At 35.4% G+C, this 72089-nt stretch overlaps 4 protein-coding genes across 4 annotated transcripts; all 4 read left to right on the forward strand.

Annotated features, from left to right (window-relative positions):
• Positions 1 to 6097: 6097 nt before the first annotated feature.
• On the forward strand, positions 6098 to 7084 carry LOC123576087 (olfactory receptor 5AC2-like). Its single transcript, XM_045437090.1, is given in 4 exon segments — positions 6098 to 6630; positions 6689 to 6743; positions 6745 to 7053; positions 7055 to 7084. Coding segments are annotated over 4 exon segments (921 nt in total). The 5' UTR covers positions 6098 to 6103.
• Positions 7085 to 14786: 7702 nt separating this feature from the next.
• On the forward strand, positions 14787 to 21215 carry LOC123610316 (olfactory receptor 5AC1-like). Its single transcript, XM_045500969.1, has 2 exons — positions 14787 to 14889; positions 20275 to 21215. Exons 1-2 carry the CDS (start codon positions 14787 to 14789, stop codon positions 21213 to 21215), a joined length of 1044 nt encoding a protein of 347 aa, XP_045356925.1.
• A 22170-nt stretch (positions 21216 to 43385) lies between these two features.
• On the forward strand, positions 43386 to 44315 carry LOC123576088 (olfactory receptor 5H2-like). The gene has a single exon (XM_045437092.1). It carries the CDS (start codon positions 43386 to 43388, stop codon positions 44313 to 44315), a length of 930 nt encoding a protein of 309 aa, XP_045293048.1.
• A 19235-nt stretch (positions 44316 to 63550) lies between these two features.
• Positions 63551 to 64498, forward strand: LOC123576089 (olfactory receptor 5H2). The gene has a single exon (XM_045437093.1). The coding sequence runs from the start codon at positions 63569 to 63571 to the stop codon at positions 64496 to 64498; it is 930 nt and encodes a 309-aa protein (XP_045293049.1). The 5' UTR covers positions 63551 to 63568.
• The last annotated feature ends 7591 nt before the right edge of the window (positions 64499 to 72089 follow it).

Below are 72089 nucleotides of genomic sequence, written 5' to 3' on the forward strand. Positions count from 1 at the left end.
GGTAGGGGATTGAGCTCGAGCTAGCTCGAATAAAGGCTCTTTGCTTTTGCGTTGGACTCGGCTCCCTGGTGGTCTTTGGGGATCACGAATTCTGGGCATAACAATATCACTATAGACCATCCAGAAATAAAAACAATTATAGAGGAATACTATAACAACTCCATACCTGTGGGTTTGGCTTTCAGCTTTGTCCAGCAAAGCCAAGGTGGGGGAGAAAGGATTACTCAAGACTCCACAAGGGGGCGCCTGGGTGGCTCAGTCGGTTAAGCAGCCGACTTCGGCTCAGGTCATGATCTTGTGGTCTGTGAGTTCAAGCCCCGCGTCGGGCTCTGTGCTGACCGCTCAGAGCCTGGAGCCTGTTTCAGATTCTGTGTCTCCCTCTCTCTCTGACCCTCCCCCGTTCATGCTCTGTCTCTCTCTGTCTCAAAAATAAATAAACGTTAAAAAAAAAAAAGACTCCACAAGTCAAGAGAGTTGAGAGGGAGGCTAAGGGAAGTCTCCCCAAGCTGCTCTCAAGCTCCTGTATTTATTAGGCATACATTATAGTGAAAACATTGCATAATGTCAGTGGCCACCTGTCAGTACGAAGATATAGAAAGCTTGCAAAAAAACGAGACATTCCCAAGACTACAAAAGAGCAACTGCAGAAAGCAGGGTGGAGAACAAGATAAGATCTTCCACAGATAACATGGTCTAAGGAATTCATGAGCACAGGCATAAATATGCATTAACTAGATAATGGTCAGCTGTTTTCAGCATGGCCAGAAAGCAGTGTAATGTGTTCCCTATAATCTCCTTAACTAGGACATAGGTATTTGGTTTCCCACACATACCAATAAATTAGATAATTTAGAGGAAATGGATAAATTCCTAGGAAGTAACAAACTACCAAAACTAACTCCAGAAAAAATAGAAAACCTGAATAAACCTTAGCAAGAGAATGAATTGGTAACTTTAAAACTTTCCACAAAGAAAAGATCAGATGACTTCACTGGTGAATTCTACCATGTAGTTAAAGAAAAATTAATACTGATTTCCCACAAATTCTTCCAAATATAGAAGAAGAGGAAACATTTTCCAACTCATTCTATAGGGCCAGTACTATAGACTGAATGTGTACCCCAGTGTGTGTTTTCATATGTTAAAACCAAATTCTCAAGGTGATGGAATTTGGAGGTGGGGCTTTCTGGAGGTAATTAGGATTTGATGAGGCTATAAGGGTGGAGCCCTTGTGAATGGGATTAGTACCATTCAAAGAGTCACAAGAGAGCTTGCTTCCTCTCTCTGCTTTTCACTTTGTGAGGATACAACTAGAAGTCAGTGGTCTGCAACCAGAAAGGGCTGCTACCAGGACTCAACTATGCTGGACTCACCTGTGATCTTGGGCTTCTCAGAAATGTGAGAAATAAATTTCTGTTGTTTGTATACCACCCAGTCTATGGCTTGCTTATAGTAACCAAAACTGACGATGACAACCAGTACTATCCTGATAACAAAAGCAAAGACATCACAAGAAAAGAAAACTAAAAATACCTATGATCTTAGAATTAGGCAAATCAAAGAAATAAAAGTCACCCAGACTGGAAAGAAAGAAAGAAGAAAAACTGTATTTCTAGATGACATTATCTTTTATTTAGAAAATCCTAAGGCATCTACTAAAGAACAAATAGAACTTATAAATGAATTCAGCATTGTTGCAGGATACAATATAGAAATCCATTGTATCTCTATGCACTAGCAATTAGCAATCAAAAAATAAAATTAAGAAAATCATTCTGTTTATAATAGCATCAAAAGAAATTGAAACATATGTCCAAACAAAAACTCTTGTACATGAATGTTTATAGTAGCATTATTCATAAGAGCCAGAAAATGGTTGGGGTACCTGGGTGGCTCAGTCGGTTAAGTGTCTGACTTCAGATCAGGTCGTAAGTTTGAGCCCTGCGTGGGTCTCTGTGCTGACAGGTTGGAGTCTGGAGCCTGCTTCAGATTCTGTGTCTCCCTCTCTCTCTGCCCTTTCCCCACCTGCATTCTGTCTCTCTCTCAAAAATAAACAAGTATTAAATAAAATGAAAAAAAAAAAAAAAAAAAGGCCAGAAAGTGGAAACCCATGTCCATCAACTGATGAATAAATAAACAAAATGTTGCATAGCCATACAATGGAGCATTGTTCGTAATGTAGAGGAATAAAATGCTGTTACATGCTACAATATAAAAACCTTATAAGACACTATGTTAAGTGAAAGAAGTCAGTAAAATCACATATTATATGATACTATTTTTACTAAATGTCAAGAACAGGTAAATCTATAAAGACAGAAGGTAGAGCAGTGGTTGCCTATGACTGAAGGAGGGAGAATTGGGGCTTGACTATTAATAGGTTGAGGTATAACTGGTATAATTCAACTATGACTGGGGGTGAAATAACACAAGATCTTGATTTCAAACTTGGACATGGTAAGGTACTCTAAGGTATCTTTGAGACTTCCAAAGGAACATGTAAAGTAAGTATTTGGATGATGGTATCATTAAGAGAAACAAGAGAAAGGAAAACAAATATTACCTAAAGCCTGTTAATTGATATTCTGTATAGATGTCCCACAGTGGTCCCTGTGGATTACAAAGGCAGGTTTTAATTGTTACAGCTAGTTATAGGGGTGAAATGATGATTAACTCACAAAACCCAGTAGAATAAATATCATTTCATCCTACAGAGAATCCTTTGGAAGCATAGGGGAAATATCTTTCCTACTTCTTCCTTTGTTTTTTAAATAACAAGTTTGAAAATAGAAGTAATATATATTATCTTCATTCATTTTGGAGTTACTGATGAGAATCAGTGTGCCAGCAATCATAGCCTCATTTCTGCATTTTCTACATTGCTTCTAGAAAACTATCACTGACTAAATTTCCAATGTATGTGGGAACTGACTGAGAGTACAGTGATTTATACATTTTCTATATTTCAAATTGTCTTTAGATAACCAAATATCTATGTAAGATGTCTACATAAGAACTTAAAATTCTAGTGAGGCATTGAGATTTTTCTCACTCAGTGATCAAAATTTGATGAATGGGAGAGGATGACTAACTGTACAGGAGACATATTTATCACAAAAATTCATAATTAATTAATAGAAAAATGAAGTATATGGGAAAAATTAAAATACTCATGAGAAGAATGATTCAACAGTTTTAAGTTACATTTTATAATGCAGAGAGTTTAGATTTGAGACAGACATGTAGTTTGTATCTACATTTATAATTTTGCAGAATCAAGATAATTCTAAACTTGAGTTTAATGGCTGGTCTTTAATACATAGCTCTTAAAATTTCATGGAATCATGAGAAAACAAGGGCTGTAATATAGCCCTTATATTACATAATATACTATATATATATATATATATATATATATATATATATATATAGCTAGCACTATCTCCTTTATTCTAATGTGATGTTTTTTCACATTCCTCTTAAGGAAAAAAAGTTCCCAAAGCTTGTCATGTCTTGCCTTAATTATGCTGAATCAATGAAGTGACATTAGAAATATCTATTATTTGGTGATTTGGGTTGTAAATAAAGCAAGGCCACTTTAGGACAAAGTTTTCACTTTGGAAATAAAATGACATTTCCTTAAAATTCACATAGTTGATTTTTAGCAAATGAACTCCAGTGAATCCTTTTAGGTATATATGTTATAAAAGGGATCCCTGTGGTATGTGTTTAGTAATTTAAACTTATTATTTTTTTTAGCTTAGCAAAGATGGAGAATAACAACTTGTCATTCTCCCCATTGGTTAAACAAGCCCAGTTTTTTAAATGCATTCTCATTTAACGTCTTTATGTATTATAAATGTCAAGAGGTATGGATATAAAATTGTAAAATTGATTTTTAAATGAGTAAGCTACTATTATTCCAACTGTTATTATTATGGTAAATATATTTTTGTTTCTCTTTCAAGGAAGGTTACCCATTCACTCTAAAATATTTGGAAAATTCTATTCTCGATTTCCTTCAGATGTCATTTTAAAGTCATAGAAGAAAATCAAGCTTGTTACTTCATGAAAATATCAGATATTATATTCAGAATAGCAGAAAAACCTATAAAACCCTTAGGAATAAATTAGATAAGAAAAGTACTGAAACTGTATAAACAATAAAAATGACTCCTATACTTAGACACCATCTTTAACAATTTCAATACCTTTGACTATTTCAAAAAATCATTCTTGCTCTTAATAGTCAAAAGTCTATTACCAAATATTAACATGGAAAGCATCCTTAAGAATGAAAAATAACTAATAAATATTTCAAAGAAATATTTACAGATTATTTATTCCTAATTTTACATTGAGTTTTCAGTGCCAAAGACTCTTCTTTCAAGGTTACAATAGCATTTTCTTTTTCTTTTTTATTAACATACTTGTGACCATCCTTTTATATATCTTTCTAGGCACACACATGCACACAGACACACAAATGCAAACACACACACACATACACACACACACACACCAAAATTACATAGAAAAGGGCTTATGATATATATCATGTTTTTGTCATGAACTTTGGTGTGTGTGTGTGGGGGTTGTGATGAAGTAAGTATCTCTCTCTTCTGTTTTCTCTATTCCTAATGCTACATCTACTCCTGCACAGAAAAATCTATGTTAGAAAGTTGGTATATTTCGGGGTGCCTGGGTGTCTCAGTCAGTTAGGTGTCTGACTTCGGCTCAGGTCATGATTTCAAGGTCTGTGGTTGGAGCCCCATGTCAGGCTCTGTGCTGACAGCTCAGAGCCTGGAGCCTGCTTCCAATTCTGTGTCTCCCTCCCTCTCTGGCCTTCCCCTACTCATGCTCTGTCTCACTCTCTCTCTCGAAAATGAATGAACGTTAAAAAAAATTTTTAAGAAAGTTGGTATATTTATCCACATGCATATCATATTTATTTATATGCATAAATTTTTAAAAATTTTATATGCATAATTTTTTAAATTATATAAATGGGCCCATAAAATTTAAATTTCTTTATATTTTGATTCCCTCACTTAATACATTAATAAAAGCTTCCATTGTTAACTGGTACAGCTCAAACACATTTCTTTTATGTTTGAATAGTGCTCCACAGTAAGACTGCACTATAATTTATTCAACTATTCAATTTGTTTTTTTTTAGTTGGGAGTTGTCTTTGTTTCCAGTCCTTGTCTTCATGTACTAAAACATTAAGCACAATGTTTGTACTTTATTCTTGTATGCGAATGATATTATTTCTAGAATATATACCCATGACAAAGACTGGTGATCAAAGTTTATATAAGTTTCTAATTTTGACAGATAATGTCAGATATAAAAGGCTGTTACAATTTACATTTTCACCAGTTATAGTAGGAAATGCTTCCTTTCTCACTTTCCTGTCATCAGATATTATCTCTCATTTTGCTTTGTAGCTTATCTCCTTTCTAACTAGTGAAAATGAGGTATCAATTTAAATAATATTTCTAATTTTATGGAGGATGAGCATTGCTTCATATATTTATCGGTCACGTTGACTTACTCTTCCGTAAACAGGTCTGCTCATATTTTCTTCCCATTAGTTCCACTGGGTTATTTAACTTGCATGAACCTAGCTGTAAGAGGTTGTGTGTGTGTATGTGTGTGTTTTATATGTATTAAACCCATGTATGCAGAATATGTTCCAAACATTTTCCCAACATATTTTTGTCCTTTCCCTTTGTTTATGGATTTTTCTTTGCAATAAAATTACATGGTTATACCTATGTTAAATTGATAGTCTATTTCTCTCCCTCATGCAATGGTTTTGGCATGGTATTTCTTCCACTTGCAATAGCCCTTCACATGGTTTTAATATTGCCTCAAAATTTGCTTTTATTTCAGGTTTTTCCAATTTTAGGATCAGATACTTAAAGAATTTGTAAACAGATTTACTACAGGCTAAAAGTTAAACTTTAAAAACTATTAATTAAATGGAAAACAACACTAAGGTACAATTTAATGTGCAAATAAAATGCCACTACTTCATGTTACCTTTAGTGATTGTCTTTGATACATATTTTCTCATTACCGTCGTCAAGTGTGGACATGTCAGAAGGAAACAAGACTCTGGTCACTGAGTTTATTCTCACAGGACTTACAGAGAGATCATGGCTGCAGTTCCTCTTTTTCCTCATGTTCTTGGTCATCTACATCATCACCATGGTGGGCAACGTTGGACTGATGGCTCTTATTTGGAAGAATGCCCATCTTTACATGCCTATGTACTTGTTCCTTGGTGGTTTAGCCTTTGCCGATGCTTGTACTTCAACCTCTGTAACTCCCAAGATGCTAGTCAATTTCTTAGACAAGACTGCAATGATATCCCTAGCAGAGTGCATCACCCAATTTTACTTTTTTGCTTCCAGTGCAACTACAGAATGTTTCCTTCTGGTAGTGATGGCCTATGACCTCTATGTAGCCATATGTAACCCCTTGCTTTATCCAGTGATAATGTCCAACAGACTCTGCATTCAGTTGATAATTATTTCATATGCAATCACTTTTCTGCATCCCCTGATTCACATGAGTTTGTTATTAAGATTAACTTTCTGCAGGTCTAACATTATTATAATGTTAGAATATTATTCTATGTATAGAATGTATAGAATATACATTATTATAATGTATTAGAATAATACATTATTTCTACTGTGAAATTTTACAACTATTCCAAATTTCATCTATTTGACCCATCTATTAATGCACTAATGATATTTATTTTTGCAGCTTTAATACAAATATCCACTTTCATGACCATCATAATCTCTTATCCTCGCGTGCTCTTCGACATTCTGAAAAAGAAGTCTGAAAAGGGCAGAAGCAAAGCCGTCTCTACATGCAGTGTCCACTTGCTCTCTGTCTCATTGTACTGTGGCACTCTCATCTTCACGTATGTGCATCCTGCATCCAGTCTAGCCGAAGATCAGGACAAATTGTATTCCCTATTTTACACTATTATAATTCCCCTGCTAAACCCATTTATTTACAGTTTGAGAAAATAAAGAGGCTATAGGTGCCTTGAGATGAGCTACAAAGAAGTAAATAGTTGTCAAGGGAAATTTCAAATTGTTTCTGTTCTCACCCTTTGCATAAACGAGTTCTTAAATCTTACAGATTAGCCATGGTTCTGCCCTTTTGCTAAAGAGCTAGTGGTCAGGGTGGTCGCTACGCAATGGGTGAAGGTACCCAGCTTCACACAATGTTTACTTGGATATACGTCCAATTAAAGTTATTACGTCAGTTGAAATGACTCCTACTACTAATTGTTGATTTATTTAAAAATATTGTAATTCCTTTTTATCTGAACATTTAGTCTTTGAAAATTTGATATCTGCAAGGGACTCCTCCCCTAAATTCCACTTAATAATTGACAGTAACTGAGGCTGGTGTGTAAGTGGGAGTCATTTAGTTCATGACTGATCCTAGCTCACTGAGCTCGACCTGCATGTTAATAAGGCTCTGTGATGTTTTACCACATCATGATAAAATGATAAAAACTTAGATTCTTGGAAGAAAAATGTTTCCAAAATAAAGGGGAGGAAAATTACTAAAAATGAAGAGTTTGAAAAAATTGGTGCATTTTAATAACAACAGTTAAAAAAAAAGTTGGCTTGAATTAAATAATGGAACATCAAGATTTTAATTTCCCATATCTAGAAGCCCACATACTAACTTTCATACAGGAAGGGCAATATAATATAATGGTATTTTGGAATTTGCAGATTTGGAAATATCTCAAGACATAGCTTTCTTAGATATTACAGATCTCCTGTACTCTATTTACATGACTATTTTGTTAGCAATAGTAAGTTGGTAAACATTTGCATAGAGATTGCTTTGCTCTCCTACACTAGGTAGATGGCAAAGCGGAGGGCAAGGATGAGAAACTGGTTAAGCATATATGGATGCAGGCAAAAAATTGAGCTAGTGGTCCTTTTTTCTTTAAGTGTATTTATTTATTTATTTTTGAGAGAGAGAGAGAGAGAGAGAGAGAGAGATACAGAGACAGAGAGACAGAGAAAGAGAGGGTGCACATATGGGGAGGGGCAGAGAGAAGCAGAGATAATCCCAAGTAGGCTCCCCGCTGTCAGAGCAGAGTCCAACACTGGGCTGGAACTCACAAACTGTGTGATCATGACCTGAGCCAAAATCAAGAGTCATATGCTTACCTGACTGAGCCAACCAGGCACCCCTAGACTAATTTATTTTAGTATACTACAATTGACATAGATTCCTTTTTTTCTTTTCGTTTCTTTTTCTTTCCTTTCTTTTCTTTTCTTTCTTTTTTTTTTTTTTTTTTGGCGAGGACTTAATTATGTTCCTTGAGCAATCTGTTTGTTCAAGCACTGTGTTTTAAAAAAAAAGAATTCATAGGAAATAAAAATTAAATTCAAGTTGTTGAAGCAGGAGTGAAAATGGTCCTCTTGTTGAAGTATTTTAAAAGTTATATTTAGGGTTTTTTTTTTCTTTAATTCCAACAAACATCAAAATACTTATCTAAAATGAAGACAGTATGCATCATAAATTTATCAATCATTTGACTTATGAATATAAATGAAAATATTCAATTCATTTTAATAGGCTTACAATTTTATTGCCATAGGTTCCCATTAGAAATAGCTTTTTAAAATGTTAGACAACTGAATGCATTCTTTTGAAAAGTACTATTGGCTGCAGAAAACTGTGGTTAATTTTACTCTTTTGGTGGCTAACAATGGCACAGGATTTTTAAAAAAAATTTTTAATGTTTATTTACTTTTTGAGAGAGACAGAGAGAGAGTGAGTGGGGCAGGGGCAGAGAGAGGGAGACACAGAATCCAAAGGAGGCTCCAGGCTCTGAGCTGTCAACACAGAGCCCGACATGGGGCTTGAACTCACAACCCGTGAGATAATGACCTGAGCTGAAGTCAGATGCTCAACCAACTAAGCCACACAGGCAACCCCCCTGCCCTGCCGCCTTTTTTTTTTTTTAATATCTAATGTGGATATTTTTAATTTATAGGTTAGGATTGATTTTTGCATTACATTTTCCTTACTTTTGATTAGGGCCCTGTTCCAATAATTTACCATTATGTTCTGTTACAATCTTTTAAATTTTTGTTATCATTTTGACAAAAATAAATGTTTCCATGCAGATATGTCTCGACAGTTGTTTTGTTTGTTTGTTTTATTTTTTTGCTTTTTTGTTTGGCAAAAAAAGGGTATGGCACTTACATAATGTTTCTAATTTCTGCAATGATATTTCATGACAGAATTATTAAAGGTAGAACCAATTATTAAAAACTTGTTAATCTTTTAGTATATGTAATGCTAACAAATGAAGACTTTGTTTTGTAACCACAGTGAAATTATTATACATAACAGAATTAATTGCTTAACATTATTTAATATCAATGTGTTCCGTATTCCCAATTTATATCAAAAATTTGTTGTTTCTTTGAATCAGGATTTAAACAAAGTATATCTATTGCATTTTGATGATGGTTCTTAAATTTCTTTTCATCTATAATAGTTTTCTCTTCCTCCTTTTTTCATGTCATTTATCTGTTGAATAAACTGGTTTATTTTCTATAGAATTTTTCACATTTTGGATCTGGCTGATAGTATCTTTGTGATAAAGGTAATGTATACTTAGAGAACTGATGATAGAATTAGATCTACAAGCTTACTTAAATCCAGAACATATTAATTTTATTAGCTGTGGATGGCCTATTGTGTGTCATTAAGAATAAAATTTGTGATTTTATTTTTAATAAAACTATTCACTTCATCCATATTTTAAAATTTATTTATCTAGAACTAGACAAAGACTCATATAATAGTTTTTACATTTATGGATTTGGAAGGTTACTTCCCTTTTATCATTTTTTTCTCACTTAGGAAAATGTAGGTTAGCTAATAATTTTTCTATTTTGTAGGTATTTTAAAAGAATTAGCTTATAATTTTAAAAATTACATCTAACTTTGTTTGCTCTTATCTAATTCTTTACTTTCTCCTAGTTTTAAATTTTTTTCCATTGGCTCTCCTCTCTTGTAATATTTTGGTTTCTTCTAGATTTTATATCCATAGTTGAATTTATTGATTTCATTTTAGCTTTATTTTTGATATGGTCTGTATTCTTTTTTTTTTAATTCTTTTTTTTTAATATTTATTATTCTTGAGAGACAAAGAGACAGAGCATGAGCAGGAGAGGAGCAGAGAGAGAGGGAGACACAGAATCCGAAGCAGGCTCCAGGCTCTGAGCTGTCAGCACAAAGCCCAATGTGGGGCTCTAACCCACAAACCATGAGATCATGACCTGAGCCAAAGTCAGTTGCTTAACTGACTGAGACACTGAGCCACCCTGAAGTTGTCTGTATTATATTATGGATTTTCTTCCAAATGGAATTTAGTTGCTGAGTGTTTTGCATGTTTCTGGTTTTCTACCTCTTATTGTTCATATGGAGTTTCCATTTATGTTAACTTTCTACAGATCCAACATAAAAATATCAGTTCTATTTTGAATTCTTGTTGCCATATAAAATTTCCAAACAGATGAATCTATTAATGCATTGATTCTTTTTGGTTTCTCAGTCTTTATTCAAACTTCACTCCTATGAACGATTAAATTAAGTTTCTTACACCCATGTCATCTTTGGCATACTGAAAAAGAATTATGAAAAAGGTTGAAGTAATGCCTTCTCCACAGCAGTGGCCATTTGCTCACTGTTCTCCTGTTCTCTTACAACATTTTTTTTTCAGATTTGTGAGTCTTGAATCTGCCCCAGATGAAGAACAGGGCAAAATGCATCCTTTGTTGTATATTATTGCAATTCTCTACTAAATCTCTTCCTACACATACAGCAAAAGAAACAAATTTAAGGTGGACTAATAAAATGATAAAGGAATACACATTTCTCAAATAAAATGTCCTTACTATTTTTTCAATTTTTATTTAAATAAGCACAAAACCTAAATGGACATCTTGCACATTGATAATACTCAATGCATTTTTAGTTAAAAAAATAGAAAATGTGTAAACTTTATATTACTATGTTATAAAAATATGGCTGATGACTTTAAGCAATTATTAAGTCTTTTAAACACCCAGTCAATTTGTCAGAATTTAAGATTTGTTCTTCAGCTATAGGCAAGAGTGAAGCAATGTTTCAGTTGCTTTCACTCTTATATCATCATCTTAGTAGATGACTATTGAATGAGTAAATGCATGAGAGCTCTACTTCCAATGATAACCCATTCTGGAAACAGTTTGAAGCACATGCAAAGTCTTCTAAAAGCCTTCCATAAAACCAAACAATTTCCAGCTGCATTATTCTTGCTTTGTAAGACTTTTATACCCAAGAAATTATTTCGAATTAAATAGTATAAAGTTCATGAGTTTTAAAAACAAAAGTGACTATACACATCATCTTAAAGCATTTCAAGGTAATTACAGTCACCTAAAAAAAAAGTACTTCTAAATAAGTATCCTCCTTGCTGACATTAAAATATTTGTCTAAACATATAGACAAATACATAGCAATACTTTTCACAATAAGTAGAGTTAAAATTTTCTGGTAAGTATGAATTACCCTTTTCATTCTGACAGTATCAATGAAAAAAATCATTATTAGAAGTACTGTTTACACAAAATTAATTTTTTAGTAATTACAAACCACTTGAAAATTTTCAGTGTTTCTAATCAGTCTTCTAATAATGGTGTTTCATTTTAGAGGGACTGATTAAATTAAAACTTTATTATATCCTCCTATCTCCTTGTAATTTTTTTCCTTCCAGCATGGTATCCACTGTAAGCTTTTTGACCTCTTTATTTATATTCTTGTATTTTGGTGAACAATAAAACAAAAATATTTGTCTAAATAAATGAGCAATGATTTTCTGTTTCTGCTACATTTCTTTCCTGATGTATGATTCTTAGACAATAATTCCTACTCTATTCTGTGTTGCTTAACATACATTTTTACAGAAAATTCTGTATATAAGCTAGCATTGTACTGAAAAATAGTCTATTAAACGCTAAGTGCCTCCTACACCACTGCTTCTACTGAGCCTAAAGTAGGTCTGTGGGCCTACGTGTACAGGTGGTACTACGTGTGGGTACCACCTTGACAACAGTGGATTAGAGAAGTCACATTACGCTTTTCAGTCTACAGACCTCTCATAGTTTTTCTACTGTTTCTGTTTTTGCCATCTCCATGTACATCCATTCTATGCCTAATGATGTATGGGGTCAGGCCATATGAATATGGTTTCTGTCACCATGAATGCCATGTTAAGAATATCTGAGACAATAATATTAATAAGGCCAGCTACTCAAAACTGTACTAAAATTTCTGTTTGGGCCAGATGAGTAGTCATCTTATGATATAAATCAGTGGAACACATACCAGGGGAAATATTATCCATTTGTAATTAAACTGGTAGGAGAATAGGTAATGGGTATTTGACATGTACGTAATAGGTTGTTGAGCATTAGAATTGGGGTTTTATTCAAATTGCAAGGACTCAGAGAAGGTTTTTGAGTGGGATAATTTGATAAGGGCTAAACTATATTTGAATGCATGATCTAATATATTGGCATGCACATTGAATGCTAGACAACATTATCAATGAACTGAAGAAATACGAGGCCTTAGCCATCGTATAAAATCTGAGAAAAAGGCAAATTAGGTGATAAATTAAATGTAAATCTACCACCACACTCCATCACCCAAACCAATGGAACGTTGTTTCTATGAATGGCACCATTAAGAAAAAATACTGTATCAATAGCAGACTGGCCATCTGATTTCACTGGAACAGTTCATTGTACTGAGACAAAATCACAGCAGTTCCATGGAAATATTGTGTGGTAAATTTATACCAATACATTAAATATTAATTAATTAGTGTCCTAGGCTATAGGGAGGAGAATAAAGCTCTTTAAGTTGAGGCTGTGTCACTTTCTCACTGATCAAAGATCTGAAGAAAAAGCATTACAATCTCTGAACATGGAACATAAATGGGTCACTCAGAAGGATATTTTCTTTCTTTTAGTACTTGGGAATATGGCTGCTTCTTACATAGGAAAATCCATCAGGCTCTGGGCTGATGGCTCGGAGCCTGGAGCCTGTTTCCGATTCTGTGTCTCCCTCTCTCTCTGCCCCTCCCCGGTTCATGCTCTTTCTCTCTCTGTCCCAAAAATAAATAAACGTTGAAAAAAAAAGAATTTACATAGGAAAATCTATCCCATAAATTTCCACCTCTCCAATCTCAGTGATAAGCTAAAAAAAAAAGTGGGGGGTGCTGAGTTACAACCAAATCAAGAAAGAAAGTATATTTTCTTCTCCTTCCTACTTTTCTACTTCCATAATCTACTTAAATGCTCCTAGAGCCCAATAACCAAAAAATCCTTAGAATTCCAGGCACAATGGAGAATATACTTGTAAAGCAGTTAGGATCCTGTAGTCAAACATCCTCAATTTTTACAAGTGAGGAGTGTTAATGCTATACCACACAGAATTAACAGAGGCAGTTCCTTATAACTTTTATTCTCACTTGAACACGCGAGGCTTCCTCTTGTACATTCAATAAGCTACTACCTGAGAGCAAGAGACATCAGCAATTAACTGAGTTCAAGAGTCAGTTGCAGTCATCAGGCCAGGAGTTGTGTTGTGTGAAATGGCAAAACAAATTAACAGCAGCAAAAATTAAAAGTTGGAACAAAGGCTCTGACGCTGGTTGAGTTAGTATTAAGGTGTTCTGAAGGAGAATGAGGGGAATAAAGCTTCCAGCTGAACTGGAAAACAAAGCCTCTGTGGCCAAGAGTAAAACATAATGCAATGTTTAAAAGTTACTGCTCTGATGAGGAACCACAGGGCCTCTGGTATTAAATTTGCACAATCCACAAAGTTACCCACACACAGCATAATTTTCCCTTTCACTGAGTGAATTCACAGTTACTACACAACCAGTATTCCCAGAGAAAGCCTTTCAGCTCAAGAGAACTGAGCCACAAATCCTATTATCCGTCAGAAATTTGGGGCTTTACTATCCCCAACCTACATCAGATTTCTGTTGTATGCTTTACTATGTCTAAGTAAGTGAAAGGATAATTTTGCAATTCTTGTTTGTCATTTTCCTATGACCTGTTCCCATTACTACAGAAAATGTAGTGCTAACCAGTGGGCACTCTCAGGCTTCTACCCTGGTTCTTGAGCCCTTGTCAGCCCCATCACAAAAGTGTGTGTGTGCTGCTCACACAGAGGCAAGCATGTCACACAGATTCTGATGGGCCTGGAGAGATGCTGGCAGCTTTGCAGCTGTTTAAGGAGAACTCCTTACATTGTTACACTAAGATTAGAAAAACAAAGGGATAAATTCTGGTTTTTTGTTTTTGTTTTTTTTCTCATCAACATTGCATATGAAAGCCATGATTTTTAACCTTTTAATTTACTATACATTTTGATTTTTAACTTCAGCTCCTAGATTCTGTTGTCAAATAAATATATTAGAAAATACACATAGATTATTAAAAGGATATGTGAGTATTCTAGGCAGGAGATGGAGTTTTCTTGAATTTTGAGAAAAGTGGGTGGTTTCAACAGATATTAAAGAGATAAAAGCCATGAGTTTGATAATAGTTCTGATGGGTTCAAGGCGGGAATTCAGTGTCAAGGATGACTCTCAGGTTTCTTTCTTTAAAAACGGGGTAACGATGATGCCATTAACTGAGAATGGGAAGGCAGGATGAGGGCCACACTTGGTGATACTGTTTACAAAGACTCTGAATTTGGATCTGGACATTCTGAGTTTCATGAGTTTTTGAGACATTTGAAGAAACTATCCGGTGGTTGGAATATGGCAACATCAAGAGCAGTAAGAGAAAGGAAATTATTATGACCTAAAAATTGCTCAGGGGTAGTTTGTCAAGATGCCCTCACAGTGAACTCTAACGACACAAAGTGTATTTCTAATTGTTACACCTGCTATGCCTGGGTTATTCCCCAATTAGCTCACAATGCCCAGTAGAACAGCTTTGCCCCCATCCTACAGGGAATTAATCCATTGGTAACTTTTACTGAGGGAATTTAAAATATATTTTTTTCTTTTTCATGAATAGATTTGGAAAAGAGTACAAATAAATACCTTCTCCCTGCAGTTGAGGTTTCCAAAGAAAATCTTTGCGCAAGTAATCACTGCTTCATTCTGCACCTTCCACTTTTCTTCATTTAAAGATTTTAGGAGGAAGTACAGTGGATGTGGGTGTGAAAGCAGCTAGAAACTTCATCAGTTTGGCGATTCATAAAGATGTCTCTGGCCCCAATGTAAAGTATGGCAGAGGGAAATTTATATTTCTTCCCTTTAGAAACCCACCATCTTTACTTCAAGAAACCCACCATCTTTCCTTCAAGAAACCCATCATTTCTCAATCTTGAAAAGACTTTAAGAAACTGAGTGAGGACACTAGGATCCGTCTAATTTTCATTATTTGTAGTTTTTCAATTTTTTTATTTGATAATGAGACATCCAGGTGAGAAATGAAAATCCTGGTAACCCTATGAGGTTTTTCGTTTAACTTCAGGGTAGACCATTCTGGATGCTTGTCATAAATACTAAATGTTTGACTGATGAGGAGACACAAATAATAATATTTCTTTTTAATAGTAAACTTGAGATAATAGAAAAAGGAGGCAAATGATAAAATGATGATAATGACTCAAGAATTTCAGAGGTTATTTCATACCATAGAAACTTTTCATTGTCAGGCTAAGGACAACTAAATTATGCTGCTTAAACTTCCTTAATTTGTTCATGGAATCATGAAAAGATGAGCTAAAGTCACCAATGATAACATTATTAAGCCCCTTGTTTCCAATGGATATATGTGTGTGCATATGTGTGTGTGTGTATATATATACACACACATATATATGTGTATATCTATATGATATAGAGATACATATGGATATTGAAAAGATCTAAGAACTTAATAGTTCTTGACCTAATTATAAAAATAGGGTGTATCAATTATGGATTTAAAGTTGGCAAGAAACCTAGGCAGGCTCACTCAGGACAAAACCCCACCTTACAAATTAAATGACTTGCCCTCAGTGTCTATTAAGGCTAATTTTTAGAAGAGACATTTCAGTCATTCTTGCTGCATGTGCTGTGTTTCTAGGCCTTCTCATGGGTATATGCTTTAAAAGATAAATTTTTAATGTTATTTGAGAGAGGGGGGAGAGAGAGCAAGGGAGGGGCAGAGAGACAGAGAGAGAGGGGCACAGAGGATCTGAAGTGGGCTCTGTGCCGACAGCAGAGAGCCTGATGCGAGGCTGGAACCCATGAACTGTGAGATCATGACCTGAGCTGAAGTTAGATGCTTAACTGATGGAGCCACCCTTGCACCCAAAGGATAAATTTTTAAAGCTATTTTTTTTTCTATTCTCAAGGAATATGGGAAATAACTCCTCATTCTCCCTAATGTTGAACCATTATGAAAATATTGTCTATGGAGCTATTTTAAAGTTAAACAATACAATTTGGATATATAGGTAGATTTTTAAATGTATTTTAATCAGCAAGAAGTGTGTGTATAAAATTGTGTTATTCATTTTATTTTGGGAAACAATGAATTTACACATCAAATTATAGATAGATTTTTCTCCTTCTAGGTGATCTAAGAGTCTGTGCACTCACCTCTAAATACCTTGGGATCTCTTCTTTGGATTTGCTTTTAGACAACATTTATAGGTCATAGAACAAAATCAAGCAAATTATTTCAGGGATGCATCAAATATAAAGAAAGGAACCTGAAAATGAAGAAAACTATTTAAAAAAAACATTGTGTTTATATATCTAACTTTGTTTACAAAAAAACTTTTGTCTGAGAGAGAGGGAAATTACTCTCGATGGATGAATTCAGATACAACTGAAAATATTCAAAAGCATATGCTACATAATCCAAAACCTTTTCTGTATTTTAAAATACAGAAAACCTATAAAATAAAATTTACTTATGATTAATTCCTAATTTTTCATTAAAATATTTATTGACACCTACTAAATGCAATAGTATTATTATTCCTGTTGCTCTCTTTTTCTCTTCTTTACTATTAAAATTTAAGACTATACTTAAATATATGTCATTGACCATATATAAATATCTATAATTCTATAAAATAGGATGACTATATATTGTGCTTTTATCACAAAAGCAGTTTTGGAGGTACTGTGTATTTTTCTCCTCCTTTATTCTCCCCTCTCACCTCCCCCAGACAATAAATATTAACAAGCTAGGGTCTATCATTTTTTTTTTTTATTTTTTTAACGTTTATTTATTTTTGGGACAGAGAGAGACAGAGCATGAATGGGGGAGGGGCAGAGAGAGAGGGAGACACAGAATCGGAAACAGGCTCCAGGCTCTGAGCCATCAGCCCAGAGTCTGACGCGGGGCTCGAACTCACGGACCGCGAGATCGTGACCTGAGTTGAAGTCGGACGCTTAACCGACTGAGCCACCCAGGCGCCCCAATCATTTTATACAATCTTTATGTTCTTATGGTTTTTGCAAATATGTGTGTGTGTGTGTGTGTGTGTGTATTCACAGATCTACAGAATGGGATTATCTATTTGTTTAATGAGATAATGTTAAATACATTTCTCTGCATCTTATTTTTCTCACATTCCTAGCAATTGTGGAAATTTCTTTCAGACAACTCGTAGATCAATAGCTCATTTTATTGATTTTAGCCATAATATTGGTTAGTCTGGTTATGCCAAAATTTGTTCAACCATTGTTTCATCCTGTCGGTTTACATATTATTTCCAGTCTTTTGCCACTGTGAACAATGTTGTTGTAGACTTTTCTACCTATGAAATATGTTATTGCTATAGAATAGATAGAAGGCATGGGTTGCTGAGTTGAAAAGTATGTGTATTTTTATTTATTTTTCATTATTAAAAAAAACTTAATGCTTATTTATTTTTGAGAGGGAGAGACAGAGCAAGCTGAGGAGGTGCAGAGAGAGAGAGGAAGACACAGAATCTGAAGCAGGCTCCAGGCTCTGAGCTGTCAGCACAGAGCCTGACATGCGATTCGAACTCGCAAACTGTAAGTGAGATCATGATGTGGGCCAAAGTTGGGTGCTTAACTGACTGAGCCACCAAGGTGCCTCTGTGTATTTTTTTTTAAATATTACCAAATTGTTTTTCAGTCTTAATAATTTACATTTTTATTAGTAAGGGTGACAGTGGCATTTTCTAAATTCTAACAATCAGATTTTGCTAATCTGAGGAATGAAAAATAACGTCTTATTTTATTTACACATCTTGAGTACTAGGGAAGGTGCTCACCTTCCTCACATTAACTCAATGTGTTGATATATTCTGTGACTTGCCCATTCAATTCCATTTTTGTTTTCTGTCAAATTACTTGACTTTTCTTACCAATTAGTAATATTTCCTAGCATGTGATAGGAACTAATATTTAGCCTATTATATTAACTACACATATTTTTCCAACATTTTATTCATCTTTTACCTTGTGAAATATTTGATACATACTTCATTTTCATGTAGTTAAACATTATATTAAATACACTTATATCCTTATGTATAATTCGTGGGTTTCTTAGAGATTTTTGTAATATATTTAAATTATATTTATTTCATGAATTTTCTTAGAATATTTAAATTGTTTTTTTTTTAATTTTTTACTTTTAAGCCCTTGATCCAGTAACAATTTTAAAACAAACATGGAAAACAAAGCCATTCTTACTTTTTTTTTTCTGAAATAGGCAAATGTAGCCATAATATTTTCTCAATTGAAAAATCACCCATGTACTATGTTAAATTCCAATACATATACTTGAATCAGTCTTTGGAGTCTTTATTTGGTTTTACTATTATATTTTCCTATTTTCATGTCATATTATATTCTATTAAAGGCTTTATGTTGTAACACCACTGCACACTTTGTTACTGTTCATATTTTCCTTGTCTCTTTAAAATAATTTTATTTTATAAGAACTTTATGCTTATGCTATTATGTTAAAAAGCAGTTAGGATTCAGGGGCACCTGGGTGGCTCAGTCAGTTAAGTGACCAACTCCTGATTTTGGCTCAGGTCATGATCTTGCAGTTTGTGGGATCGAGCCCCACACTGAGCTCTGTGAAGCCTGCTTGGGATACTCCTCTCTCTGCCCCTCTCCTGCTCAGGCTCTGTCTCTCTCTCTCAAAATAGATAAATAAAAATAAATAATCTTAAAAACAACTAACTGAATTTAATTTCTAGCTGAAATTGAATTCTAATGACATATTTATAATACTAGGTCTTCTTATCTGAGAACTTATTTTGGCTATTTCTTTAGAAATTGTATAATACTTTTCGGTAAGCTTTACAATTTTATTCACAAGGTCTTATATATTTTAAAAATATTTCAATGTGTTTTAAGGTGTATGGCTATTGTAACTGATATATATCCTTTTTATTTCTTTCTTGCTTGCACTGAAAAAAATCTCGTGATTATTTATGTATTCATCCTGCATCTGGTACTTATTAAAGTCATAATGTTATTTGTTTAATTATAACAATATAACATTAGTAAAAATATGAATTTATCTCCTACAATTTTTATGACATTTCATTAATCTTTGTTATATTTTGTTTTCATATCTTAGATGTATTGAAGTTTCTGAAAAATACTGTACAATAATGGTCAGAGTAAGCATTTCAATCTGTCCTAATTTGAGGAAGATGCTATATTGTTTAGAATGTATGCTATTGGCTTTGATTACGCATCTTTAGCATATTTCAAAAGCTTAATTCTATTTTTAAAGCTTTTATAATTAGAAGATGATTATTAAATTGAAATTAATTTTTTCCAAATTAAAAAACAAAACCACTTCTCTTATACAAGTAATAAACTCTATATATATAATAAATTATATATAATAAATATGTATAAATATAAATACATAAAATATACATAATAAATTCCATATATATGGTGTGTATATGATATATATATATATATATATATATATATATATATATTCCCCTTAATTTTGAGGAACAGTTGCCCAAATACATATTGTTTGTAAAGAATACTGAAGTGTAAAGATAAATGTTCTGGTTAAAAGGGATATGTAAATAAGCAAGATACATTTATTTGCAAATAAAATGTGATTATTTTCAGTCTTTTATGACTCTGTTTTTCACTTATTCTTCCATTTCAGTGATCAACTTGAGTGAATCTGATGGAAACAAAACACAGGTGACGGAGTTTGTTCTCATGGGACTCACAGATCTACCAGGGCTGCAGGTCCCCCTGTTCCTGGTGTTCTTGGTCATCTACCTCACTACCATGGTGGGCAACCTCGGACTGATTTTCCTCATCTGGAAGGACCCCCATCTTCATACCCCCATGTACTTACTCCTTGGCAGTTTGGCCTTTGCAGATGCTTGTTCCTCCACCTCTGTGACTCCCAAGATGCTGATGAATTTTTTATCCAACAATCACTTGATATCCCTGGTTGAATGCATCACCCAATTTTATATTTTTGCTTCCAGTGCAAACACTGAATGTTTCCTTCTGGTAGTGATGGCCTATGATCGCTATGTAGCTATATGTAATCCTTTGCTTTATCCAGTGGTGATGTCCAATATCTTTTGCATTCGGTTATTAGGTGTTTCATATATTATAGGGTTTCTTCATCCTATGATGCACACCAGTTTGTTATTTAGATTAACTTTCTGCAAGTCCAATGTAATACATTATTTCTACTGTGAAATTTTACAACTGTTTAAGATTTCCTGTACTGACCCTAGAGTTAATATGCTCTTAATTTTTATATTTTCAGTCTTTATACAATCTTTCACCTTTATGACTATTATCATCTCTTACTCCCATGTCCTCTTTGCCATCCTGAAAAAGAAGTCTGAAAAGGGCAGGAGCAAGGCCTTCTCCACATGCAGCGCCCACCTGCTCTCTGTCTCTTTGTTCTATGGCACTCTCTTCTTCATGTATGTGCATCCTGGGTCTGGCCCAGCTGAAAATCAAGATAAAATGTATTCTGTATTTTACACAATCATAATTCCCCTGCTAAATCCTTTTATTTACAGTTTGAGAAACAAAGAGGTTATAAATGCCTTGAGGAGAATAATAAAATATAAATAGTTCTTAAGGCAAAATTTAAACTTGCTCATTTCAAACTTTGCAAAATACAAGGGGTCTGAAGTTATGAAAAGCAGCTTTGGCTTTATAAGTTTAACAGAAGGCAGTGTCTAGGGCAGTTTCTGAGTGCTATATGATGAAAGCTTCATTGGGTATTTGTTTCAATGTAAGGAGATCTTAATATCACACAGAACTGAATCACTGATTAAAAATAGACCACCTTTAAGAAAACTAAGCATTTAAAATTTGTGATTTTTGACTCTTTATACATTTCCTCTAAATTAGATATAATAATAGTTTGTAATATGATTGTAGCAGATATTTATGTTTCTTTGCTTGAGGCTGGTATGACTGAGCCAAGATAATTGTCCAAAGCCTGCATATCAAAAGTTTTGCTGCTTTTCCAGTTTGCATTCTGACCAACAGTATAAGAGGGTTTCCTCTTCTCTTTATCCGCAGCAACACCTGTTGTTTCTTGTGTTGTTAATTTTAGCCATTCTGGCAGGTATGAGGTGGTATCTCACCGTAGTTTTGATCTGTATATCCCCGATGATGAGTGATGTCAAGCATCTTTTCAGGTTTCTGTTGGCCATCTAGATGTCTTCTTTAGAAAAATGTCTATTCATGTCTTCTGCCCATTTTTTAAGTAGATTATTTGTTTCTCCCATGTTGTGTTGTACAAGTTCTTTATATACTTTGGATATTAACCCCTTTATCACATATGTCATTTGTAAATATCTTCTCCCATTCCAAAGACTGCCTTTTAGGTTTGTTGATTGTTTTCTCCACTGTGTAGAAGTTTTTATCTTCTTTTTTAATGTTTTTTTTTTTTTTTTTTTTTTTTTTTTTTTTGAGGAGAGAAAGCATGAATGGGGTGGGGGGAGTGAGGGAGACAGAATCTGAAGCAGGCTCTGCGCTGTCCGCACAAAGCCAACGTGGGGCTTGAACTCACAACTCACAAACCATGAGATCGTGACCTGAGCCGAAGTTGGACCTCAACTGACTGAGCCACCCAGGCACCCCAGAAGCTTTCTATCTTAATGAAGTCCCAATAGTTTATTTTTGATTTTGTTTTCCTTGCCTCTGGCAACATGTCTAGTAACAAGTTGCTATGGCTGAGGTCAAAGAGGTTGCTGCCTGTGTTCTCCTCTAGGATTTTGATGGTTTCCTGTCTCACATTTAGGTCTTTCATCCATTTGGAATTTATTTTTGTGTATGGTGTAAGAAATGATCTAGCAATGCTCTCCTAGGTATTTCCCCAAATGATATAAAAATGCAGATTCAAAGGGATACATGCACCTCAATGTTTATAGCTGCATTATCAACAATACCAAATTATGGAAAGAGTCCAAAGGTCCATTGACTGATGAATGGATAAAGAAGATGTGGTATATATGTAATAGAATGTTACTCAGCCATCAAAAAGAATGAAATCTTGCCATTTGCAATGACATGGACATAGCTAGAGAGTATTATGCTAAGCAAAATAAGTCAGAGAAAGACAAATAACATGATTTCACTCATATGTGGAATTTAAGAAACAAAACAGATGGATATGGGGGGAAATAAAAGAGAGGCTAAACAGGAAATAGACCCTTAACTACAGAGAACAAACAGAGGGTTGTTGGAGGGGAGGTGGGCAGGGGGATGGGTTAAATAGGTGAAGGGTTTTAGGAGGCCACCTGTTGTGATGAGCACTGGGTGTTTTATGTAAGTGATGAATCACTAAATTCTACACCTGAAACTAATATTACACGGTGTATTAATGAAACTGGAATTTAAACAAAAACTTGAATGAAAAAAAAGTCTTGCTGCCTTTCGACTGTTCAGAGACTCAGATTAAGTGACTTCTTAGAGGAAACTGTCCTGAAGAGAAAGCTTTCTTTGTAGTGAAGAAAATATTTTAAAAAGCACAGAATATAAGAGAATGGTGGATATTATTGAGAAGAATCTTAACTGGGATAAAATAAAAAGTAGACAATTAATTAAAAGTATGGCTCAACTGTATGAAAATACACAGTATATTTTATCAGGGAAATTATAGGCAATATTGGTATTCAAGAATTTGCAGATATTGGAAGATTTCAGGATATATCTCCTCAGACATTAGGAATATGCTGCATTTATCTTTTCATGTTTAATCATGCAGAAACGTAAGTTTCCATAGTTATTGCTCTTATAATCTCTTACATGTCTATTACTCAAGTAAAAATAATTTACTTCCTTAGTTAGACAATGAAACATATCTTAATTTGGGTAAGTGCCACTATGGAATGTTTTTTTATTTCTGAAATGATTATAAAAACTTTCAGTGTGATATTTATTTTTCTTTCATTGGCTACTCTAAGAAATATGTAGTGACTTTCTCCATTGGACATATGAATTTAAAGGAACTCTAAAGTGGCAAATGTATAATTTGTTTCAATCTGTAATATCTTTGACTACCTATTGCCACTGCAAAATATCCAGGTGATGGCTTGATATTGGTAAGCAGTAAGGAAGAATTAAGAGGAAGAATAGCATATTCAGAAAATCTGATGTACAGACTTAACAGGAATGCAAGCTAGGAAGATGTAAGGCTGCGGACTGAAGCCAGCACTGTACAGGTCCTCCAGCATATTTTAGATAATCTTTGACTTTTTGACAGGGCACAAAGAGTACATGAATGTAAAATGATTACATCAATGTGCTTGGCAATCTAAACAGGGAGAGACAAGAAGAGGGTACACATTGAAGTGAACTGAAATCACAATTTTCTACAAATCAAATACAGTATAAGGAGAAAATGATCCTTGTCATATAAATGGAGGTACTTAATAGAGGCATCTTGGTGCTGATGGAGATTTAAATGACTATTCTATGTTTCTGCAAGGTCTTATGTCCTCTCTTCAACTAGGCAGAGGGAAAGGTTTAGATTTGTGAATAAAGACACTATTATTTCAAAATACAAGTGCTGTGAAACCATATAATATTTAAACTAATAAGAAAATTTAACATATTGGGGTATTTATTGTTTAAGAGTATTTTAGGGAAGAACCTCCTACTGAAGAGGTTCTATGGTGCATTTACAACCTTTCAGCTGGTGACTCTAAAAGTGGCAAGTCAGGATCAGTCTGAAATACACATTATCAAGCCATTTCCTAGAAACAAAGGAAATCTTGGATTCCTAAGCTAAACATCCTCAATGGATAGCATTTATCCATATTCACAAGGATATGTTCGTGGTGAACAGTCTCAGACTCTAGGGGTAAAGAGACTATCTACAACCTTAAAGACAGAGACTGGATTACTACTAAAAGAAAGATATGTATGGTAACATTTTGTCTGTTGCACTGAGACTACAAAGACAATGAAACCACATTTGTAAACTATTGAGGGAAAAATAATGGGTTCCATAAATAGTATTGAGACAAATTGTAGGCAGAGAGACTGTGAATGGCTGGGCAGGCTGAGGGCACTGCTCAATTCAGGGGCAGTATTCATGACACAATATTGTGTGGCTGACTGCCTTGTGCATAAGATGCTATAAGCAATGGACCAATAGATGATGATAATGTGACTGGTAACTGTATTGTAAGTATATGTTAGAGTTTAAAGACTCAAAAATAAATTAAATAATATCCCATCACTCTTAACAGAATTTTGGCAAATATCAGAGGATACTCACTTTTAATTAAGAGGCCCTCTGATAAGTGTTATGTAGTATAAACTGTATGCTGTAACTCACTTTGAGACAGTGTTTTCTGCTTTTCTAAGCCTATAAAAGCAAATTTCATCATTCCTTTGGTTATTTGTGGACAAGTCACAACTTTAGTTTTTTGAGAATGGGTTGCTTGAGAGATATTCTGACCTGCTATGATAGCTAGTGCTGAATGGCTCATTCACTGTCAATCACAGGTCACACTGCCCACTGATTCCTATAGATTCCCTGTCGTAGATACTGTTGATGGTTGCCCATATCTTTTTTAGCTGTACATCTGCATCTGAGGGCTTTCTCTCATGGCCAGAGCGATTCTACCCTCACTTAAGGCAGACTAGAAAACTGAGAAGTAAATGTTCTTTTTAGAATCTCTTCCAGATCATCTATCAACCAATGACTGATGGCAGATGGTGAGTAAATACCCTCAATTCTTTGTCCTTTGGTTGATATAATGCTTTTGAAATTCATGCCTAATGATGTCTCCAAAAAAAGATTAAGCTTGATTGCCCACAGTTGTAATGTTTTTAAATTACCTTTTATTGGCTACATTCCCTTTCCTGTCTCACTTTCTCACTCATCAACTGTTCCTAAATAAATTACTTGCACTCAAATCATGTCTCAGGGTCTGAAAGAACATGAAGATGCCCTTATTCTCTTAAGGTCATATTGTATATTTTATACAGGAATCAGGCATACCTGTACCATCTTAATTCAATATGACACAATTGTTACTTGGTATAACATCATTTGAAGATAGATTGTGATTAATTAAAGTGATATACTGTATACTGTAAAGGAACCACCAAAAAAATAGACAATGTATAAATAATAAGCCAAAGGTGGATATAAAGTGAAATCACAAAAAGCCACTATTAATCCAAAAGCAGTCAGGAATCGAAAGGAAGGAGAATGAAGAACAGATGGAATGGACATAGAACATCTATCATGTTAGCTAAAATGGTAACTTTTAATCCAACCACATCAATAATCTCATTGAATATAAATGGTATTATATACCAAATATAAGACAGATTATCTGAATGGATTCAAAAGCAAGATCTAATCATATACTGTTCAAAAGAAACACATCAAATATAAAGTCTTAGATAAATTAGAAGTAAAAGGATAGAAAACAGATCCATCATACAAACACGAATCAAAAAAAAAAAAAAAAAAAGCTATAGCGGCTATGGAGCAAAACAGACCTTAGATCAAGGAATATTACCAAGGATAAAGAGGGACATTGCAAAATTATATAGGGTTATATAGGGTTCAATTAATTAAGACAAAATAATACTAAATATGTAAACACTGAACAATGGAGCTTCAAAATACTTGAAGAAAAAATGATAAAGTAGAAATGAGAACCAGACAAATTCACAATTATAGATTAAGTTTATAATACTCCTTTTTCAATAATTTATTTGGCAATTAAAAATCATCCCTCCAGGGACACCTGGCTGGCTCAGTCAATGGAGCATGTGACTCCTGATCTCGGGGTTGTAAGTTTGAGCCCCATGTTGAATGTAGAGATTACTTTAAAACAAAATTAAAAAAAAAATGTCATCCTTCTAAATACCCATATGTCAAAGAGATAGTAATAAGGAAAGAATATATGTTAAATAAAGTGAACATAAAAATACAAATGTTTAAGTATGTGGGATATAGGTAAAATAGTGCTTAAAGAGAAATTTATATCATTAAATGCTTATTTTAGAAAATAAAAATAATTAAATTAAGGTTAAAACTTCTACATTAAGACATTATAAAAAGAACAAATTAAATCCAAAGAAAGCAAAAAGAAATTTATAAATTAAGAACACAAGTCAATTAAATTGAAACAAAAATAATACAGAAAAATCAACAAAACGAAAAGCCTGGTTTTTATTTATTTTTTTTATATCCAATTTCTCTACTTCTTTTTTTTATTATATGAAATTTATTGTCAAATTAGTTTCCATACAACACCCAGTGCTCATCCCAAAAGATGCCCTCCTCAATACCCATCACCTCCCCTCCCCTCCCTCCCACCCCCCATCAACCCTCAGTTTGTTCTCAGTTTTTAAGTCTCTTATGCTTTGGCTCACTCTCCCACTCTAACCTAGTTTTTTTCTTTTTTTTCCTCCCCCTCCCCCATGGGTTTCTGTTAAGTTTCTCAGGATCCACATAAGAGTGAAAACATATGGTATCTGTCTTTCTCTGTATGGCTTATTTCACTTAGCATAACACTCTCCAGTTCCATCCACGTTGCTACAAAGGGCCATATATCATTTTTTCTCATTGCCACATAGTACTCCATTGTGTATATAAGCCACAATTTCTTTATCCATTCATCAGTTGATGGACATTTAGGCTCTTTCCATAATTTGGCTATTGTTGAGAGTGCTGCTATAAACATTGGGGTACAAGTGCCCCTATGCATCAGTACTCCTGTATCCCTTGGGTAAATTCCTAGCAGTGCTACTGCTGGGTCATAGGGTGGGTCTATTTTTAATTTTTTGAGGAACTTCCACACTGTTTTCCAGAGTGGCTGCACCAGTTTGGATTCCCACCAACAGTGCAAGAGGGTTCCCGTTTCTCCACATCCTCTCCAGCATCTAGAGTCTCCTGATTTGTTCATTTTGGCCACTCTGACTGGCGTGAGGGGATATCTGAGTGTGGTTTTGATTTGTATTTCCCTGATGAGGAGCGATGTTGAGCATCTTTTCATGTGCCTGTTGGCCATCTGGATGTCTTCTTTAGAGAAGTGTCTATTCATGTCCTCTGCCCATTTCTTCACTGGATTATTTGTTTTTCGGGTGTGGAGTTTGGTGAGCTCTTTATAGATTTTGTATACTAGCCCTTTGTCCGATATGTCATTTGCAAATATCTTTTCCCATTCCGTTGGTTGCCTTTTAGTTTTGTTGGTTGTTTCCTTTGCTGTGCAGAAGCTTTTTATCTTCATGAGGTCCCAATAGTTCATTTTTGCTTTTAATTCCCTTGCCTTTGGAGATGTGTCAAGTAAGAAATTGCTGCGGCTGAGGTCAGAGAGGTCTTTTCCTGCTTTCTCCTCTAGTATTTTGATGGTTTCCTGTCTTACATTCAAGTCCTGTATCCATTTTGAGTTAATTTTTGTGAATGGTGTAAGAAAGTGGTCTAGTTTCATTCTTCTGCATGTTGCTGTCCAGTTCTCCCAGCACCATTTGTTAAAGAGACTGTCTTTTTTCCATTGGATATTCTTTCCTGCTTTGTCAAAGATTAGTTGGCCATACGTTTGTGGGTCTAGTTCTGGGGTTTCTATTCTATTCGCTTGGCCTATGTGTCTGTTTTTGTGCCAATACCATGCTGTCTTGATGATTACAGCTTTGTAGTAGAGGCTAAAGTCTGGGATTGTGATGCCTCCTGCTTTGGTCTTCTTCTTCAAAATTACTTTGGCTATTCGGGGCCTTTTGTGGTTCCATATGAATTTTAGGATTGCTTGTTCCAGTTTTGAGAAGAATGCTTGTGCAATTTTGATTGGGATTGCATTGAATGTGTAGATAGCTTTGGGTAGTATTGACATTTTAACAATATTTATTCTTCCAACCCATGAGCATGGAATGTTTTTCCATTTCTTTATATCTTCTTCAATTTCCTTCATAAGCTTTCTATAGTTTTCAGCATACAGATCTTGTACATCTTTGGTTAGATTTATTCCTAGGTATATTATGCTTCTTGGTGCAATTGTGAATGGGATCCGTTTCTTTATTTGTCTTTATGTTGCTTCATTATTAGTGTATAAGAATGCAACTGATTTCTGTACATTGATTTTGTATCCTGCAACTTTGCTGAATTCATGTATCAGTTCTAGCAGACTTTTGGTGGAGTCTATCGGATTTTCCATGTATAATATCATGTCATCTGCAAAAAGTGAAAGCTTAACTTCATCTTTGCCAATTTTGATGACTTTGATTTCCTTTAGTTGTCTGATTGCTGCTGCTAGCACTTCCAACACTATGTTAAACAACAGCGGTGAGAGTGGACATCCCTGTCGTGTTCCTGATCAATAAAACCGATCAATAAAACTGATAAACTTTTAGCCAAACAGGCCAAGAAGAAAAAAAGACTTAAGTTACTAAATGACCAAAAATGCAAATATCAGAACATAAAAAATTATGTATGCTATACATTCAGATGCTATAATGTTTAAAGAACAAACAAAGATATATCTTGAGTAGCTTTATGTACAAAAATTATGTCATCTAGATAAAATGAACAAATTCCTTGAAAATAAGCCATCTACCAAGGCTTATTTAAGAAGTAATAGATAACTTGACTACTTGCATTTTTTGTTTGAATTTTTAGTTAAAATCTTCAAAGAAAAGCCCAGTCTATATACTTTATATAAAACAGATAATCAGAAGAAACTGAATCATCTTCCAGGAATTTTGAGGAGAAGTACGTAAGTCTTTCAGATGTTCTAGAAAAATATGTAAGTGCATGGAAAAGAAAGCAAAACTATACTGTTTTCTGAGCTTTAGTCAAAATAACATATTCTGTAAGTGTTCTTCAATATACAGAAATCCCTTTAGAGACTTCCTTTATCTCTACCTTTCTCAACTAAAAAGTATATAATCAAATGCTCCTCATAATCACAATGCAGCTCTTTCTGTCCCTGAGTCCTATCCTTGTGCTATAATAAAATAACCTCTTTGCATCAAAAAAAGCCCAGAAAACCAAAACCAAAAAAAAAAAAAAAAAACCCATAGGAAATTATGGCCTAGACTAGAGCTCCAAGGGGCTTTTTCCTTATAAGTACAATTTGAATCTTGATTTCTAGTGTGAAAGAAATGGAGCCAAAAAGAACATGTTACCCATGGTGCACAAGACTGGCGTGTGTTGGCCAGACTAAAGCTTGGTGACCAGTTTGAAGAAGAAATGAAATAAAGCTGGCCATATTTAGAAGGAAAAGCCCATAAGTAAGTTTACTTCTCTGTTAAGGAAGGAGAGAGAGGTGACTGGGCCTGTTTTAGGGCAGCATGCATTGGGGGACTGCTTGGTATGTCTGCTAAAATGGGAGAAGAATAATGGTAAGTAAAAGCCACAGGCCAACCTTTGGATGCTCCAAAAACACATGTGGTCCTGCCAGAATCTAGTCATTTCATATATCATATTAAAATCTCCTTTTATTTTAATAAATTTCCTAAAAGAGGTAAAAATGAAAGTGCAGGAGGGAACAGAGTAGGGACTTGAACACTTTCTCTAGAACTTTCACTCTGCATATTAAGCATGAATAGCAGTTTACAAAACTATCTCTACTGCATAATTTCCCTATCTGCAAACATGTGGATGTACGTATGCATGACACTATGTATGATAGTTAAAAATATATGAAAGCAGTAGCAAATCAGACAAATAATGTGCAAGACCTATACCCAGAAAAAGAAAAAAAATGCCTTACTGAAAGAAATTAAAGAATAACTAAATCAATGGAAAGACGGGTTGGATGATTCAATATTTAAGAAAATGTCAATTCTCCCTAAATGCATCTATAGATTTAATAAAAGTCCAATCAAAATCATAGTAGGATTTCTTAAGAAACTGATAAAGCTAATTATATTATTCACATGGAAATGTAAAGGATGTAGAAATACTTGAAAAAGAAGAACAAAGTTAGTGGTCTAACAATATCTGATTCCATGACTTCATATAGAACTTCAGTATCAAGACAGTGATGTATTGTTATAAAGATAGACAAATAAATGAGTGGGACAGAATGAAGTCCAGAAATAAACCCATACACATATGGACAGCTGATTTTGCAAAGGTACAAAGGTAATTTAGTAGAGAAAATAGTTTTTTCAATAAATTATGCAGAAACAATTGGATATCTATATGCAGAAAAGGAACTTTGATACAGATAATATGCAAAAAGAATTGTAGACATAAATGCACAATCAAGAACTACAACACCAGAGGAGACAGGTTAAGATGGCAGAGGAGTAGGGCAACTATAAGTTTGCCTCATCCCTGGAACACAGCTACATCAATATCAAATCATTTGCACACCCAATTAATCGATCTGAGGACTGAGAGAACAAAACTGCATATCTCCAAGTAGAAAAACAACCACCTCAGCTGCACCCAGCTGCAGAGAGTTGACTTGGGGGAGAAAAGAGTCATGGATGCTGTGGACAGGAGGGAGCCTTGATCAAAGAGAGAGGAGCAAGAGAGAAAGAGAGAGAGAAAGAGCGAAAAAAAAACATGTGCAGGGGATTGCACAAGAAAACTCTTCCCCACAACCATTGACTGGGAAAACAAGGTGGATTAAAATCACAATTTTTTTTTAAAAATAAGCAGTAAAGTACAAAGTCTGAAGTTTTAGAGGTTTGTGCCATTGACAGGGTCCTGCACATGGCAAGCTTAGCAGTGCTCCAGTGGGGAAGGTGGTGGAGATGGGAGTGGAGAGTGTGCTCTGAGGATCCTCTGGGATCACTTTTATGGAGTTCCCTTTTATGGAGTACATTTGGGAGGGGGGCACTGCTTTCCATAGAAAAATGGCCCTGAGGGCACCACAGAGATGCCCCATTCACCAGCATAGGAACAAAGATACTGGGTGAGGGCAGCGAACCTTGGTGCTGGCTTTCTTCTCTGCTGTACATAAACCCTTGAGTTGCTACACGATTGCAGGACTGTTTCCTAGGACAAGCCAGCACTGGCCACAACAGGGCGAGGCCCTCCCCCAGAGGATCAGTGAGGGTTTGCACTGTGGGTGTCTCTGAAGTTTGGAGTTTTGAAACCCAGCTGCGCCTGAGATAAAACACGGGAGTGCTGTGTAGCACGGCAGGTGGACAGCTTGGTCAACAGACAGGGTGAACTTATGGAAGGCCTGGACACAGGAGGGGTGATTGTTTGCTCTTTTATGAGGGCTTTCTAAGGAGTGGTACACATGAGCTCCCTGCTCTGGAGATGAGAGAGCAGGGGATCCTATTTCTCCCCACCCATTAGCATTCACCAACTTCAGTGAGAAACACAGTGCCTTCCAGTGGAGGCTGAAGTTGATTGCACTGAGCCACTCCCCACTGCGCTCTAGAGGTACATCTTTACTAGGGCAAATGTGCCTGGGAAGCAGCACCATGGGCCCCACGCCCAGGAGACCAACACAGACTCCTCACACACATCAAGTCTACTAGTGATACAGTGCTTCAAATCTTCAGCAATATGTGAAAGAGGATCTAGCTTCCTTTGTTTTTGGTTACTTGTTTTTAATCAGAAAAAGAAATTTTTTTAATTTAAAAATTTTTATTTCTTTTTTATTTTTGACCAAAACAAAGGGAAGGAATTCACCCCAAAAGAAAGAACAGGACGAAGTCACCACTAGAGACTTAATGCAGCTATAAGTAAGATGTCTGAACTAGAATTTAAAACAATAATTTTAAGGATACTAGATGGGCTTGAAAAAAGCATGGAAGACACTAGAGAATCCCTTATAGCAGAGATAAGAGAACTACAAACTAGTCAGACCAAAATTAAAAATGCTATAACTGAAATGAAAACCCAAATGAATGCCATGAGAGTGCGGATGGATGAAATGGAGGAACAAATCAGTGATACTGAAGATAGAATTATGGAAAACAATGAAGTTGAAAAGAAGAGGGAAAAAAGTATTGGATCACAAATGTAGACTTAGGAATTCAGTGATTCCTTAAAGCATAATAACATTCATATCATAGGAGTCTCAGAAGATGAAGAGAGAGAAAAGGGGGAAGATGGTTTACGTGAGCAAACTATAACTGAAAACTTCCTAATTTGGGGAAGGAAACAAACATCAAAAACCAAGAAGCACAGAGAACTCCCATTAAATTCAACAAAAGCCAAGCATATCATAGTCAAATTTGCAAAATACACAGACTAGGAAAGAATCCTGAAAACAGAAGGGAAAAAAAGTCATTACCTTACAAGGGAAGACAGATAAGGTTTGCAGCAGATTTGTACAGAGAGAACTGGCAGGCCAGAGGGACTGACAGGATATATATTCAACATGCTGAACAGGAAAAAGTATGCAACCAACAATACTTTATGCAGCAAGGCTGTATTTCAGAATAGATGGAGAGATAAAGACTTACCCATACAAGCAAAAAATAAAGGAATTTGTGACCACTAAACCACCCATGAAAGAAATATTACGGGGGACTCTTTGAGTGGGGAAAAAAGACCAAAAGCAACAAAGACTGGAAAGGAAAAGAGAACATGACCAGAAACACCAATTTTACAGGTAACACAATGGCACAAAATTCATATCTATCAGTAATCACTCTGAATGTAAATGGACTATATGCTCCAATCAAAAGACACAGGTATCAGAATAGATAAAAATAACAAGACCCATCTCCATGCTTGTCTAAAAGAGACTCATTTTAGACCTAAAGACACCTGCAAATTGAAAGTGAGGGGATGGAGAACCACCTATCATGCTAAAGGATGTCAAAAGAAAGCCAGAGGAAGCCATAATTACATCAGACTAAGTAGATTTTAAACCAAAGACTTTATCAATAGATGAAGAAGGGCATTGCATCATAATTAAGGAATCTATTCATCAAGAAGATCTAAAAATTGTAAATAGTTTATGTCCCCAACTCAAAAGAACCCAAATATATAAATCAATAATCAATTAACGACAAACATAAAGAAACTTATTGATAAAAACACAATAATAGGAGGGGACTTTAATACCCCGCTTACATCAATGGACAGATTATCTAAGCAGAAAACCAAGGAAACAATAACTTTGAATGACACACTGAACCAGATGTACTTAACAGATATATTCAGAACACTTCCTCCTAAAGCAGCAGAATACACATTCTTTTTGACTGCATATGGAATATCCTCCTGAATATATCACTTACTGGGTCACAAATCATCCCAAGTACAAAAAATTGAGATCATACCATGCATATTTTGATACCACAACACTATGAAACTTGAAGTCAACCACAAGAAAAAATTTAGAGAGATTATGAGTACTTGGAGATTAAAGAACATCTTTCTAAAGAATGAATGGGTTAACCAGGAAATTAAAGAAGAAATAAAAAAAAGTACATGGAAGCAAATGAAAATGAAAACATGATAATCCAAATCTTTGGGATGCAGCAAAGGCAGTCTTAAGAAGGAAGTATATTACAATACAGGACTACTTCAAGAAGAAGGAAAAGTAGCAAATATACACCCTAGCTTACACCTAAAGGAGCTAGAAAAGGAACAGCAAAATAAAGCCTAAAGCCAGCAGAAGAGGGGAAATAATAAAGATTAGAGCAGAAATCAATGATCTAGAAACAAAAATACAGTAGAACAGATCAATGAAACTAAGACCTGATTCTTTGAAAGAATTAATAAAATTGATAAACCCCTAGCCAGACTTATCAAAAAGAAAAGACAAAGGACCCAAATCAATAAAATCATGAATGAAAGAGGATAGATCATAAACAACACCACAGAAATACAAACAATGATAAGAGAATATGAGGAAAAATTACATGCCAACAAACTGAGCAATCTGGAAGAAATGGCAGACTTTCTACAAACATACAAACTACCAAAACTGAGACAAGAAGAAACAGAAAATGTGAATAGACCCATAACCAGCAAAGAAATTGGAATCATAATCAAAAATCTCCCAACAAACAAAAGTCCAGGGCCAGATGGCTTCCAGGAGAATTCCACCAAACATTTAAAGAATAGTTAATACCTATTCTCAAACTGGTCCCCCAAAATAAAAATGGAAGTAAAACTTCCAAACTCATTCTATGAGACCAACATTACCTTGATTCTAAAACTGGACAAAGACCACACTAAAAGGAGAATTATAGGCCAATAACCCTGGTGAACACGGATGCGAAGATTCTCAACAAGATACTAGCAAACTGAATTCAACAGTACATTAAAAGAATTATTCACCATGATCAAGTGGGATTTATTGTTGTGCTGCAGGTCTGATTCAATATTTGCAAACAAATTAACGTGATACACCATATTAATAAAAGAAAGGATATGGGGTGCCTTGGTGGCTCAGTCAGTTATGTGTCCCACCTTTAATTTTGGCTCAGGTCATGATCTCAGGGGTTGTGAGATCAAGCCCCACATTGGGCTCTCTGCTGACAGTGTGGAGCCTGCTTGGGATTTTCTCTCTCCCTCTCTCTCTGCTCGTCCCTGGCTTGTACTTGCTTTCTCTCAAAAATAAATAAGTAAACTTAAAAAAAATAAAAAGAAGGATAAAAACCATATGATCCTCTTAATAGATGCGGAAAAAGCATTTAAGAAAATATAGCATCCATTCTTGGTAAAAACTGTCAGCAGAGTAGGGAGAGATGGAACAAACCTCACCATCATAAAGGCTACATACAAAAGACCTACAGCTAAAAACCTCAATATGGAAAAACTTAGAGCTTTTCCTCTATGGTTAGGAACAAGACAGGGTCAACTCTCACCATTACTATTTAACATACTACTGGAAGTCTGAGCCTCAGCAATCAGACAACAAAGTGAAATAAAAGGCATCCAAATTGGCAAGGAAGAGGTCAAATTTTGATTATTTGCAGATGACATGATATGCTATGCAGAAAACCCAAATAACTCCACCAAAACATTTCTAGAACCAATACATGAATTCAGGAAAGTTGCCAGTTATATCACCAGTATATAGAAATCCATTGCATTTCTATATACCAGTAATGAAGCAGTGGAAAAAGAAATCAAGGAATCAACCCCATTTACAGTTACACCAAAAACCATAAAATACTTAGGAATAAACCTACCAAAGAGATAACACATTTATAGAACACTTATGAAAGAAATTGAAGAGGACATAAAGAAATGTAAAAACATTCCATGTTCATGGATTGGAAGAACATTATTAAAATGTCTATACTTCCCAAATAAATCTACACATTTACCGCAATACCTATCAAAATATCAGCAGCATTTTTCACAGAGCTAGAACAAAGAACCCTAAAATTTGCATGGAACCACAAAAGACCCCAAATAGCCACAGAAATCCTGAAAAAGAACGTAAAGCTGGAGGCATCACTATTCCAGACTTCAAGCTACATTACAAACCTATAGTCATCAAGATAGTATGGTACTGGCACAAAAACAGACACAGAGATCAATGGAACAGAACAGAAAACTCAGAAGTAGACCAACAACTGTATGATCAACTAATCTTTGACAAAACAGGAATGAATATCCAATAGAAAAAAAGAGTCTCTTCAACAAATTGTGTTGGGAAAACTGGACAGCAACATGCATAAGAATGAACCTGGACCACTTTCGTACACCATACACAAAATAAATTCAGAATGGATGAAAGACTTAAATGTGAGACAGGAACCCATCAAAATCCTAGAGGAGAAAACAGGCAACTACGTCTTTGACCTTGGCTTCAGCAACTTCTTATTTGACATGTCTCTGAAGGCAAGGGAAATAAAAGCAAAAATGAACTATTGAGACCTCATCAAGAAAAAAAGCTTCTGCACAGCAAAGGAAACAATTAACCAAACTAAAAGTCAGCCAACAGAATGAGAAAAGATATTTGCAAATGACATATCTGATAAAGGGTTAGTATCCAAAATCTATAAAGGACTTATCAAACTCACTACCCAAAAAACAAATAATCCAGTTAAGAAGTGGGCAGAATACATGAACACATTTTAAATACAAATCAAAACCACAATAAGATTACCACCTCACACTTGTCAGAATGGCTAAAATTAGGAACTCAGAAACCAACAGGTGTTGGTGAGTATGCAGAAAAAGAGGAATTCTTGCACTGTTGGTGGGAATGTAAACAGTATGGAGGTTGCTCAAAAAGTAAAAAATAGAACTACCCTACAATTCAGCAATGGCACTAGTAGGTATTTACCCAAAGGATACAAAAGTACAGATTTGAAGGTACACCTGCATCCTGATGTTTATAGCAGCATTTTCAACAATAGCTAAACTACGGAAACAGCACAAGTACCCTTTGCCTGACAAATGAATAAAGAAGATGTGGTAGATATATACAAAGAATATTACTCAGCCATCATAAAGAATGAAATCTTGCCATTTTTAATGATGTGGATGGAGCTAGACTGTATTATGCTAAGCAAAGTAAGTCAGTCAGAGAAAGACAAATACCACATGATTTCACTCATATGTAGATTTTAACAAACAAAACAGATGAACATATGGGAAGGGGTAAAAAAGAGAGAGGGGGTTCCCAGGTGGCTCAGTCGGATAAGTATGTAACTCTTGATTTCAGCTCAGGTCATGAACTCACAGTTTGTGAGTTCAAGCCCTGTATTGGGCTCTGCACTGATAGTGAATTGTCTGCTTGGGATTCTCTCTCTCCCCCTCTCTCTGCCCCTCCCCCATTCTTTCTCTCAAAATAAATAAATAAACATTTTAAAAAAAGAGAGCAAGAGGGAAACAAACTATAAGAGACTCTTAACAGTGAACAAATTGAGGGTTGATGAAGGGGGTGTGTGGAGGATGGGCTAGATGGATGATGGGTACTAACAAGGGCACTTGTGATGAGCACTGGGTATTGTATGCAAGTGATAAATCACTGAATTCTACTCCTGAAATGACTGGATGCTAACTAACATGCATTGTATGTGAACTAATTAGAAATTAAGTAAAAATTCAAAGAAAAATAGAATACCAAAAAGCACAGTCCCTAAGAGAAAAAAAAAAAAAGATAATTAACTTCATTAAAAGACTTTTTGTTCAAAAACATTTCTAAAATAAAATGACAAACCAGAGATTTTCAGAAAATATGTATAAATCATATAGCAAATAAAAACCTCATATTCAGATAATATGGAGAACTGTCAAAACTCAAAAAATGGAAAACAAATAATCTAATTAAAATTGGGAAAAATCTGAATAGGCTCTTCACTGAAGATGGCATACTGATGTCAAGTAAGGGCACAAAATGGTGCTAAGCATCATCAAAATGCAAATTATAACGACAATGAAACACTACAACCTATTTATTAAAGTAACTAAAATTGAAAAGACAATTCATACCAGAAGCAGCAATACAGACCTTTTGCACTCATAGAAAGGCAACAAAATGAGTTAGGAGATAATGGCACAAAATTTAAGGGGGCAGGAAATTTCAGTCAAGTTTTGGTTATTTAAAAGCTACCTCTGCACATCATTCTGCTCACTCAACCCTTCTGCAGACTTTTCATAGTGAACCCTCTTGTATCTTTGTTGTTTTTTCTTCACTTTGTCTTTCACTATCTTTCTAAAGAATGTTGGAAATCCAGGAAAATGGATTAATGAATCTTTCAAAAAATAAGTCCCTTTTCCCTGTCTATGCTGCTACCATGATGCAACTGGAGGTTTTTTGTAAGATATCAAATCAAATTGTCACAAATAAGTAAATTAAGTTTTATTTTTCTGAATGAGTGTTCAATGGCAACATTAACTCTGGTGATGCACAAGAAACAAATCTAAACCAAGTTTTAAAGCCCTCAATAGTTTTCCATTAAGCTGGGGTAAAGAATAAAGTCCCTGACCTAGCCTCCAAGGTCTCTTGAGATCCACATATGTGGCCTCCCTAACCCCAACTTGCTCCTGCCCACTTCTCTCTTAATATTCCAGTTACTTTTACAATTTAGTACTTCTCCCATGATCTAGGGTCTCTGATAATCTAGGCCTTCCAATGATGAAGGCCCTGCGGATGACACATGTCCCCGGGCAGCAATCACCATGTTAGAAATGAAGATCCTTAGGCCTCACCCAGACGTACTGGCACAGAATCTGCATTTTAACAAGATCGCCAGGAGATTTACAGGCTTAAGGCCAAAGCTTGAGAAGCACTGATCTATGGCACCTTTCACTGTGGTTCCTTATCTTTGATTTTTCTTTGCACCTTCCCTATGTGGGGGATAACCTTAGGAATCCCCTGGGCCTACACCAATGGGTTAACAAGGCATAAAGAAACACAAAGTCATAAAATGCTCACACCTGAGTTTGCGTAACCAGATTGGCACTCCAAGAATAGGGAGGCACAAAGGTGCCAAGAATAAGGAGGCACAAAGGTGCCAAGGATAGGGAGGTGCAAAGTCACCCCAAAATAGAGAGGGGGTGCTGAACCCCCCAAAATAGAGAGAGGCAAAGGCCTGAAATAGAATCAGCGCAAAGGTGTCCAATACATAGGAATAACAAGATTACAGGGTGAAAGCACCAAAAGTTTAGTACTATAGCAGAAAGCTGCTTTCATAGGAGAATAGGGCCAGGTTAGGTAAATTAGTGAATTGAACTTTGGACCACTGCGCTGCAGGCAAAGCAGCCTGAGTGGCGATGGTTAACAAAAGAAAAGGTGTCTTGTTAACCCTGAGGTTATTCCCCCTGTCTGTCTCACCTCCTAGGCTGGCAAAGATAAACAGTCATGGCGCCTCCTGTCTGCTTGTTAACAACCATCTACCCATCTGCCTGACGCCTGGATTTTGTTTTATATTGACCCAAACCTCAAACACTGTATATCTTCAAAATCCCCTTTTCCCCCCTCACATCCACAAATTAATGTTCCTAGTTTCTTTGTCTCTTTGTACACGCCCATCACGTTTGCAAGCCTCTGATCTGAATAAATACAGGGCAAGGACCCTTATTTGGGGCTCTTGTCTTTTTCCCGGACATTAGCCATCTCTTGTTTTAATCCTGTGTCCGCTCTTTTGTTAGGCAAAAGAGAACTTTAGACTTAGAGTCTACGACACCTCTGACTTTTGCCTAATGAGATTTCTCATCATATTTCATCTTAAAGTGTGAAGGTAGGTGTAGGTCTGGGATGTAAGCTGCAGATTGCATGAAAAGGACAACTTTCCTTAGGATTGGCTCCTGAAGGGATTCTAGAACTTTGGCCTCAATAAAATCATGTATGATTACCTCAGACAAGAACATATTAATCAAAGCACTCAGAGCAACACATTTTATAAACTAATTTCCATAAACATGTCCGAAGTGTCATCTGTGGTAGGAAAGTAGTGGCTTAAAGTGCAACTTCAACTGTTAAAACTAGAACTATATACCATGACTTGATGTCTATGATTTAACAGGCTGTAATGCCCTATGGGACATCTGGACTTCTCATACAAATTCAAATCTATAATACCCAGAAGAATAGCTTAGTTTTTTCCTAAAGGGAACCCTTGGGTACTATTTGGGGAATTTTAGTTCTTCACTCTTTCCTCTTCTGGCCAAAACACACAGTTCTACAACTGGTTGACTCTTGTGTTCAAAGCAAATTGATATAAACAACATTTTCCTGAGCTTGGTAAATGAAACCTCCAAAATGAATCAGTATGCAAAGAATTACTGCCTATGCTATTGTTATTCCTGTGCAACTGTGTTTTTTTTTCCAGCCTAACACTGCAAGGATCGCCACAATTTTTTAACAGATATTGGTAAGAGAGAATGATTTTTGTAATACTCACTTTTTATAGAAAGTTAAAAATACTGTTAAGTTTATAAAAATTTTGATTTGGTTTCTATAATACCCAAATCAGCAGCTGGAAATGGAAAACAAATAATGAATAATCTATATATTTTACAATTGTGAATAAAATCTGGGTAAGCAAAATAGCTCTAAAACTGAATTGTACTTTTTAATAATTTAATTATCTGATTAACAAAATTATAATGGCTCTGTAGGATACTTCTGATGAACTAGAATATTAAACAATTTAAAAGAGGGTTTAAGGATTTAGGTTATAGTATTTCCTATGTAAGAAATCTTTCAGATGATTCTGTTCAAAATACTTATTCCATTTAATTAACCACATTCTATAATTAAACTTTTAAGTTAAATCAATTAAATATTACCCTATGTATACTTTCACTCACCTCTGACAATAACTTGAGTATGAAAATGCAGAAAATGTCCCTCCAGTGTTATTTCCACTTTCTAACTTAGAAAGGGCCCACAGATTGGATTTAAGATTTTTCAATTATTTACTGACTTGGGATTGCATGGAAGGAAATCCATTCCAAATAAATATACATTTAACAATTACAATTATTGGCATTAGTTATTTATATTGCATGCACTAGTTTCCCATTTTTGCCTCAATTTTATTCTCCAAAAAAAAAAATTGGTGGAGAAGAAAAGGCTCTCAAGCCCTTGATGGGAATAGCTAGAGAAAGTCAGTTCTAATCACAGTAAAAACAAAGACAAAGCAACTTTTAAATATGGAAAGAACTTTCAGCAGTGCTAGTATATTTGTGAACTATATAAAGTTTCTAGCATAAATTAAAATGATAGTCTCTATTTCATATACATTTTCCATGGGATAATAAAGTTGGAATTTTGAATAAAAGAAAAAGAAATTATTCTCAGTATTGACAACTTTTAATAAAAACCAGAATTAAGACAAATATTTACCCCCAATCTCTGAGCTTTTTCCTCGTTTCATCTTCAGCCTTTCACAAATACTTCCTCTCTCCCTCTTCACTGCCTGGTCTTTCCTACACCTATCCATCGATGAATACACTATGGATACTCATAGTAGGCAGCAGACGAATGCCATCTGCTCTCCACATTCCTTGGAGTCTCTATTTCATTCTCCTCGCTGTTGTGCCATTTGTTTCCCATTCACTACTCATTACTCTCTGACTTCAACTCTATCACAAAATAGAAACTGCTCTCACTAAAGCCACTGCTAATCTCTTAATTCCCACATTTCATGATCACTGATCACTCCTTATCCTACCAGAGCACTTACTTCACTTTTGGCACTGTACTTCACTCTCTTTAATTCCACAACACTCAGCTTTACAATTCCTTTATGCTTCTATGATCACTCTGCCCAGTATCCTTTTCTGGTCTTTCCTTTTCTCCTATTGTATAAGCCACAGCTGTTGGTTGCAAGAGGGAAAGAGTTAATTGAATGGAAAGTGGCTTTAACATAGAATTTCTAGAGGAGTTGGAGAAATCCACTGGAGAAATGGACAGGAACATAAAGACAGATTGTCAGCAGCCAAAATTATGTCCCTTTTCTATCTAACTCAAAAAGAGCTGTTGCCTTGCTGCTGAATGTGGAATGCAATAGCTCACATCGATAATGCCACTGATGTGGGTGTAGGATCCATTTTCTGAGGTCTTAATATTTCTCCCTTGATTGATTTAGCAATGAAAATTCTTTTTTTTCCCCCTGAACTTTTGTTTACTTCTCTCCATATTCCAAATCCAGAGTAGGTGTTTGGCCAAACCTACATCAAGTCCCCTCATTCTATGTGCAAGGGGATGGGAAAGTTTCTAGAACTGCTGGCTTCTAGGCTGGATGACAGCTTTTGTCTGCCACCAAGACTCATGTGGTAGAATAGAGGGTCAAATATTATCCATCTAATAAACGAGTTACATCCATTTCATAATCTCTTTACTACAAATTTCTGAAGTTACTTTCTATGTCCTCCTTGTTTTTACTTTATGCACAGTCTCTAATGGGTGAGTCATATATAACTATGCTTTTAGTCACCCCAACGACTCCCAAGTCATTTCTATTAAGATCTTATAGAACAATATTGGTGAGTACATCTCACCTGGATGGTCCCAGAATGCTCCTTGCAAAAATTGGCCAGTCTCAGTCTCAGTTTTTGATGACCATCTATCCAGGCACCAAGTGTCTTCTTCCTTCACTGACCACCTCCCCTCACATGGAATAGGTTACCGAGTCCTAGTAACTACACACTCTGACTTATTTTGATCTATCTCTTTGTCCCACTCATCACCCCCAATGTCATATCACACATGGACTAAGAACTTCACATGCTATTTAATCAACTGGGGAGCATTTATATAATGCATATTATTACAACCAAATTATGAGCTACCAAATTAATCTCTACATTAATATCTCACAATCTGTATTTTGTACAAAAACTCCCTTAGACAATTCTGATGTATAATTTGGTTTGGGAATCACTGGACATTAGTAACAGCTTCCTGATTAGTATCCTTAACTCTAGTGTCCCCTCCCTTCAGCCTATTTACTACTACCAAACATTTAATTTAACAAATATCTGATGATGTCATTCCACGTCTTAAAAGTTTTCAGCCCAGGCCTATTGTTTGGAGAATAAAATTGAAGATTTTTCACATGGCATTCAACTCTGTATAATCCAAGCCCTTCTAACATCTGCACTTTTGATGCTGCATCAATGTTCTACACACAGAATTTCCCTACTTCATTCAATTGTTACTCCATAAGTTTGCTCATGTTCAGAATGTTTTTCCTGTCTTCTAAATCTGCTTATTCTTTGCATATGTTGAATTGAAATAATTGTGTTTTTTCCAACATAACAATTCCCCCAAATAGCTTCCATGTAAGAGTAAATAAAATTAAAGGGTCTTCAGGCTAGTGTACGGTTTTATTTCAGTTACCCTCACTGAATTTTCTTTTATAAACCTTAATGAATGTTCTTTTTACATTTACTGCATTTAATTTCAGATGCCATCTATTAAGAATATGGGAACTAAAAATGCAACAGAGCTAAAAGAGTTTGTTCTCATGGGACTTACATATCAACCAGAGTGGCAAATTCCTTTGTTCCTGGTATTCCTAGTTATATATCTCATCACCATTGTGGGAAACCTTGGTCTGATTTCTCTCATATGCAATGAGCCTCAGCTTCACATCCCCATGTACTTTTTCCTTGGGAATCTGGCATTTGTGGATGTTTGGATATCATCCACGGTGACCCCCAAGATGTTGGTCAACTTCTTTGCCAAGGGCAAGATGATCTCTCTCTCTGAATGCGTGATACAATTTTTTTCCTTTGTAATGAGTGCCACCACAGAATGTTTTCTGCTGGCAACAATGGCATATGATCGATATGTGGCCATATGCAAGCCTTTACTTTATCCAGTAATTATGACCAGTAGACTATCCATGCAGCTATTAGTTTCATCATTTGTAGGTGGACTTCTTCATGCCATAATTCATACAGGCTTTTTATTCAGATTAACCTTCTGTAATTCTAACATAATACATCACTTTTACTGTGACATCATGCCATTATTTAAAATTTCTTGTACTGATCCTTCTATTAATGTTCTGATAGTATTTATTTTTTCTGGATCAATTCAGATGTTCACCATTCTGACTGTTCTTGTCTCTTACACATCAGTTCTCTTTACGATCTTAAAAAAGAAGTCTCTACAAGACATAAGGAAAGCCTTCTCCACCTGTGGAACCCATCTCTTATCTGTCTCTTTGTACTATGGTCCTCTTCTCTTCATGTATGTGCGCCCTGTATCTGCACAAGCAGATGATCAAGATATGATGGACTCTCTATTTTACACTGTCATAATTCCTGTGTTAAATCCAATTATCTATAGCTTGAGAAATAAGAAAGTCATAGATTCACTGAGAAAAATGTTAAAGAGAAAAGCTTAGATCTCATACTAATATCTATTCTCCTTTCATTAAAATGACAAAATTGTGCAGATTAGATATTGCTATGTGTTGATTACTATTAAAATTTTTTTGCAGTTATAATTGCCCTAATCTTTCATTTATTTATTTTTAAATCTTTGCTTATTTTGAGAGAGAGTGTGCATGCATGCATAAGAGCAGAGGAGGGACAGAGAGGGAGGAAGAGAGAGAATCTCCAGCAGGATCATGCTGTCAGTGCAGAGCCCAACATGGGGCTCGCTGGATCTCACAAACCATGAGATCATGACCTGAGCCAAAATCAAGAGTCAGACGCTTAACTGACTGAACCACCCCAGCACCCCATTTGCCCTACTGTTTTAATGACTTAAGGTGGGAGAACCTGATAATCTACTTAAAATATTTGTCTTTGCTAGTCAAAAACACACAAGGAATTTTAATCAGGCATTCCTATCATACTTAAATAATTAAAGGAGAAAACAAAAATGAAAACATTTCACAGGCTTGTACATTCTTCAGTGTGACTTTATAAATGCATTAAGTACTAAAATACATAGTGCCTCTGAATAGAACTTGATTACTATGTCTTTGATCCTTACACAGCTTGATAGCCTGGAGACCCATATTGAATTTAGCTTGATAGTATAGGCAGATTTGTGTTTGAGTGAACAGAGGCAAATTCTAGGAATTCTGCAGCCCTCAAAAGGTTTTTCTTTCCACTTATTTGAAGCCTGGTGAATTTTGCTTCTTGTGGAGGTTCAACTTTCATGTCACAGAAAGAAATAAAAAGAAATAGGAGAAACAGGGTAAAAATGACAAGGGTGTTAAGACAATGAAGACAGGGCCAAACTATAAGAGATGCTTAGCTTAGGGTGCTTACAGGGAGCAAAGGCAAGTTGCCTCTCATTGTCTATGATGCCTTCTATGGGTCCTTTCTAACTATGTTTGTATGTGGTTGGGCAATCTGGAAAACTTCACTAATAACCAAAACTAATAAACTTCAAATAGGGCTTCAAATGTACATTACCAAAGTTCAAATAATGTTAAGTTGATAGAATGTCATAGCGTGCGGTGAGTGGCTCAGAGAGACATGAAAATCAACAAGAGTTTAGATGTTTTGTGCCTCAAAGTCCATTAACGTTACTTATTATTATACTCCATTTGCTAAATTTAATGAGTGATTCATCTTCAAGTCCACCCCACCTTTCCTCTCTCACCACTAATTCTGTACACCGTCCTACTGATACCACTAAGGCTCTCACCCCCATAATTACCTACCTCTGTGATTTGTGAAACTCTATAGTTACTTAACCCCTTCCTCTTGCTGATTCTCTTTTAATTCCAAAACATAGGTGTTAGGTTGTTCTTTATAAGCATAATTCAGATTAATGATATCCCTTTTCAATAACATTTAATAGAATGTCTTTGCTACTAGCTTATGTGGATATATATATATCTGGATTTATGTACATATATATGCATGTATTTGTTCATGCGTAAGTCCAGATTATATGTTATATATCTACCAGCATCTTTTCTACCCTGCATTTATTCACCCTGGCATTGAGGCTTTTATTTTTAATTTTTTTTTAGTATTTATTTATTTTTTAAGGAGAGAGAGACATAGTGTGAGCAGGGAAGGGACAGAGAGAGAGAGGGAGACACAGAATCTGAAGCAGGCTCCAGGCCCTGAGCTGTCAGTGCAGAGCCCTATGCGGGGCTGTGAGATCATGACCTGAACCAAAGTTGGGTGCTTAACTGACTGAGCCACCCGGTGCCCCATTTTCTTAAACCTTGGCTTAATTCTAAAGTCCCTTCCCTCCTAATTCCCCTAACAGGTCCTGTGTTAAGTCCATATAGAGTTACTGAAAGCTTTTTAGACATACCTCACTCTCTCAGGTTCAGCATTTTTCTCATATGCATCCCTCCAGGGAGAATAAAATCCTCCACTCCACACCACAACTACCAATTTTTATTTGCAATTGAAATGATATCTTTTCTTCAATCTATCTTCAATGTTACAGCTTCCTTGATGCATTTGCAGATTACCTTAAAGAGGATAGGAATGCATATTCATGTGACGCATTGTTAGTTTATTTATCCTTAGATCACACTTGGTCTTCAATAGTACTTATTTTTGGTCTACACACTTAGATGACAATTTAGAAGTCCTAGAACTCTATCTTGTGCAGTGCATAGGACATGACTTACACACAAGGTCCTAAGTAAGTATTTGTGAAATACTTATGAAATTTAAAAATCTTACAGCCTAAATACGTGGAATATAGTAGACTGTCACTCTTTTTCAGTATGGTCATGAGCTCAGAGAGATTACTAGGTTTGGTATGGCTGCTGCAGGCCAGCTCTCCTTCCTATTTCTTTCATGATAATCTCAACTATCATAAACCAATAGTGAATTCTTCTTCTTTTTAAAAAAAATTTTTTAATGTTTATTCATTTTTGGGAGACAGAGAGAGACAGAGCATGAGTGGGGAAGGAGCAGAGAGAGGGAGGCACAGAATCTGAAGCAGGCTCCAGGCTTCGAGCTGTCAGCAAAGAGCCCCACGTGGGGCTCCAACTCACGAACTGTGAAATCATGACCTGAGCTGAAGTCGGACGCTCAACCAACTGAGCCACCCATGTGCCCCCAATAGTGAATTCTTCTTCTTAACACTAGATTTAGCACCTGGGAAAGCATAACAAAATATCAAGGAGAAGTCCTTTAATTAGATGCTTGTTTAAAGATATAAAACATATAAATATTTAAAACTAAAGTCATTATTATGTATTTCTGGAAGTATAAGTCACAAGATTAAAACAGGTAATCTGCCCTCTTTTTGTTTCTCTGAGGAGATGCCCTCAAGCCCCAGTAAAGGAAATGAATGGATCACAGTCCAACTGCTTTTACTCTTTAAACCTGAAGAATTCATGTTATTTCATATATCTATAGCTACATTGATTTTTGTTGCTATATAATATTCCCTTTGTTCTGCTTTTTCTTGTCAATTGTCTAGATTTTTTTCATTCATTTGTTGTTATGACACCTAAGCTAAAATAATAATATGAACTACTACTGTGTATTTCTTTAGCCATTAGAAAGGTATGTTTTCCTGTTTTTTTTCTTTGAATGAGAAGTTTGACATCCAGCTGTGACTCTGTGAGCATGATGTGTTACCTGTCAAGTCTTACTTTAGGCTGGATGAGTATGGGAGAGACAGTTGGGGGCCTCTCAGGAGCTCAGATTTCCTCTGCAGCCACCTGTTGTATATGTCAGGCCTATAGATTCCTTTGTTCCAGTTTGAACTTCAGTAAAATACCAACTACTTTATTTCTTCTAGAAATTCACCAAAAAGCTTTGTCCATTGGTGTAATCCTATTATCATTTCTGTTATAGATCTATTCATTTTATACATTATTTTTGTCATCTAAGTAGCATGTTTGGAAAGAGGTAAAATATACATCTGTGTAAAGCCCATATTTTAATTCTGCTGATTCCTTTAAAAATAAACTATGAAATTACATATGTATTATTTAATAGATATTTAGATGTAAAGGATGATATCACAATGCTAAATTCACCTAGTTGTCTGGAACTACCACTGCTGATGTGGGATTAAACCATCCCTTAGAAATATAGATAACATACTTGAAATGCTCTGTATTATCAAGGTGCATTCGCTTTCTTAATCTGGAGATTTAAAAGAACTCACAGTTCCTACAAAAAGCTTATTCACAGTGAAGAAAACCACCAACAAAACAAAAAGGCAACCTACTGAATGGGAGAAGATACTTGCAAATGATATATCCAATAAGTGTTTAATATCCAAAATACATAAAGAATTTATACAACTGAACACCAGGAAACCCAAACAATCTGATTAAAAATGGGCAGTGGACCTAAATAGACATTTCTCCAAAGAAGACATACAGATGGCCAACAGACAGTGAAAAGATGTTCAATGTTACTAATTATCAGGGAAATGCAAATAAAAACGACAATTAGATACCACCTTATACCTGTCAAAATGTCTAAAATCAAGCCACAGGAAATAACAAAAGACAGGGGCGCCTGGGTAGCTCAGTAGGTTCAGCATCCAACTTTGGCTCAGGTCATGATCTTGTGGTCCGTGAGTTTTAGCCCTGTACTGGGCTCTGGGCTGACAGCTGAGAGCCTAGAGCTTCCTTCAGATTCTGTGTCTCCCTCTCTCTCTGTCCCTACCTTGTTCACACTCTGTTCTCTCAAAAACAAACACACATTAAAAAAATTAAATAAAAAAAGAAAAAATAACAAAGGACAAAAAGGAACTCTCATGCGTTTGGTGAGAATGCAAACTGGTGTAGCCACTGTAAAAAAAAGTATGGAGATTCCTCAAAAAAATAAACAGAATTATCATATGATACAGTAATTCTTCTACTGAGTATTTACCTGAAGAAAATGAAAAAACTAATTCAGAAAGATATATGCAACCCTATGTTTATTACAGCATTGTTTACAATAGCTAAGATGTGGGAGTGACCCAAGTGCCTATCCATAAATGAATGCATAAAGAAGAAATTGTAATAGTGGAATATTACTCAGCCATAAAAAGAATGAAATCTTGCCATTTGCAAAAACATGGAAGGACCTTGAGAGAACTATGCTAAGTGAAATGTAAGTTGGAGAAAAACAAAGGCCATATGATTTTACTCAGATGTGGAATTTAAGAAAAAAAAAAACAAATGAACAAAACAAAGAAAAAAAGAGACAAATATAAAAAGCAGACAAATACAGAGAACAAACTGGTGGTTATCAGAGGGGAGGATGGGTAAAACAGATAAAAGAGATTAAGAGTACACTTACCATGATGAGGTGTGAGAAATGTATAGAATTGTTGAATCACTATATTGTACATCTGAAATATAATACTGTATGCTAATTATACTTGAATAAAAATTTAAAAATAAAATAACTTACAGTTCCTACCTCTTTAAACACATATAGTATATACATTTTTTTCATCACTTTCCAATACTTTCTATTGTTCAGAAGATTGTTGAAAAAAGTATCTTAGATTGTATTCAAAGAACCAGGTTAAGAAAAAAAATAAACACCAATCAACACTAGAACAGTATTTCTCAACATCTAGGTTGTAGACTAGCTATGGTAAAATCTTACTGAGTATGTGTATTAGGTGTATGTCACAATCTCTCTGGTATAGGCTTTCATGTTGTTGTTCTTTTAAAATGGTGGTCTTTAAACTTTAGTGAACATTAAGATCATGTGGAGAGTTTGTGAAAACATATTGACAGGCTCCACCATTAGTGTTTCTGAGTCAGCAATGTTAATCTGTTGGTTTGAAACCATACTTAAAATAATCAGTGAAGCAAAATTTGTGTAATATTTAGAGACCAGTCAAAATAGAGTTTCTACACATTCTCTATCTCCTACTTAAACACAATATGCAAATATTCTAAAGGTTTCTATCTTCTGGTTTGTACGTTCCTCCCTGCTGTGGGAGGGTGGGTCCAGATTTCATTTGGGCTTCTGTTTCAAAGTATGAAGAATTGTGGACCATTTTATAACTTTCTCTTGGGTGCCATGATTGAAAGTGATGATAGCAAATCAAAACTCCATTGCCTCATTTGAGTAAGGTTAATGGATAGGACCTCAGTTAATTAAAAAAAAAAGAATTTTCAAGCTTATTTAAGAAACAAAGCAGATGAACATATGGGAAAGGGGGAGGAAAGAGAAAAGAGGGAAATAAACCACAAGAGACTCTTAACAATAGAGAACAAACTGAGGGTTGATGGAGGAGAGTTGGAGTTGGGCTAGATGGGTGATGGGTATTAAGGAGGGCACTTGTGATGAGAACTGGGTGTTGTATGTAAGTGATGAATCACTGAATTCTACTCCTGAAACCAATATCGCACTGTATGTTAACTAAAATTTAATTTAAGAAAATGAAGAAAAAAAAGAAATTTCAAGCTGGATCAACTTTAGGTTCATCATTATCAATGAAAATTCACAAACAAGATGTTCCAGATGTTATAATAAAGTGATGTTTACCTCTTCTGAGAAAGTACTTTCTAAATGAGACTTATTTGGAGTGCATGCGTGGCTCAGTCAGTTAAGTGTCTGATTCTGCATCTCAGCTCTTGAACTCAGGGTCATGAGCTCAAGCCCTGTGTTTGCCTCCATGCTGGGTGTGAAGCCCACTTAATTACTTACCTACCTACCTACCTAACTAACTAACTAACTAAAAGATTTATTTGTGGGAAACAGCTAACAGTAGCATCATGACATTTTCTTCTATTTTCAATATAAAACAAGAAATTGAATAAATCACAATGTATTGTTTTATTAGTATAGGATTTTCCAGTGTAGCAGAATCAATATGATTATATAGATATAGATCTAGAAGAAGAAATCTTTATAATATAAAGATTTTTTAATACAATATTGGCTCATTTAATTATTAAGTCTGAGAAACTATCGTTTGCAAGCTAGAGACAGGGAGAGCCTTTGTTGTAGCTCAAAGGCCTGACCCAGGAGAGCTCTGGTATAGATTCCAGGCCAAGTCTGAGTCCTCAAATCAGGATCACCAAGGGCAGGGAAAGATCAATGTAAAGCAGCCAGGCAGAGATACATTCAGCCATCCTCTGTCTTTTTTGTTTAATTCAGGCGCTCACCATAATGGTGAGCTCTATCTGCTTTACTTAGTCCACCAATTCAATACTAATAACTTTTGGAAATACTCTTACAAACACAACCAGAAAAAATGTTTAATAAGATATCTGGACATCCTGCAGTCTAGTCAAATTGACACATAAAATGAAACATCATAAGTCCACCCGATGTCACTTTGCACACACACACACACACACACACACGCAATTCCTTAAATTATATTTAATCCCCAAATTAGGACAACAGCATGGTGATAATTCTGCCTCACATGATAAAAGTATGCCGTGTACATCGAAAATGCACTAAACCCTTCCCCAGAGGAGGAGGTGAATTCCTTGAGTAATATTTACTCATCTTTTTGATATCTGGTAACTTAAATATTATGATGTCAAATTAACAATGCTTAATTATATAAGATATAGGCAATACATCTTATGTTACATGGATAAAGGAATAATAGTGAAAAGAAAACAAAGACATTTGCTACATGTACACATACAGGCACGCAAAAACGTACTCATAAAATTAAGGAGGCAAATACTCATGGCAATTGCTGTCCTCATTTCTGTAACTGATTATGTATATATAGTTAGAATTTATAACTACAGTCCTCTATTACCCATTGCATATTCCCTCTGCCTTCAGTAAGTACCTCAGCTGGTCAAGTCCTTTACCTGATGGGGTAACACAAACTTTTATTCCTAAAGAGTCTGGGCCAATAGAAGTCCTTCCTGCATTAATTTTTTGAAGTTTTCTATTGACCATAATCACAAGGAATGATATACTGAGAGACACCCTAAATGATCTGTATTCCAGACACATTCATCCTTACCTCCACTGTGGACTAGTCCCATTTTCCCTTGATAATCAGCATCAACCACCAGAGCCAACACAGTAACTTCATTTTTTTCTGACCATTCAAGGAATGTAGAACTCAAAGAAACTATGCTGATCTTTTTTTTCTTTCTTTCAAGATTTTATTTAAATTCAAGTTATTTAACATATAATGTAATATTGGCTTCAAGAGTAGAATTCAGTGATTTATCATTACATATAACACCCAGTGCTTATCACAATAAGTGGCCTCCTTAATGCCCATCACCCATTTAGCTGATCCCTCCACACGCTTCCCATCCAGCAACCCTCAGTTTATTCTCTACAGTTAAGAGTCTCTTATGGTTTGCCTCCTTCTCTGTTTTTATATTATTTTATTTTTCCTTCCCTTCCCTTATGTTCATCAGTTTTGCTTCTTAAATTCCACATATGAATGAAATCATATGGTATTTGTCTTTCTCTGACTGAGTTGTTTTGCTTACCATAATATACTCTAGTTCCATCCACATGGAAAAGGCAAAAATTCATTCTTTTTGATGGCTGAGTAATATTCCATTGTGTATATATACCATCTGCCTTATCCACTCATCAGTTGATGGACATTGAGGCTCTTTCCATAATTTGGCTGTTGTTGATAGTGCTGCTATAAACATTGGGGTGCATATTCCCTTTTGAATCAATATTTTTGTATCCTATTTTTGTATCCTATAGATAAATTCCTGCTAGGGCAATGGCTGGGTAGTAGGGTAGCTCTATCTTTAACTTTTTGAGGAAATTCTACACTGTTTTCCAGAGTGGCTAAACCAGTTTACACCCCCCCAACAGTTCCCCATTCTCCACATCCTTACCAACATCCGCTGTTTCTTGAGTTCATTTTAACCATTGTGATAGGCGTGAGGTGGTATCTTGTAATTTTGATTTGTATTTCCCTGATGATGAGTGATGTTAAGCATTTTTTTCATGTGTCTATTAGCCATCTTTACGTCTTCTTCGGAGAAATGTCTGTCCATGTGTTCTGCCTATTTCTTAATTGAATTATTTATTGTTGGGGGGTTGAGTTTGATAAGCTCTTAATATATTTTGGAAACTTGCCCTTTATCCAATACTAAAAGCTCTGCAAGAATTATTAAAGGGGGCCCTTTGAGTGGGAAAGAGAGACCAAAAGCAATATAGACTAGAAAGGAACACAGGCAATCCACAGGAACAGCAATTTTACAGCTAATACGATGGCACTAAATTCATGTCTATTAATATCTATTCTTAATGTAAATGGACTAAATGTTTCAATCAAAACACACAAGATATCAGAATGGATAAAAAAACCAATACCCATTGATATACTGCTTATAAGAGACTCATTTTAGATCCAAAGACACCTCCAGATTGAAAGTGAGGGGGTGGAGAACCATTTATCATGCTAATGGATATCAAAAGAAAGCTTGAATAGCCATACTTATATCAGACAAACTATATTTTAAACTAAAGAATACAATAAGAAATGAAGAAAAGCACTATATCATAATAAAGGGATCTATCCAACAAAAAGATCTAACAATTATAAATATTTATGCCCTCGACTTGAAAGAAGTAAAAAATATAAATCAATTAATAAACAAACTTAGAGAAACTCATTGATAATAATATAATAATAGTAGGGGACTTTAATACCCCACTTGTAGCAATGAACACATCATCTAAACAGATGATCAACAGGGGAACAATGACTTTGAATGACACACTGGATCAAGTGAACTTTACATATATATTCAGAGCATTTCATTCTAAAGCAGCAGAAAACACATCCTCACCCAAAACCAGCAGAAGAAGGGAAAAAATAAAGATTGGAGGAGAAATAAATGATATAGAAATTAAAAACACAGAACAGATCAACAAAACTAAGAACTGGTTCCTTGAAAAAAATTAACAAAATTGATAAAACCCTAGCCAGACTTATCAAAAAGAAAAGAAAAAGGACTCAAATAAATAAAATCATGAATGAAACAAGAGAGATCACAAACAGCACTGAAAAAATACAAACTATAAAAAGAGAGTATTATGAGAATTATATGCCAACAAATTGGGCAATCTTGAAGAAATGGATAAATTTCTAGAAACATATTAAGTACCAAAACTGAGACGGGAAGAAGTAGAAAATGTGAACAGACCCATAACCAGCAAAGAAATGGAATCAGTAATTAAAAATATTCTAACGAACAAGAGTCCAGGGCCAGATGGCTTCCCGGGGGAATTTTACCAGATATTTAAAGAAGAATTAATACCTAGTTTTCTGAAACTGTTCCAAAAAAAGAGAAATGGAAGTAAAACTTCCAAACTCATTCTATGAAGCCAGCATTACCTTTATTTAAAAACCAGAAAAAGACCACACTAAAAAGGAGAATTATAGTCCAATATCCCCGATGAACATGGATGCAAAAATTCTCAACAAGTTACTAACAAATCAAATCCAACAGTACATTAAAATAATTATTCACTACAATCAAGTGGGATTTATTCCTGGGCTGTAGAGGTGGTTCAATATCCAAAAATCAATAAATGTGATACACCACATTAATAAAAGAAAGGATAAGAACCTTGTAATTCTCTCAACAGATGCAGAAAAAGCATTTGACAAAATATAGCACCCTTTCTTGATAAAAACTCTGAAGAAAGTAGGGATAGAAGGAACATACCTCAGGACACCAGGGTGGATCAGTCAGTTAATTGTCTGATTCTTGATTTTGGCTCAGGTCATGATCTTGTAGTTTGTGAGATTGGGTCCTGTATTGGGCTCTGTGCTGACAGCTCAGAGTCTGCTAACGATTCTCTCTCTCCCTTTCTCTCTGTCTCTGTCTCTCTCTGTCAAAATAAATAAATAAAAATTAAAAAGAAAACAAGGAACACACCTCAACATCATAAAGGCGATATGCAAAAAATCCACACATTATATGGGAAAAACTGAGAGCCTTTCCCCTAGGGTCAGGAACAAGAAAGGGATGTTCATTCTCATCACTGTTGTTCAACATAGTACTAGAAGTCCTAGCTTCAGCAATCAGAGAATAAAAAGTAATAAAAGGCATCCTAATCAACAAGGAAGAGGTCAAATTTTCACTCTTCTCAGATGACAGGATATTCTGCATGGAAAACCTGAGAGACTCCACCAAAACACTGCTAGAACTGATACATGAATTCAGCAAAGTCACAGGATATAAAATCAGTGTACAGAAATTGGTGGCATTCCTATACACCAATAATGAAGCAGCAGAAAGAGAAATCAAGAAATCAATCACATTTCCAATTGCACAAAAACCATAAAATACCTAGGAATAAACTAACCAAAGAGGTAAAAGATCTTTACTCTGACAAACTATAGAACACTTAATGAAAGAAATTGAAGAGGACACAAAGAAATGAAAAAACATTCCATGCTCGTTAGATTGGAAGAACAAACACTGTTAAAATGTCTGTACTACCCAAAGCAATCTCCACATTCAATGCAATCCCTATCAAAATAACATCAGCATTTTTCACAGAGCTAGAATAAGTAATTCTAAAAATTGTATGGAAGGAAAAAAGACCCTCAATAGCCAAAGTAATGTTGAAAAAGAAAAGCATAGCTGGAGGCATCACAATTCCAGACTTCAAGCTCTATTACAAAGCTGTAATAATCAAGACAGTAGGATACTAGCACACACAAAAAAAGACACATAGATCAATGGAACAGAATAGAAAACCCAGAAATGGACTCACAATTATATGGTGAACTAATCGACAAAACAGGAAAGAATATCCAATGGAAAAAAGAGAGTCTCTTCAATAAATAGTGTTGGGAAAACTGGACAGCAACATGCAGAAGAATGAAACTGGACCACTTTTTTTACACCATACATAAAAATAAATTCAGAATGGATGAAGGATCTAAATGTTAAACAGTAAATCATCAAATTCGTAGAGGAGAACACAGGCAGCAACCTCTTTGACCTTGGCCATAGCAACTTTTTACTATCTTAATTTCCAGCTCAATGGATCACTGTTGTGTGTCCTGATGAAAGTATTCCTCCTTCTGGCTCCAAGACCTCTAGGCTATCAGAACACAAGATCAAGGGAACCTGAAGTAAAAATTATGCCAGGGGGTTACTAGGGGGTAACAATGAGTGGTGCAACTCCCATTTCTACCCTTTGATTCCTGGACCTGTGGAAGCTGGTTATAAGGGAACCATCACCACATATTAAATACTGATGCCAATCAGTATTTAGTACTCTAACCTTGCAAGGTATTGGCATCTAGTTCTGCTACAAATGAGTCTTCAGAAAGGCCATTCCATTATTTTATTGAACAAGTTTCTTCAGAATGGTAGGGAACAGTGCAAGAGCAGTGACTTCTATGATGACAGGACCATTGCTGCACTTCTTTGTGAAGTAAATTCCTTGGTCAGAAGAAATGTGTATAATACTATGACATGGGTAAGGAATTCTGTTAAGTCCAAGACAACGGTTTTGGTAGAACCATATTCATGGGGGTGGGCGTAATCTATATCTAGTAAATGTCTATTATAGTAAGAGCAAAACACTTCCTTTCTATGATTGAAACTGTCCAATGTAACCAACCTGCCACCAGGCAGCTGGCTGATCACTCTAGTAAACAGTGGTATATAAGAAACTCATGTTTTAGTTCCTGGTAGACTGAGCACTCAGCAATGGCTATAGCCAAGATGTCCTTAGTAAATGGAAGTCCATGATGTGTACACATGCATATCTTCCTTCCTTGCCATTGGGTCACTTTATTCATGAGCCCATTGGATGATGACAAAAAATGTTTGAAGAAAAAAGCTGACTATTGTCCAAAATAGGTTATTCTATCCACTTTATTATTTAAATCTTTATCTGCTGAAGTCACCCTTTAATGATTGTTCTTATGAGACACAGATATCTTTATGTTTTTCACCCTTGCAGAGAGATCTGTTCACATACCTCTTCTACAAATTTCCTTAGTCATAGCTAATGAATTGGAATACAATCATACATCTGGACATTTGTCCTCCAAAGTGAACAACCAGGTGCACTGCATCAAATTCTGCCACTTTCCATTCACCTCTGTACTTCAGGAATGTCACAGAGAAGGGTTGTAATGTTGTAGCTGTCCACTTTTGGATGATGTCTGCATTTTGTGCAGAATTATCTATAAACTAGGCCCCAATTTTGTTTCTTCCTCTGTCAACTGATCCTAGAGAATTCCCCATAGATGCATCCTGGGAGAGAGGATAGTGTAGCAGCCTACTGCTAGGCCACTTCTTCACGTAACTGCTGTTGCCTTCAGGGCCTGCTCTGGCCCCTACATATATGTGTGTGTATATATATGTGTGTGTGTGTGTGTATATATATATATATATATATATATATATATATATATATATATATATACTAGTTCCATCTCACAATAGAATGAGCCTGTGAATGCCTAACTTAATGTCCTGGTGGATCAAAGAACATCCAGCTTGTAAGGGCGACTTTGGATGCATATTAAATTAGTGGCCCATAGTTAAGCATCCAGTCTAAACTAAGAGCCTATAGCAGGCCAACGGCTGTTTCTTAAAAGAAGAGTAGTTATCTACCAAGGATGGCAGGGCTTTGTCCCAAAATTCTAAGGGCCACACATGAGGCTCACTACAGAAGCCTACCAAAGGCTCCAAACAGCCTCCCTGCCTGATCTGCCACTTAAAGCACCATTGGATCTGCTGAATCACACGGCACAGCGACAGAGCAGCTTCCACAGCAACCAACACTTACAACAAAGATTTTTCCTGTTCTGAGCCTGCTCAAAACTAGCATTTTATCTGGTCACTTGGTAAATGGGCCAGTGTAGCACACCAAAATGAGGATTATACTCTGTCCCAAACCCACAGGGGCTCACTAGGTGTTGTGACTCCCCTTTGGTTGTAGGAGGGGACTTATGCAACAACTTCTCCTTCACCTTGGAAGGGGTATGTCCACATGCCCTGTATCACTGGCTCCCTAGGAATTTCACTGAAGTAGGCCTCTTAATTTTTGTCAGTTTCTCACCCTCTGTCATGCACCTGTCTTATCAAGAAGCATAGCATAGTTGCTACTTCTTATTCACTGGGATTGAATATCATAATGTCATCTGTGCAATGAGCCAGTGTGACAGCTTATCAGACACAAACAATAGACACAAACAAGATAAAAAGATACCGAAAAAGGACACAAAAGATACTTTATATCATGTGTCACCAGGGAAATACATGTGAAAACCACAAAGGGATACCACAACCCACTTGCATAAATGACTAAAATTGAAAAAACAACTCTTACTGGAAGTAGCATTACAGATCTTCTGTACTCGCAGATAGGCAGCAGAATGAATTAAGAGATAATTATACAGAATTGAAGGAGTCGGTAAATGTAAGTCAAGCTTGCTTTATGTTAAAGCTGTTTTATTTTTCTCTATTTTGGCCTTCACAGGCCAAATTATAAGGAAGTGAGATAACTGATTAATTGGTCTGCCAAAAAAGATGCTGTCTGCTTTTCCTTATCTTACCAATCAAGTCTCATGTGTAGGTTGAACATTTTTTCCTCCTCTTCAAATGTCAAGTAAAAATGTCACAAATAAGCAAATTAAATTTTATTTTTCTGAATGAAAGTTCACTGACAACATTGCTAATGCACAAAAGGCAAACCTGAGTACGTTACCACCATGTTCAAGTTACTTCATGTCTTTTAAATTGGGGTAAAAACAAAGTCTCTGAACTAGCCTCTATGGGCGTGTGTGATCCCACCCACGCTGGCCTTCCTTGCCTCATTTGGTTACTCCTAGCTTCTCCATTTGTAATGTGCCACGTTGTGCTTCTCCCATGACCTAGGCGCTCTGATAATCTAGGCCTTCCAATGATGAAGGTCTTGTGGATGACATATGTCCACAGGCAACAATAACCATGTTAGAAATGAAGACCCTTAGACCCCACTCAGACTTACTGGTACAGAATCTATATTTTAACAAGGTCTCCAGGAGATTCACAAGCATTAAAGCTTGAGAAGCACTGATCTATGGCACCTCTCACTGTGGTTCATCATCTTTGTTCTCCCTTTGACCTCCCCTGAACTTTGCCTAAGATTTCTGATCATACTTCATCTTAAAATGTGGAGTTAGGTGTAGGTCTGGGTTGTGAGCTGTAGATTGTTTGAGGAGGAACTTTCCTTGGGGTTGGCTCTTGAAAAGAATCTAGAACTTTGGCCTCAATAAAATCATGTATGCTTAGCTTAGAGAAGACCATATTAATCAAAGTACTCAGAGTGTCAAAATATATAGACAAACTGAAGTTTGTGTAAACATGTCACAAGTGTCATTTGTGGGAGACAGTAGTGTCATAAAGTGCAATTTCAACTGTTAAAACTAGAAATGTATACCATGACCTGATGTTTATGATTTTAGAGTCTGTATTCTACAGAACGTGTTGCCCTATGGGATACCTGTACTTTTCACACAAATTCAAATCTACAATGCTCAAAAGAGCAGCTTACTTTTGTCCTGAGGGGAATCCTTGGGCACTATTAGGGGAATTTTAGTTCTTCACGCCTTCCTTTTTTTAGCAAAAGCACATAGTTTTATGACAATTGGCCAACTCATATTCAAAACAAACTGGTATAAGCAACATTTTCCTGAGCTTGTGAAGCCTCCAAAGTGAATCAGTGTACAAAGAGTTGCTACCTATGTTATGGTCATTCCATTGCTACTATATTTTTATCTACTTTAGAAAGCCTAACAATTTGAAGCAATTTCCTCAAATTCTTATAAGATATGGGTAAGAGAGAAATGATTTCTATAATATTCATTATTCTTTTCTATACAAAGTTGATATACTATTACATTTATAAAAATTTCACATTGGGTTTACAGGTGCCAAAAAGCCAGGTAAATAATGGAAAAAAATAGTGTGTCAGTTGTATATTTTATTTTGATGGCCATAATCTAGATAAGCAAAATAACTGTGAGGCTGAATTACTCCCTTTAACAATGCTTTATTATCTCTTAACATAGCTATAATGACTTTATAAGATAAGTGTGGTGAACTAAAATGTGAAACAATTTAAACTGAATTTAAGTATCAGGTCTTAATGATTCCTACATAAGAAATGGTTCTGGTTATTCTGATTAAAAGCTCCATTTGTTTAAGTGATCACATTTTCTGATTAATACTTTTAAAGTCACTTGCATATCAACTCTATCCTTTCTCCCACTTCTGGCAATAATTTCATTGATTATTTTTTATATATGTAGCAGGAAATAGGCAGTAAGTGTCCCTTTGCAGCTCCAGCTTTTACGGCTTGATAAGTACCACACACAAGTTGAACTTCAGAATTTTCAATTATTTAATGATTTGAGATTACATGGAAATAAGCCCTTTCCAAATACATATGCATTCAACAATTGCAACCATTGGTTTTGGTTATCTATGTCACTTGTATTTCACTCTGGTTTTTGACTCAGTTTTATTGTGCTGAAAATAAATGGTGGAGAAAAAGTGCTCTCAAGTAAAACCAGCAGGATTTCTAGAAAAAATAAGTTCTAATTCCTGCAATAAAAATTAGAAAGTACTTTTAATATGAATAGAACTTTTAGACAGTGTTAGTATATATATGAACAGCACAAAGTTTATAAAGTTAAACTTAAAATCTCTTGCATACACATACTCCATAGGAAAATAAATTTGAAAATTTTAAGAGAAAAAGAAAAGATTGACATGCCGACAATTTTAAATGAAAACCAAGCTTAAGATAAACTCTGACCCTCTCCTTTTTTGTTTTCCATTGCTTATCTCTGATATGTCCTTCCTCCTCCTTCTTTGTGGTCTTTCCCACACGGACCCATCCATCTATTATTCTCTACTTAATGCTTTTCTTCCATCTCCTGATCTTTTCACCAGCCAAAATTGCTCCTTCTCCTACTTTTACCTCCTTTCTCTTCTTAATGCCTTCCTCTCCATTTTTCTCTTTTGAAAACTTTTATTAAGACAATATCAGGGAAAAAATGTTCTATTTGTTCACCCACAGCACACATACAACAATTGTCCTCCACATTGTTGGGATGTTCAATTTAATTTCCCTGTTCACTGCTGTGCAATTTGTTTCCCATTCACTTTTCATTAGTCTCTGTCTTCCACTGCATCACATAATGGAAATTTTGTGCTAAGGCCACTAAAAATCTCTTAATTTCCATTCTCAATTATATCTGTTCACACCTTGTCCTAATACAGCATGTATTTTAGCAATTGGTACCATAACTTTCTTTGTCCTTCCTAAATATCTTCCTCTCTTTATGCTCATGACACACATCTGTCCCGTTTCCCTTCTCTTCTTGATCATTCTGCTCAGTATCCTTTCCTGGTCTCTCCCTGACTTTCATCTCTGTCAGTCAGAGCAATTAGTTTCAACAAGAAATGATGCTTATGAATGGATTTTCTCTAACATAGAAATGCTAGGGAGATAGAAGGAATCAGATGGAAAAAAAATGGGCAGCAACAGAGGAAGCAAGGCAGTCTGTCAACAACAAAAATCGTGTCCCACCACTGGCTCCATGAGGGCTGTGTTCCCTTGCTATGTGGAAATGCCACTGACAGGGTCATTGGTGTGAGTGCAGGATGCGTTTACTGGAGTCTTCATATTGTGCCTTGGCTGCCTTAGCAACTCAAATTCTCTTTTCCTTGTCCCTTTTCTCCCTCATTCCAAATTCCAAATCCAGTGTTGGTGGTTTTCAGTTGTCACATCCACATCTCATGTCCCCTCACTCTAGTTGTTAGGGGGACAGGAAAGTCAGTTGTAGCTCCTTTGGCTTCTAGGGTGGATCGTAAACTTTGCCTGCCACTAAGATTATGCAGCAGAAAGAGGATCAGATTGCTATCTAAAAATGATATATATCCTCTATAACCACCTTAATGTACTTTGTCAGTTTAGTTCCTCACCCTTCTCTTCACTTTGTGTATTCTCCAATGGATAGATGCATACATAGGTATGCCTTCAGCTACCCCAATGATTTTCAAGTCATTATTTGTAGTAGATTCATAGAACAAAGTATTTATTACCTCGCTGTTCAGAGGACATTCTCTCTACACACTGGCAATGCATCCTAATTTCAATGAATTTTTTAAAATTTGAGTATAGTTAACACACAATGTTACATTAGTTTCAGGTGTAAAACAGTAATTGGAAAAGTTTATACCTTGTGCTATGTTCACCACAAGCATAGCTACCATCTGTCACCATACATTGCTATTACAATCATTGACTATATTCCTTATAGTCAATGACTATATTGACTTATTCCCTGACTTATTCATTCCATACCTGGAAGCCCACTCACCCATTTTGCCCACTCCCCCACTCCTCTGGCAAACAAGTTGTTCTCTATATTTATAGGTCTTATTCTGCTCTTTGTTTAAACTCCAATATGAGTGAAATAATATGATATTTGTCTTTCTCAGTATGACTTATTTCACTTAGTGTAATAGTCTCTGGGTCCATTCCTGTTGTATCAAATGGCCTAATCTTATCCTATTTTTAGGACTGGTAATATTCCATTGTGTGTGTGTGTATAGATAGATAGATAGATACATACATACATACATACATACATACATACATACATAGGTGGATATAGATACAGATATGATATTAATATATACATATACATATATATCCATTGTGCATATCCATTGTGTGTGTGTGTGTGTGTATCACACCACATCTTGCTTATTCATTTGTCTATAGATGGACACTTAGGTTGCTTCCATATCTTGGCCATTCTAAATAATGAATGATGCAATAAACATAGTGGTGCATGTACCTTTTCAAATTAGTGTTTTCATTTTCTTTGGGTACACGAGATCTATTTAGTCACCAAGTGACTCCTCTATTCTTCACTGACCACCCCTTCACCTCCAATATGTCACAGAAGTAGTGTTTCTACATTCTAAACTCTTTTCCATCTCTCTCTTCATCTTCCCCATCATTATCAATGTGATTTCACCCATGAACTAGCCATATCATATGTATTTGAATCACTTGAGGAGCAAGTCTAAAATGCAGATTATTAGATTTCATTCTTGACTCACTAAATCTAATTCCAAAATAAAACTTCACAATCTATATTCTGCACAAAAAGTTGCTCAGAGAATTCCAATGTGTAAACTGGGTTGAGAACCAGTGGATAGCAGTAACATCTTCCTGACTAGTATTCCTGACCTCAATTTCTTCTCCCTACAGTCTATTTTCTACACTACCATATATTCACTAAAAAAATAATCTTACAATGCCACTCCCTTCTCTTACATTTTCAGTGAATGCTTATTCAATGATGAATAATGTTCAAGGTCCTTCCTGGGCTATTCAATTCATTTTGTATCCCAGGCTCTTCAAGCTTCTTTCCCTTCACCCAATATCCACATCCCAGATATAGACTTTGCTTTTCATATGCAATCCTATCCAATAAATTTAGCACATATGCGCAATGCCTTTCATTTTCCCAATTCTGTTAACCATGCCACATTTAAAAAATGTGAGTAACTGCATTTATTTCCTAGTCCCCAAAACAGATTCCATCTATTACATAGGTAACACATAAAATTGAGAGGACATTATGATATGCATAATTGTATCTCAAATTTCCTCCCTATATTTTCACATATAAATTCTTACTGACATTTAAAAAACTTATTCCATTTCATTTCAGGCAACACCCAGTGAGGACATGGGAAAGGAAAATGCAACATTGCTGACAGAGTTAATTCTCACAGGACTCACATATGAACCACAGTGGCAAATCCCCCTATTCCTGGTGTTCTTGGTTATCTATCTTCTCACCATTGTGGGGAACCTTGGTCTGATTGCTCTCATATGGAATGACCCTCAGCTTCACATCCCCATGTACTTTTTCCTTGGAAGTTTGGCATTTGTGGATGCTTGGATATCATCCACAGTGACCCCCAAGATGCTGGTCAACTTCTTTGCTAAGAGTAAGATGATCTCTCTCTCTGAATGCATGGTACAATTTTTTTCCTTTGCAATCAGTGTAACCACAGAATGTTTTCTGCTGGCAACAATGGCTTATGATCGCTATGTGGCCATATGCAAACCATTACTTTACCCAGTGATTATGTCCAATACACTATGCATCCGGCTGTTAGTTTTGTCATTTTCAGGTGGCCTTCTTCATGCCATAATTCACAATGCTTTGTTATTCAGATTAACCTTCTGCAATTCCATCATAGTACATCACTTTTACTGTGACATTATGCCATTGTTTAAGATTTCTTGTACTGACCCTTCTATTAATTTTCTGATGGTATTTATTTTCTCTGGGTCAATACAAGTATTCACTATTTTGACTGTTCTTGTCTCTTACACACTAGTTCTTTTTACAATCTTAAAAAAGAAGTCTCTACAAGGCATAAGGAAAGCTTTCTCTACTTGTGGAGCCCATCTTTTATCCGTATCTTTATACTATGGCCCCCTTCTCTTCATGTACGTGCGCCCTGGATCTGCACAGGCAGATGATCAAGATATGATGGACTCTCTATTTTATACTGTCATAATTCCTGTGTTAAATCCAATTATCTATAGCCTCAGAAATAAGAAAGTCATAGATTCATTGAGTAAAGTGTTAAAGAGAAATGCTTAGTACTCATACTAGTATCTGTCCTTCTTCCATTAAAATTACACAAAATTGTGCAGACTAGATGTTGCTATGTGTTGATTGGTGTTTAAAGTTTTTTGCAGTTATAATTGCCTTAGCATTTAAATGACTTAAGGTGAGAATACTAATAACCATCTAAATATGTGTGTATTTTATTCAAAATATAGAAAGAATTTTAATCAAGTATTCCTGTCATACTATAATAATTAAGAAAAAAAAAATATTTTGTATGTTTGTATGTTTTCAGTGTGGCTTCAGAAATGCAGTAAGCACTGTAATAGTGTAATTTTTCTGAAAATAATTTAAATATAATATCTTTGACAGTCATACAGCTGTGTAGCCCGAAGACTCATCACATTTCACTCCATAGTGGAGTCAGTGTTCTGTTTGAGTGAACACAGGCAAAAAAGTATAATGAGTGACCCAATTTCAGTCTACCCTTCCTCTCTCACCACTAATTCCATATACAACCCTACTGAAACCACTGAGGCTCACACACTAAAACTACTCACATCTACCTTTTGTCATAGTCTTATTACTTCTCATACATCCTGTTGATATCCTCTTATTTCCCAAACAATGCTGTCAGATTATTCTTCATAAGCAGAAGTCTGACTCAGTAATATCCCTCTTGAATAACTTTTCAAGGATGGTCGTATCTACCAGTTTATGTGTATATATAGCATACATATATAGAACTCTATATATGCATATGTATATATTTTATGTTCACATGTATGTACAGATGGCATGATATACAGTTGGTATATAAGCATGTATACCTCTCTGTATATATTATTCTGCATTTGTGACCATGGCAGTATTTGAGGTACTTCCCAATAAAATCTTGATTTGATTCTGAAGTCTCTTTCCTCACAATTCTATTGAACTTCTAAGTTACTAAAAGCCTCCCGCATACTTCCTCCTAATATATGTTTTTGTTCATATGGTCTCTCTACAGAGAATCCTTCTTCAAGTGTGCCCATGTTCACATACAATTGAAATGGTGTCCTTTCTTCAAGGTCATTCTTAATATTACAGTTCCTTGGTGCATTTCCAGATTACATCCAAGGAGACAGAAATGCTCACTTGTTTGAAACAATGCATATTTTATTTATTCTTTAAGGCCACCAATGTAATTTATTATTTTTATAAGATCTTTTATTTTATTTATTTATTTTTATTTTTTTACAGTTTTATTTTAATCAGCCAGTGCACATCATTAAAGTGCACTCCTTAATCTTCATCACCTATGTCCCCCATCACCAACACCCCCTCCTCTGGTAACCATCCGTTTATTCTTTATAGTTAAGAGTCTGTTTCTTGGTTTGTACCTCTCACTCTTTTTTTCCCCCTTTGCTTGTTTGTTTTGTTTCTTAAATTCCACATATGAGTGAAATCATATGGTACTTGTCTTCCTCTGATTGATTTATTTCTCTTAGCATAATACTCTCTAGCTCCATCCATCTCACTGAAAAGCAAGATTTCATTCTTATTTATGGCTGAATCATATTCCATTGTGTGTAATACATATATTATATATATTATATATTACATATTATATATATATTATATGTACACTACAACTTCTTTATCCATTGATCAGTCAATAGACACTTGTGCTGCTTCCATATCTTGGTTATTGTAAATAATGTTGCTATAAACATAGGGGTGCATGTGTCCCTTTGAATTAGTGTTTTTGTATTCTTTGGGTAAATACCCAGTAGTGCAATTGATGGCTCATAGGGGATTTCCATTTTAACTTTTTGCGAATTCTCCATACTGTTTTTCACAGTGGCTACACCAGTTTGCATTGCTTCCAACAGTGTAAGAGTTACTTTTTCTTCACATCCTCAGCAACACCTATTGTTTCCTGTGTTTTTTATGTTAGCCATTCTGACAGGAGTGAGGTGGTATCTCATTGCGGTTTTGATATGCATTTCCTTTATGATAAGTTGTGATGAGCATCTGTATGTCTTTGGAGAAATGGTTGTTCACATCTTCTCATATTTTAATCAGATTATTTGTTTTGGGGGTGTTGAGTTGTGTAAGTTCATTATATATTTTGGATACTAATCCTTTATCAGATATATCATTTGCAAATAATCTTCTCCCATTCCACAGACTGCCTTTTAGTTTTGTTGACTGTTTTCTCTGCTATGCAGAAGATTTTCATTTTGATGTAGTCCCTATAGTTTATTCTTGCTTTTGTTTCCTTGCCTCTGGGGACATATCTAGAAAAAAGTTGGTATGGCCAATGTCTGCCTGTGTTTTCTTCTAGGAATTTTATGGTTTCAGGTCTCACATTTAGGTCTTTCATCCATTTTGAATTTACTTTTATGTATGGTATAAGAAAGTGATCCAGTTTCATTCTTTTGCATGTTGCTTTCCAGTTTCTCAACTTCATCTGTTGAAGAGACTGTCTTTTTCCCATTGCATATTCTTGCCTCCTTTGTTGAAGATTAATTGACCATATAATTGTGGTTTTTATTTATTTTTTGAGAAAGAGAGAGAGAGATAGAGAGAGAGAGAAATATTACACCTGCAAACAGGGGAGAGGCAGAGGGAAAGGGAGAGAGAGAATCTAAAGCAGGTTCCACAGCCAGCGCAGAGCCCGACGGTGCGGAGCTCAATCTCATGATGGTGAGATCATGGCTTGAGCCAAAATCAAGAGTCAGATGTTTAACCAACTGAGCTACCATGCACCCCTAATTGTGGTTTTATTTCTAGATTTTCTATTCTGTTCCATTGATTTTCTATTCTGTTCCATTTTTGTATCATACTGTTTTGATGACTACAGCTTTGTAATATAACTTGAAGGCCAGAACTGTGATGCCTCCAGCTTTGCTTTTCTTTTTCAAAATTGCTCTGGCTATCCAGGGTCTTTTGTGGTTCCATACAAATTTTAGAATTGTTTCTTCTAGTTCTGTGAGAAATGTTGTTGGTATTTTTATGGTGATTGCATTAAATGTGTAGATTACTTTGGGTAGCATAGACAATGGAATATCTTTCCATTGTGTCTTCTTCAATGTCTTCCATCGGTGTTTTATAGTTTTCAGAGAACAGGTCTTTCAACCCTTTGCCTAAATTTATTCCTAGGTAGGTTATTCTGGGTGCAGTTGTAAATGGGATTATTTTCTCAATTTCTTTCTGCTGCTTCATTATTGGTATATAGAAATGAAACATATTTCTTTACACTGATTTTGTATCCTGCAACTTTACTAAATTTATCAGTTCTAGCAGGTTTTTGGTGGAGTCTTTTGGATTTCCTATATGTAGAATCATGTCATCTATAAATAGTGAATTTTTTACTTCTTATCAACTTGGATGCCTTTTATTTTGTTGTTATTGTTTGATTGCATGGCTAGGACTTTCAGTACTATGTTTAATAAAAATGGTGAGAGTGGACATCCTTTTCTTATTCCTGACCAGAGAGGAAAAGCTCTCAGGTTTTACCACTGAGGATGATGTTAGCGGTGGGATTTTCATAGATGTACTTTATTATGTTGAGGCATGTTCCCTCTACACTTACTTTGTTGAGGGTTTTTATCATGAATGGATATTGCAGTTTGTCAAATTCTTTTCTATGTCTATTGAATGAAGATATAACTCTTAACCTTTTCCTTATTAGATGCGATGTATCACATTGATTGATTCGGGAATATTGAACAATCCTTTCAAACCAGGATTAAATGTCACTTGATCGTGGTGAATGACTTTGTTAATGTATTGTTTTACTTGGTTTGCTATTATTTTATTGAGGATTTTAACATCTATGTTCATCAGTTAGAGATATTGGCCTGTAGTTCTCTCTCTCTCTCTCTCTCTCTCTCTTTTTTTTTTTTTTTTTTTTTTTTTTTTTTTTTTTTTTTGTGGTGTCTTTATCTGGTTTTGGTATCAGGGTAATGCTGGCCTCATAGATCATGTAGAACACTGACACTTATTTCAATTTGAGGTGTCTCTCTTTCTTTGACTGAATGTTAACATTTCTCTGAATGGTATTGATAAATGGTTCAGAAGAGAAATCAAATGGAATAAAGGAGTAATATTTGTTCATGGTGATCAATTCAAATCAATTTATTCAATTCATAGAATGACTTTAGAAGTATTCCTTCATTTTCTATATTTTGGTACAGTTTGAGAAGAATAGGTATTAACTCTTCTTTATGTCTGGTAAAATTCACATGTAAAGCTCTCTGGTCCTGGACTTTTGTTTGTTGGAAGTGTTTTGATTACTGATTCAATTTCATTATTGATAATCAGTCTGTTCAACTTTTCTAGTTCTTCCTACTTCAGTTTTGGTAGGTTATATGCCTCCAGGAATCTATCCATTTCCTCTAGGTTGTCCAATTTGTTGGCATATAATTTTTCATAATATTCTCTTATAATTGTATTTCTGTGGTGTTTCTTATTTTTTCTCTCTCATTTGTGATTTATTTATTTTGGTCCTTTCTGTTTTCTTCTTGATAAGTTTGGCTAGAGATTTATCAATTTTATTGCTTTTTCAAATAACCAGCTCTTGGTTTCATTAATCTGTTCTGCTGGGTGTTTTTTGTTTGTTTGTTCATTTTGTTTCTATATCATTTCTTTATCTTCTAATCTTTATTATTTCTTTCCTTCTGCTGGTTTTTAATTTTATCTTTTGCTGTATTTTTTAGCATCTGTAGGTGTAAGATTAGGTGGTTTATTTGAGATTTTTCTTGCTTCTTGAAGTAGGCCTGTATTGCTATAAACTTCTTTCTTAGAATGGATTTGCTGCATTCCAAAGGTTTTGAATGGTTGTGTTTTCATTTTCATTTGCTTCCATGTACTTTATAATTTATTTCTTTTATTTCCTGGTTAACCCAGTCATTGTTTAGTAGCATGTTATTTAACCTCCATGTACTTGTGGTATTTCCAGAGTTTTTCTTGTGGTTGAATTCTACTTTCATAGCATTGTGGTTAGAAAAGATACATAGTATGGTAACAATTTTTTTAATTATTGAGGCTTATTTTGTGGCCTAATATGTGAGCCTGTAAAATGTTCCATGTGAACTTAAAAGAATGCATATTCTGGGGCACCTGGATGGCTCAGTTGGTTGAGCATCTGACTTGGTTTTGGCTCAGTCATGGTCTCATGGTTAGTGGGATCAAGCTCTTTGTTGAGCTCTGTGCTGACAGCATAGAGCCTGCTTTGGATTCACTCTCTCTCTCAAAATAAATAAAGAAACTGAAATAAAAGAAAGAAAAGAATGTGTATTGTGCTGTTTTAGGATGGAATGTTCTGAATGTATCTGTTAAGTCCATGTGGTCCAGTGTGTTGTTTGAAGCCATTGTTTCCTTTTTCACTTTCTGTTCAGATGATCTGTCCATTGATGTAAGTGGGGTGTTAAAGTCCCCTACTATTATTGTATTATTATTGATTAGTTCCTTAATGTTTATTATTAACTGTTTTTTGTATTTGGGCACTTCCATGTTGGGTGCATAAATATTTGCAATTGTTATGTCTTCTTGTTGGATTGTCCCTTCTATTATTGTATGGCATTCTTTTTTGTATCTTCTTACAATCTTTGTTTTAAAGTCAATTTTTTCTGATGTAAGTATTGCTACTCCAGCTTTCTTTTGACATCCATCTGCATGATAAAAATTTCTCCATCCCCTCACTTTTAATCTTCAGGTGTCTTTAGGCCTAAAATGAGTCTCTTGCATACAGAATATAGATGGGTCTTGTTTTTTATTTTTTTAATTTTTAATTTTTATTTTTTTAAGTTTATTTAGAGAGAGAGTGTGTGTAAGGGAGAGAGGGGAAGGCAGAGAGGAGCATGGGAGAGGGGCAGAGAGAAAGAAGGAGAGACTGCCAGCGCAGAACCTGATGCAGGGCCTGAACCCACAAACCAGGAGATTGTGACCTGAGCTAAAGTCAGATGTTTGACTGAACCACCCAGGTGCCCCAGGTCTTGTTTTTTTATGCATTCTGTCACCGTATGTTTCAATTGGAACAGTTAGTCCATTTACATTCAAGGTAATTATTGATAGATGTGAATTCAGTACCATTTTATTACTTGTTTTGTGGTTGTTCTGGAAGATTTTCTCTGATTCTTTCTTATCTTTCTCTCTTTCACAGTTTGCTGGTTTTCTTCAGTGATAATATTGGATTTATTTCTCTTTATTCTTTGTATATTTATTAGTGGTTTTTGACTTGTGGTTACTATTAGGTTGGTATGTAACATCTCCCACATATAGCAGTCTATATTAAGTTTGAACCCATTCTTTACTTCTCCCCACATTTTAGGTGTCTGATTTTACATTCTTTTATTTTGTGGGTTCCTTGAATGACTTTTAACAGAAAGATTTTTGTTTTTTTGTTTTTTGTTTTTTGTTTTTACTGCTTTTATATTTCCTACCTTCATATTGTCATTTTTGGTCTTTCCTTCTCACTCAAAGAGTTCCGTTTAATATTTCTTGCTGGGCTGGCTTACCTGGTCATGAACTTCTTTAGTTTTTATTTGTCTCCTTGTATTCTGAATGAAAGCCTTACTGATAGGGTATTATTGGCTGCAGATTGTCCCCACTCAACACACTGAATATATCATGCCACTTCTTCCTGGCTTCAAAAGTTTCTGCTGAAAAATTCAATGATGGCCTTATGGTGTTTTCTTTGTATGTAACTCTCTTCTTTTGTATTTCTGCTTTTAATATTTTTTTCTTTATCACTACATTTTGCCATTTTAATTACAATATGCCTTCATGTGGATCTGCTTTTGTTGATTTTGTTGGGTGTTCTCTATGCTCATGGATTTGGATATGTTTCCTTCCCAGATCAGAGTAGGTTTCAGTTACTATTTCTTCAAATAAGTTCTCTTGGGGCGCCTGGGTGGCGCAGTCGGTTAAGCGTCGGACTTCAGCCAGGTCACGATCTCGCGGTCCGTGAGTTCGAGCCCCGCTTCGGGCTCTGGGCTGATGGCTCAGAGCCTGGAGCCTGTTTCCGATTCTGTGTCTCCCTCTCTCTCTGCCCCTCCCCCGTTCATGCTCTGTCTCTCTCTGTCCCAAAAATAAATAAACGTTGAAAAAAAAAATTAAATTAAAAAAAATAAGTTCTCTTTCCCCTTTTCTCTCTCCTCCTCCCCCCCTGCTCCTCCCCCTCCCCCTCCCCCTCCTCTTCCTCCTCCTCCTTCTTCTTCTTCTTCTTCTAGGACTTTAATAATGCAAATGTTATTATGTTTGATGGAGTCACTGAGTTCCTTAAGTTTATTCTCATTGTGCATAATTCTTTTTTTTCTCTCTTGTTCAGCTTAATTACTTTCCATTACTCTTTTAGGTCATTAATTTGTTCCCCTGCTCCTTCCAGCCTGCCATTCATTCATTTTTCCTCTATTTCCTTAACTATTATAATTTCCAAATTTGATTTAAAAGATAAATTTATTTTTTTAACAAAGATCCTTGTTGTTGTAGTCTACAACCTTTAAATGATTGTGTTGTTCTTAGGATTGATCAAAAGAAACACTCTGAAAACTGAGATGTAACTTGGGTGTGCAGCAAGATTGAAGTAAAACACAACTTAAAAATATGCTATATCCTATTTATGATGATAGTTTTC

This window comes from Leopardus geoffroyi, chromosome C2 (assembly GCF_018350155.1).
Source record: "Leopardus geoffroyi isolate Oge1 chromosome C2, O.geoffroyi_Oge1_pat1.0, whole genome shotgun sequence".
In the NCBI taxonomy this organism is placed as follows: domain Eukaryota; kingdom Metazoa; phylum Chordata; class Mammalia; order Carnivora; family Felidae; genus Leopardus; species Leopardus geoffroyi.

Coding starts and splice junctions, on each gene's coding strand:
- LOC123610316 (XM_045500969.1), top strand. CDS start 14,787: ATGAGGGCCACACTTGGTGATACTGTTTACAAAGACTCTGAATTTGGA. Junction 14,890..20,274: donor TTTGAAGAAACTATCCGGTG/GTTGGAATATGG, acceptor CTTCCATTTCAG/TGATCAACTTGAGTGAATCT.
- LOC123576088 (XM_045437092.1), top strand. CDS start 43,386: ATGGGAACTAAAAATGCAACAGAGCTAAAAGAGTTTGTTCTCATGGGA.
- LOC123576089 (XM_045437093.1), top strand. CDS start 63,569: ATGGGAAAGGAAAATGCAACATTGCTGACAGAGTTAATTCTCACAGGA.